This window comes from Melospiza melodia, chromosome 3 (genome assembly GCF_035770615.1).
Source record: "Melospiza melodia melodia isolate bMelMel2 chromosome 3, bMelMel2.pri, whole genome shotgun sequence".
NCBI classification, from domain to species: domain Eukaryota; kingdom Metazoa; phylum Chordata; class Aves; order Passeriformes; family Passerellidae; genus Melospiza; species Melospiza melodia.
Window position 1 is genome coordinate 138,820,084 of NC_086196.1, and position 71,232 is coordinate 138,891,315.

Sequence of the window (71,232 nt, forward strand, 5' to 3'; positions counted from 1 at the left end):
CCGATCCCAGTCCTGATCCGGATCCTGATCCCAGTCCTGCATGTTCAATGGGGCGGAGCACTGATCCCATCTGGGAAAGGAGAGCAGTGGGGATTTGGGAAGTGGGGATTGGAATTTGGGAAGGGCAGCGTGATCCCAGTGATCCCTGAGCTCTGGGAAGGGGGATCCAGGGAATTTGGGTGCTCCAGAGGTGGGATTGATCCTGATCCCACACCAGCACATGCAGCAGGGGTGGAGCATTGATCCCATCTGGAAAATGAGAGTGATGGGGATTTGAGAAGCAGGGTTGGGAATTTGGGAAGGGCAGCACAATCCCAGTGATCCCTGAGCTCTGGGAAAGGGGAATCCAGGGAATTTGGGTGCTCCAGGGGTGGGATTTGATCTCAATCCCAAACCTGACTGGGAATGCAGCTGGGGTGGAGCATTGATTCCATCTGGAAAAGGGGAGTGATGGGGATTTGGGAAGCAGGGATTGGAATTTGGGGAAGCCAGCATGATCCCAGTGATCCCTGAGTGCTGGGAAAGGAGAATCCAGGGAATTCTGGTGCTCCAGAGATGGGAATGCAGCTGGAGTGAAGGCCTGGTCCTGATTGGGAATGCAGCTGGAGTGAAGCCCTGATCCCAACGTGGAGAAGGAGAGCTGTGGGCATTTGGGAAGTGGGGATGGGAATTTGGGAAGGGCAGCGTGATCCCAGGGGATTCCTGAGTGCTGGGAATGGGAATCCAGGGAATTCTGGTGCTCCAGAGCTGGGATTGATCCCAATCCAAATCGTGCACATACAGCTGGGGCTGGAGCACTGATTCCATCTGGAAAAGGGGAGTGATGGGGATTTGGGAAGTGGGGATGGGAATTTGGGGAAGCCAGCATGATCCCAGTGATCCCTGAGCTCTGGGAAGGAGGAATCCAGAGAGTTCTTGTGCTCCAGAGGTGGGATTGATCGTGATCCTGATCCTGCACATGCAGCCGGGGCTGGAGCATTGATTCCATCCTGGGAAAGGAGAGCAGGGTAGGGATTTGGGAAGTGGGAATGGGAATATGGGGAGACCAGCATGATCCCAGTGATCCCTGAGCTCTGGGAAAGAGGAATCCAGGGAATTCGGGCACTTCCACCGTTCCCACCTGGAGCAAGGTACCGACATTCATTCCCAGGAGGAATCGGAGCGTCTGGAGTGTCAGGTGAAGTGGGAATTCGAGAAGCTGCACAAGTTCCTGTGGGACGAGGAGCAGGCCGTGCTGGCGCAGATCCGGGAGGAGACGGACCAGAAGCAGGACCTGATCCAGGGAAAGATGGAGGAGCTGAGCAAGGCCAGCCAGGTCCTGCTCAACGAGGCCGCGCGGCTCCAGGCCGACTGCCAGTGGGACGACCTCACCTTCCTGATGGTAATTCCCACATTCCCCATGGTAATTCCCATATTCCCATTGGTAATTCCCACATTCCCCATGGTAATTCCCACATTCCCCGTGGTAATTCCCACATTCCCATTGGTAATTCCCACATTCCCATTGGTAATTCCCACATTCCCCATGGTAATTCCCACATTCCCGGTGGTAATTCCCATATTCCCGGTGGTAATTCCCACATTCCCCATGGTAATTCCCACATTCCCCATGGTAATTCCCATATTCCCATTGGTAATTCCCACATTCCCCATGGTAATTCCCACATTCCCCATGGTAATTCCCATATTCCCATTGGTAATTCCCACATTCCCCATGGTAATTCCCACATTCCCCGTGGTAATTCCCACATTCCCATTGGTAATTCCCACATTCCCCATGGTAATTCCAGCATTCCCCATGGTAATTCCCACATTCCCCATGGTACTTCCCACATTCCTGGTGGCAATTCCCACATTCCCCATGGTAATTTCCACATTCCCCGTGGTAATTCCCACATTCCCGACGGTAATTCCTACATTCCCACAGTTAATTCCCACATTCCCCGTGGTAATTTCCACATTCCCCGTGGTAATTCCCACATTCCCATTGGTAATTCCCACATTCCCCATGGTAATTCCCACATTCCCCGTGGTAATTCCCACATTCCCGGGGGTAATTCTGGCATTCCCCATGGTAATTCCCACATTCCCTGTGGTAATTCCCACATTCCCCATGGTAATTCCCACATTCCCATTGGTAATTCCCACATTCCCGGGGGTAATTCCCACATTCCCCATGGTAATTCCCATATTCCCCACAGTAATTCCCACATTTCCCCATGCTAATTCCCACATTCCCATGGTACTTCCCACATTCCTGGTGGTAATTCCCACATTTCCAATGGTAATTTCCACATTCCCCATAGTAATTCCCACATTCCTGGTGGTAATTCCCACATTCCCGATGGTAATTCCCACATTTCCCACGGTAATTCCCACCGGGATCCTTCTCCCATCTCCCCTGTGTAATCCTTGGAATTCCAGCGGCATCCAGGATCTGATCCCTCTTTATCTTTTCTTTTCCAGACCCACAAGAACCGCAAGCGGAGGTAGGTCCTGATCCCATCATATATTCCCAAATCCATGGAATTCCCAAATCCATGGGAATTTGGGGATGGCTGAGCCCATCCTGCTGGCTGGATGGGGTCTCCTAAAGTTCCTGCTCCAAGAAAATTCCAGCGTCTCCTGGGTGTTCCAGGCAGTACGGCGGGGACACAAAGCAGAATTTTCAGGGTTTGTGGGAAGCGTTAAATTCCAGATTTTGTGGGAATTGAGGGATGAAAAGTTTGGGAAATACCGGGTTCCTCATCCCACTCCTTTCTCCACGGTCATTCCTTGCTCCAGGATCGCCTGCACGGCCGAGGAGCCGGAGGCTGTTTCCTCGGGATTGCTCCTGGATGTGGCCAAATACCTGGGATCGCTGCAGTACAACGTGTGGAAGAAGATGCTGGACACCATCACCACCGGTGAGGAGCCGGGAATGTCGGGAATGGTGTTTTCCAGGGGGTGGAAAAATGGGAAATCCATTCCTAATGGAGAAAGATTTTTCCTTAAAATGGTGGTGGTGGGGCCTGGAAAGATGGGAGATATGGAGATGGATTCATCCCTAAAAATGGTGGTGATGGGATCTGGAAAGATGGGAAATGTGGAGAGGGATTCATCCCTGAAAATGGTGATGGGATCTGGAAAGATGGGAAATGTGGAAATGGATTTATCCCTAAAAATGGTGGTGATGGGATCTGGAAAGATGGGAAATGTGGAGGTGGATTCTTCTCTAAAAATGGTGGTGGTGAGGTCAGGAAAGATGGGAAATGTGGAGAGGGATTCATCCCTGAAAATGGTGATGGGATCTGGAAAGATGGGAAATGTGGAGAGGGATTCATCCCTGAAAATGGTGATGGGATCTGGAAAGATGGGAAATGTCGAAATGGATTCATCCCTAAAAATGGTGGTGGTGGGGTCTGGGAAAAATGGGAAATGTGGAGAGGGATTCATCCCAGAAAATGGCGATGGGATCTGGAAAGATGGGAAATGTGGACATGGATTCATCCCTAAAAATGGTGGTGATGGGATCTGGAAAAATGGGAAATGTGGAGAGGGATTCATCCCAGAAAATGGTGATGGGATCTGGAAAAATGGGAAATGCAGTGGTGGGGTCTGGAAAGATGGGAAATGTGGAGAGGGATTCTTCCCTAAAAATGGTGGTGGTGGGAAATGTCGAAATGGAATCATCCTTAAAAATGGTGTCGGTGAGTTTGGAAAGATGGGAAATGTGGACATGGATTCATCCCTAAAAATGGTGCTGATGTGATCTGGAAAGATGGGAAATGTGGAAGTGGATTCATCCCAAAAAATTGTGGTGGTGGGGTCCGGAAAGATGGGAAATGTGGAAGTGGATTCATCCCTAAAAATTGTGGTGATGGGAAATGTGGAGGATTCTTCCCTAAAAATGGTGGTGATGGGAAATGTGGAGATTGATTCATCCCTAAAAATGGTGGTGGGGTCTGGAAAAATGGAAAATGTGGAAATGCATTCATCCCTAAAAATGGTGGGGTTTGGAAAGATGGGAAATGTGGAGATGGATTCTTCCCTAAAAATGGTGGGGTCTGGAAATGTGGAGATGGATTCATACCTAAAAATGGTGGTGATGGGAAATGTGGACATGGATTCTTCCCTAAAAATGGTGGTGATGGGAAATGTGGAGATGGATTCTTCCCTAAAAATGGTGGTGGTGGGGTCTGGAAAGATGGGAAATGTGGAGATGGGATTGGGGATCGGGGAAGTGAAGGGACGGGCTGGTTCCTCAAAAAGGGAAACTTGGGAATGTGCGTTTGCCAGGGACAAATCCATGGATAGGCATGGGTGTAGGATGAATCCGTGGATGGATGGATGGATGGATGGATGGATGGATGGATGGATGGATGGATGGATGGATGGATGGATGGATGGATGGATGGATCCAGGGATTAATGGTAGATCCATGGATGGATGGATGGACCCATGGAGGCATCCATGGATGGATGGAGGGATGGATCTATGAAAGGATCCATAGATAGATGGATCCATGGATGGAGGGATGGATGGATGGATGGAGGGATGGATCCATGGATGGATCCATGGATGAAGCCATGGATGGATGGATGGTTGGATCCTTGGAGGCATCCATGGATGGAGGGGCAGATGGACAGATGCATTGAAAGATCCATGGATGGATGGAGGGAGCAATCCATGGATGGAGGGACAGATTGATGGGTCCATTGAAGGATCCATGGATGGATGGAGGGAGGGAGGGAGGGAGAGATGGATCCATGGATGGAAGGGACAGACGGATGTATCCATGGAAGGATCCATGGATGGATGGAAGGTGGGAGGGATCCATGGATGAATCCATGGAAGGATCCATGGATGATGGGAAGGATCCATGGATCCGTGGATGGATGGATGGATGGGCAGATGGATGGATCCATGGATGGAGGGACAGACGGATGTATCCACGGAAGGATCCATGGCTGGATGGAGGGATGGAGGGATCCATGGATGAATGCATGGAAGGATCTATGGATGGAGGGAGGGATCCATGGATCCATGGATGGATGGATGGGCAGATGGATGGATCCATGGATGGAGGGACAGACGGATGTATCCATGGAAGGATCCATGGATGGATGGAAGGTGGGAGGGATCCATGGATGAATCCATGGAAGGATCCATGGATGATGGGAAGGATCCATGGATCCGTGGATGGATGGATGGATGGGCAGATGGATGGATCCATGGATGGAGGGACAGACGGATGTATCCATGGAAGGATCCATGGCTGGATGGAGGGATGGAGGGATCCATGGATGAATGCATGGAAGGATCTATGGATGGAGGGAGGGATCCATGGATCCATTGGATCCATCCATGGGATCCATGGGATCCATCCATGGATCCATGGATCCATGGATGGGCAGATGGATGGATCCATGGATGGAAGGGACAGACGGATGTATCCATGGAAGGATCCATGGATGGATGGAAGGTGGGAGGGATCCATGGATGAATCCATGGAAGGATCTATGGATGGAGGGAGGGATCCATGGATCCATGGATGGATGGGTGGGCAGATGGATGGATCCATGGATGGAAGGGACAGACGGATGTATCCATGGAAGGATCCATGGATGGATGGGCAGATGGATGGATCCATGGATGAATCCATGGAAGGATCTATGGATGGAGGGAGGGATCCATGGATCCATGGATGGATGGATGGGCAGATGGATGGATCCATGGATGGAAGGGACAGACGGATGTATCCATGGAAGGATCCATGGATGGATGGAAGGTGGGAGGGATCCATGGATGAATCCATGGAAGGATCTATGGGTGGAGGGAGGGATCCATGGATCCATGGATGGATGGAGGGAGGGATGGATGGATCCATGGATGGAGGGACAGATGGATGTATCCATGGAAGGATCCATGGCTGGATGGAGGGGTGGAGGGATCCATGGATGAATGCATGGAAGGATCCATGTAGGGATGGAAGGATCCATGTGTGAATGGGTCCACGGGTGGCTCCACGGAGCAAACTTCCCATAAAACCTTCCCCTTCCCCGCAGTCCCCTTCAGCCTGGACCCCAACTCGGCCGCGGGCTGGCTCTCCGTCTCCGAGGACCTCGCCAGCGTCACCCTGTGCAGCTACAAAGGCTCCGTGGAGAACCCGGAGCGCTTCACCTCCGCCCCCTGCGTCCTGGGCTCCCGCGGCTTCTCCAAAGGCTTCCACACCTGGGAGGTGGACCTGGGCGGCCTTGACAACTGGCGGGTGGGCGTCTCGCGGCCCCACGGAGGCTCCCCCTGGAGTTACCACCACGACACCCGCTCCGGCTTCTGGTACATCTACCACCTGCAGGGCAAGGACGAGTGCCGGGCGTCCAACACCATACGCTCGCAGACGGGGCTGGGCAACATCCGGCGCGTCCGCGTGGAGCTGGACTGCACCGAGGGCGAGCTCTCCTTCTACGACGCCGACCGCCAGAGCCACATCTACACCTTCCACGAGAAGTTCGGCTGCGCCGTCTTCCCCTATTTCTACGTGGGCAACACCCAGGGCGATTCCAACGCCAAGACGCTCCGGATCTGCCCGCTCCGGGTCCGCGTCCTTGAGGATGTCCCGACCTAGAACGTCTCCTTGCCTCCTGGTGGGGTTCTTCATCTGCTTTTACAGGAAAAACAGAAAAGGAAAAAATACGCAGGGAGAAAAAATGTTTGTATTATCTCAGGTTTTTATTGTTATTAAATATTAATAAACATTAGAAATATTATCAATATATCTCTCGCCCCCGTGTGGTTCTGTGCCCAAATCCCAAATTTTCCTGGAGCTCTCTGTGGTGGATCCAAGCTGGGAATGCTTTGGGAGGAAGGGATTTATCTGACAAATAAGGAATTAAAGGATTTAGGGGTTTTTTCCTGCAGTTTTCAGGGATTCAGGAATCCCTGCTGTGATTCTTATCCCGGCTCTTGGAATGGGAAAATCCCACGGGATTTGGCTGGATGAGGATTCTCCCTGTTTGGGACAGCACAAAAAGGCAACCACCAGCAGAACTCCCATCCTTCAACCCTGTATTGAATTTTATTAATAATTTACTAAATTTATTAGACTATTTTATTAAAAAATAAAAGAATTTAATAAATCTATTTTTATCAAATCCCGGAGAATGGGAAGGAAAGCAAAGCTGCCCTGCCAAGCCTCCATATGGAAAACCACCAATGGGAGCATTCCTGGGAGCATCCCACCTCCTCCACCCTTTTCCCCACAGTTTTATCCCTCCGAGGGTTTTTTCTCTGGAATTCCCAGCTCTGGGAATCCGATGAAGATGCGTCATTGGTGTTGGAAAAAGGAGGAAATTTGGAATTTTTACTCGGAGTTAATCCCTCCCAAAGGTTTTTTTCCCGAATCCAGGTGAGTCCTTGGGATTTCAGGTGATTCCAGGGGGGAAGGGAAGGGGCCTGGGTGGCCCTTCCTGCCCTTTTTCTGCCTTTTGCCTGCTTTTTTCCTGCTTTTTTCCTGCCCAGATTCAGACGGGAGCGGGTGGTTACCATGGTTTCCCAGCATTTGTTTGGGAAGCTCCTTGGAAACAAGAGAGGGAGGAGGGAGAACAAAAGGGAGAGGCTGGAGCTGGGGGCGACCCCGGGATCCTCCCACAGCAAATCCCTGGATACGGCAAAGGAGGGAAAAAAGGGATTGAAGCATCCCAAATCCCTGCATCCCATCCCATCCCATCCCATCCCATCCCATCCCATCCCATCCCATCCCATCCCATCCCATCCCATCCCATCCCATCCCATCCCATCCCATCCCATCCCATCCCATCCCATCCCATTATTCCATCCCATTCCATTCCATTCCATTCCATTCCATTCCATTCCATTCCATTCCATTCCATTCCCTTCCCAATCCAGCTCCATCCCAACCCCAATCCCATCCCACCATAATCCTGCACAGCCATCCCAATCCCAATCCCAATCCCAATCCCAATCCCAATCCCAATCCCAATCCCAATCCCAATCCCAATCCCAATCCCAATCCCAATCATGCTCCATTCCAATCCTTCATTCCATCCCATTGCACCTCAATCCTGCATTCCCACCCAATCCCAATCCTGCTCCATCCCAATAGCAATCCCAACCCCATCCCATCGCACCCCAATCTTCCATTCCCATTCCCAACCCATCCCATCCCAGTCCCAATCCCATTCCGAATCCCAATCTCAATCCTATCCCATCCCAATCCCATTCCAATCCCATCCCAATCCCATCCCAATCCCATCCCAATCCCATCCCAATCCCATCCCACCCCAATCCTGCATTCTGATCTGAATCCCACCCCAATCCCAATCCCACCCCAATCCAAATCCTCTCTCCATCCCTATCCCATCCCATCTCCATTTTCATCCACATCCGATTTCAACTCCAATCCCAATTCCAGTCCTAACCCATCCCACCCAAATCCTGCACTGCCATCCCAATCCTTATCCCTATGCCAATCCTAACCCCAGTCTCATCCCATCCCCATCCATCTCCATCCCATCCCTTCCAATCCCAATCCCACCCCATTCCCATCTCCATCCCTTCTCTCCATCCCATCCCACCCCAATCCCATCCCAATTCCAACCTCAATCCCAATCCCATTCCTAATCCCAATCCCAATCCTATCCCATCCTATCCCACCCCACCCCAATCCTGCATTCTGATCCCAATCCCACCCCTATCCCAATCCCGTTCCCAATCCTGACCATCCCAACCCCAATCCCAACCCCAACCCCAATCCCAATCCCAACCCCAATCCCAATCCAAATCCAGCTCTATCCCAACCCCAATCACATCCCACCCCAGTCCTGCATTTCAATCCCAGTCCTGCTCCATCCTAATCCCAATCCCATCTCATCTCATCTCATCTCATCTCATCTCATCTCATCTCATCTCATCTCATCTCATCTCATCTCATCTCATCTCATCTCATCTCATCTCATCTCATCTCATCATCTCATCTCATCTCATCTCATCTCATCTCATCTCATCTCATCTCATCTCATCTCATCTCATCTCATCTCATCTCATCTCATCTCATCTCATCTCCATCCTGTCCTATCCCATCCTGTTCCCATCTCCATCCCAACCCATCCCATCTTCATTTCCATCCCATCCTGATGGCATGCCACCCCAACCCTGCATTCCTATCCCATCCAAATCCCAATATCCCATCCCCATCCCATCTCCATCCATCTCTATCCCTTCTCTCCATCCCATCCCTTCCCCCAATCCTAATCCCAATCCCAATTCTACAATCCCAATCCCAACCCCAATCCCATCCCATTATGCCATCCACTTATTCCATCCCATCCCAATCCCATCCCATCCCAATTCCAACCGCAATCCCAATCCTGCTCCATCCCAATCCCAATTCCAACCCCAACCGCAATCCCAATCCCAACCCCAACCCCAATCCCAACCCCAATCCCATCCCATTATGCCATCCACTTATTCCATCCCATCCCATCCCAATTCCAACCGCAATCCCAATCCTGCTCCATCCCAATCCCAATCCCAATCCCAACCCCAACCCCAATCCCAACCCCAATCCCATCCCATTATGCCATCCACTTATTCCATCCCATCCCAATCCCATCCCATCCCATCCCAATTCCAACCGCAATCCCAATCCTGCTCCATCCCAATCCCAATTCCAACCCCAACCCCAACCCCAATCCCAATTCCAATACCAATTCCAATCCCATTATCCCATTATCCCATTATCCCATTATCCCATTATCCCATTCCTCTGCCCCATCCCAACCCCAACCCCAATCCCAATCCCAATCCCAATCCCAATCCCAACCCCAATCCCAATCCCAATCCCAATCCCAATCCCAATCCCAATCCCAATCCCAATTCTACAATCCCAATCCCAACCCCAATCCTATCCTATAATTCCATTATCCCAGTATCCCATATTCCCATTTTCCCATTATCCCAGTATCCCATATTCCCATTATCCCATTATCCCATTATCCCATATTCCCATATTCCCATATTCCCATTATCCCATGATCCCATTATCCCATTATCCCAGTATCCCATATTCCCATATTCCCATTATCCCATTATCCCATTATCCCATGATCCCATGATCCCATTATCCCATTATCCCATATTCCCATATTCCCATTATCCCATGATCCCATTATCCCAGTATCCCATTATCCCATTATCCCATTATCCCATTATCCCATTATCCCATGATCCCATTATCCCATTATCCCATTATCCCATTATCCCATTATCCCATGATCCCATTATCCCATATTCCCATTTTCCCATTATCCCGTTCCTCTGCCCCATCCCAGTCCCGCTCCCTGTCCCAATCCCGACATTTCCCATTACCCCAAATCCCGGCACTTCCCAAAATTCTGAGCATCCCAACCCCGATTTTGGCACATTTGGGATGTGTTTGGGAATGTGAGGCCTGGGATTTTTCCCTTTTTTTCTGGGAATTTTGGACGATAAATGTGGGGGAAACGCTGGAGGGGTCGAGGGGTTCCTCTGCACCTTTTCCATCCCGAAATTTAGGATGGAATTCCTGGAATTCCACCTTGGAAAAAGAGGATTCTTGCTTGGAAGGGCCTCACTGATTTTATCTTTATCTTTATCTTTATCTTTATCTTTATCTTTATCTTTGTCGTTGTCTTTATCTTTATTTTATCGTCTTTATTTTATTTTTATTTTTATTCGTATTTTTATTCTTATTCTTATTTTTATTTTATTTTTATTTTTATTTTTATTTTTATTTTTATTTTTATTTTTATTTTTATTTTTATTTTTATTTTTATTTTTATTTTTATTTTTATCTTATTTTTAATCGATTGTAAATTTATTTTTTTAAATTTTGTTTGTATTTTTTAGGTTTTAATTTCTTTTGGTTTTAGGTTTTGATTTATAATTTTTTTTATTTCTTAGTGGGTTTTAAAAAAAATTTAATTAATTTTTATTTTTCTTCTCTAGTCTTTTATTTCAACTTTATTATTTAAACCATTCCATTTCTAAAATGGTAAAAATAATTTTTATATTTATTGACTGTTATTTTCAGTCTTATTTTAAACTGTTTTTTTCCCTTTTAAATTTTTTTTAGACTTTCATTCTATCTTTTAATTTGATATTTTTATTCCTATTTTTATATTTACCTTCATTATTCTTTTTATGTTTACCTTACTTTTAAATTTTTAATTAATTTCTGTTTAAATAAAGTATTTATTTCTCTTTTTATATTTATTTTATACATTGTTTTCCATTTTATATTTTATAGAATTATTTTATATCTATTCAATCATAACTTTTTATTTAACACATTTTTTTAATCTATTTTGAATTTATTTTCTATTTTTTGGGGGTGTTGCATTTATTTTTATATTTCTTTTATATCACATTTATAGGGGTTTAGGTTTGTATTTATTTTATATTCATTGTCCATTTTTAAATATTTATTTTAAATTTATTTTTGCAATTATTTAAAACTTATTCCATATATATTATTGCATTTATTTTAAATTAAATTCGTATTTATTTTTGCGTTTATATTAAATGTATTTTTTATTTTAGCATATATTTTAAAAATTATGACACATTTATTTTTATTAATTTCCCCTGTATTTTCCCCACATTTCTCCCATCCCATTCTCCCATTTTTATCCCAATTCCCAACAAAAATCTCGTCACCTTTTTCCCATTTTTTCCCATTTTTCCAGCAATTCCCGCCCCATTCCCGGGATCCCCCCGGACCCACCCAGGATTTGGGGCGGGGCCTCCACCGCCGGCTGCTCAGCGATGATGTCATTTCTGACCAATCAGCGCCCGACACCGCGCCCTTGCCCCGCCCCTCCCCTCCCTGCCGGTACCCGGAGCATCCCAAGGTTTTGGGGGATTTGGGGGATTTTCGGGTGGATTTCGGGGATTTTGGGGGGACGCGGGAGCCTCCCGGGGAGGTTCTCCGGGAATCCTGGGAGCCGATGGAATTCCCAGGGACAGGAATCATGGAAAGGGAATGGTTTGGGTGGGAAAGGAGCTCAAATCCCACCCATTCCAACCCCGACACCTCCCGCCACCATCCCAGGGTGCTCCAGCCTTTCCTTGGACACTGCCAGGGATTCTCTGGGAATCCCAGCCCAGCCAGGAATCCCTTCCCAAGATCCCACCATCCCAAGCTCCCCTTTCCCACTGGAAGCCATTCCCTGCCTCCTGCCCCTCCAGCCCTTGCCCAAATCCCAGCTCTCCTGGAGCCCCTTTGGGATGGGGAAGCGGCTCCAAGGATTCCCTGGATCCTGCCCTGATCCAGCTGCACATTCCCAGCTCTCCCAGCCTGGCATTGGATCCATCCCCATCCCAACTCCCCCTTGAGAAGGAATTTCAGGATCCAGGGGCTTCACTGGGAACTGGGGACTCCAGGGAGGGTCTCCCTTCCCTTTTCCATCCCCGAATTCCATAAAAATCCCTCGGGATGGATCCTGAACATCCTTGATCCCAGAATGCCGGAATGTTTTGGGATGGGATCCCTGGACCTTCAATCCCATCCCAGGGACACTTCCCACCATCCCAGGGTGCTCCAAAGCCCCATCCAACCTTTCCTTGGACACTGCCAGGGAGCCAGGGACTGTCTGGGAATTCCAGCCCAGCCCTAAAAAAGCCACTCCTGAAATCGGGGACAGGAGACTCCTCCAAGGGGGACCCTCCCAGTGTCATTCCCAGCTCCAGGATTTGATCCCAAAATCCATCCCTGAAAAAGCCACACCTGAAATGGGGGATGTGTGACCTTCCCCGTGCTCCCAGAGCCATTCCAGGCTCCAGGATTTGATCCCAAAATCCATCCCTGAAAAAGCCACACCTGAAATGGGGGATGTGTGACCTTCCCCGTGCTCCCAGAGCCATTCCAGGCTCCAGGATTTGATCCCAAAATCCCTCCCTGAAAAAGCCACTTCTGAAATCATGGAGCCACCTCCAGGTGTGACCTTCTCAGCCATTCCCAGCTCCAGGACTGGACCCCAAAATCCATCCCTGAAAAAACCACACCTGAAATGGGGGATGTGTGACCTTCCCCGTGCTCCCAGAGCCATTCCAGGCTCCAGGATTTGATCCCAAAATCCCTCCCTGAAAAAGCCACTCCTGAAACAGGGGACAGGGGTCACTTCCAGTTGTGACCATCCCAGAGCCATTCCCAGCTCCAGGGTTAGACCCTAAATTCCATCCACTCCTGAAATGGGGGACATGTGACCCTCCCAGTGCTCCCAGAGCCATTCCCAGCTCCAGGATTTGATCCCAAACTCCATCCATGAAAAAGCCACTCCTGAAATCCGGGAGCGACCTCCAGGTGTGACCCTCCCAGTGTCCCCAGAGCCGTTCCCAGCTCCAGGATTTGATCCCTAAATTCCATCCCTAAAAAAGCCACACCTGAAATCATGGAGCCACCTCCAGGTGTGACCTTCTCAGCCATTCCCAGCTCCAGGATTGGACCCCAAAATCCATCCCTGAAAAAACCACACCTGAAATGGGGGACATGTGACCCTCCCCGTGCTCCCAGAGCCATTCCAGGCTCCAGGATTTGATCCCAAAATCCATCCCTGAAAAAGCCACACCTGAAATCAGGGACATGGAGCTACCTCCAGGTGTGACCGTCCCAGTTCTCCCAGTGTCATTCCCAGCTCCAGGATCTGATCCATGGCCACCAAGGCCACCAGGAAGGGGGTGCTGCCCAGAGCTGGGATCCTGGGAAGGGGCTGAATCCCAGGAATCTCAAAGGAGCCGCCGGTGCCAGGCACGGCCGGGCCGTGCCCGGAGCCACTCAAGGGCTCTTTGTCCCCAACTTGGCCACTGGGATTTGACCCTTTCCTGGCCTTTGTCCCTCTGGAATGCGCTCCAGCAAAATTCCCATGGGAATCCCAAATTCTGCCTGCTTGGAACCTGGGGGGGGAAAGGATTGGAAATTTGGGAATTTCAGTGGGATGTCCCTGCCATGGAATTGTTGGATCATGGAAGGGTTTGGGTGGGGATGGTCCTTAAATCCCACCCCAAGGATGCTTTCTGCAATCCCATATTTCTCCAATCCCCATCCGACCTGGATTGAACATTCCAGAGCTGGAATGTCCAAAAAAAATCAACAAAGAGGTGGATTTGAGGAAGGAGAGCCAGAACACCCCAATTCACCCCAAAATTCCAAAGGGGCCATCCCGTCCTTCCCGATATCCTGCCCCTAAAACCCCACCCTAAATCCCTTTTCCAGAGCGATCCGTGTCCCCAAAACGTGACGGAGAAATCCAGATCCTAAAAGTACCAGGATGATTCCCTGAGATGAGCGGTGGAAAATGGGCCAGGATGAGGCGGATTTGGGGAAGGAGAGCCAGAATAACCAATTCACCCCAAAATTCCAAAGGGGCCATCCCGTCCTTCCCGATATCCTGCCCCACCAAACCCCACCCTAAATCCCTTTTCCAGAACGATCCGTGTCCCTGAAACATGACGGAGAAATCCAGATCCTAAAAATACCGGTATGATTCCCAGAGGTGCCCAAAATGTGACCGATGGAAAATAGGCCGGGATGAGGTGAATTTGGGGAAGGAGAGCTGGAATACCCCAATCCACCCCAAAATTCCAACAGGGCCATCCTGTCCTTGCCGATATCCTGCCCCTAAAACCCCACCCTAAATCCCTTTTCCAGAGCGATCCATGTCCCCAAAACGTGACGGAGAAATCCAGATCCTAAAAGTACCAGGATGATTCCCTGAGATGAGGGGTGGAAAATGGGCCAGGGTGAGGAGGATTTGGGGAAGGAGAGCCAGAATAACCAATTCACCCCAAAATTCCAAAGGGGCCATCCTGTCCTTCCAGATATCCTGCCCCACCAAAACCCCACCCTAAATCCCTTTTCCAGAGCGATCCGTGTCCCCGAAACGTGACGGAGAAATCCAGATCCTAAAAGTACCAGGATGATTCCCAGAGGTGCCCAAAATGTGACCGATGGAAAATAGGCCGGGATGAGGCGGATTTGGGGAAGGAGAGCTGGAATACCCCAATTCACCCCAAAAATTCCAACAGGGCCATCCCGTCCTTGCCGATATCCTGCTCCTAAAACCCCACCCTAAATCCCTTTTCCAGAGCGATCCATGTCCCCGAAACGTGACGGAGAAATCCAGATCCTAAAAGTACCAGGATGATTCCCTGAGATGAGCGGTGGAAAATGGGCCAGGGTGAGGAGGATTTGGGGAAGGAGAGCCAGAACACCCCAATTCACCCCAAAATTCCAAAGGGGCCATCCTGTCCTTCCCGATATCCTGCCCCACCAAAACCCCACCCTAAATCCCTTTTCCAGAGCGATCCATGTTCCCAGAAACGGAGAAATCCAGGTCCTAAAAATCCCGGGATGATTCCCAGAGGTGACCGGTGGGAAATAGGCCGGGATGAGGCGGATTTGAGGAAGGAGAGCTGGAATACCCCAATCCACCCCAAAAATTCCAACGGGGCCATCTCGGCCTTCCTAATATGGTGCCTACCCTAAATCCTTTTTCCAGAGTGTCCCCAAAACGTGACAGAGACATCCAGAACCTAAAAATACCGGGATGATTCCCAGAGGCCCCGGCAGAAAATAGGCCGGGATGAGGCGGATTTGGACAAGGAGAGCCGGAATAACCAATTCCTCCCCACATCCCAACGGGGCCATCCCATTCTTCCCGATATCCTGTCCCCCAAAACCCACCCTAAATCCCTTTTCCAGACCCACCCGTGTCCCCAAAACGTGACGGAGAAATCCAGAACCTAAAAATCCCGGGATGATTCCCAGAGGTGCCCAAAACGTGACCGATGGAAAATAGGCCGGGATGAGACGGATTCGGGCAAGGAGAGTCGGAATTTGGGATGGACTCGGCACTCCGGAGGTGCCCTCGTTCCTCACGGATTCCCCGGAGATTCCACTCGCCCCAAAATAGTTTTGGGATCTGGGGCTCGGCCTCTCCGTGTCCCCAAATTGGGGACGGAGGAGGACGAGTGCCGGTGGGAATGTAGGGCTGGGAATGGTGGGACAGGGTGGGATTGGGACTGGGACATGGGCTGGGGACAGGCCAGGATGGAGGGGACACCCCATTGCCCCCAAATCTTGGAGAGGTCACCCCATTGTTCCTCAGGATAGAGGGGACACCCCATTGTCCCCTGGGATGGACAGGGCACCCCATTGTCCCCAAATCTTGGAGATGTCACCCCAAATCCTGGAGGATTCACCCCATTATCTTGGACATGACACCTGATTGTCCCTCAGGATGGAGCGGACACCCCATCGTCCCCAAATCTCAGAGATGTCACCCCCTTATCCCCAAATCTTGGAGATGTCACCCCAAATCCTGGAGGATTCACCCCATTATCTTGGACATGACACCTGATTGTCCCTCAGGATGGAGCGGACACCCCATCGTCCCCAAATCTCAGAGATGTCACCCCCTTATCCCCAAATCTTGGAGATGTCACCCCATTGTCCCTCAGCATGGAGGGGGCACCCCGTTGTCCCCACACCTTGGAGATGTCACCCTATTGTCCCCCCGTATTTATGTCACCCCACTGTCCCCCATATTGATGTCACCCTATTGTCCCGCACCCTGGAAATGTCATCCCGTTGTCCCCCCATATCGATGTCACCCCATTGTCCCCATATTGGTGTCAACCCATATCAATGTCACCCCATTGTCCCCCCATACTGGTGTCACCCCACTGACCCCCCATCGATGACACCCCATTGCCCCCACCCTGGAAATGTCACCCCACTGTCCCCCCCCATACTGATGTCACCTCATTGTCCTCCCATTGTCCCCCCATATCGATGTCACCCTATTGCCCCCCCCCCCCATATCGATGTCACCCCACTGTCCCCCACCCTGGAAATGTCACCCCATTGTCCCGTCCCCCCCCCATATCGATGTCACCCCATTGTCCCCCATATGGATGTCACCTCATTGTCACCCCCAAATTCAGGGGACACCCCAATGTCCCCGCGATGTGACAAGCAGGGACCGGGGACACCTCGCCCCCCTTGCGACGCCCCGAACCCCTCCGTGTCCCTTTGTCACTTTGTCCCCCCCCATCTCCGCCCCGCTCCGCATCCCCCCTTCCAATCCACCCCCAAAATCCGCATTTTTCACCCCAAAACCCCCTTTTTTTAAAAAAAACCAAAAATCCCAGTTTTTGCACCCATCCCTTTTTTCCCCGTTTTTTCCCTTTTCCCTGCTCCAACCCCAAAATAGCTGCGGGCTGTGACGTCACCGGGCGGGGCCCTCAGTCGCACGGGGCTCTCGACCAATCAGAGGGCCGGGCGATGATGTCATGGGGGGCGCTGGGGACCCCCCGCCCGGGATCTTCCAAAGCCGCGTTAAAGGAGCCGGGAGAGCGCCGGGAGCAGCGCGACCACCGCCGTGGGGTGAGTCCGGCAGCCCCCCGTGGAATTTTTGGGAATTTTTGGGGAATTTTGGCCGGTTCCGTTCACGCCAGGAGGGTTTGGATGGATTTGGGGGTGTAGGGGGGGGTTCAAGTATTTCAGATTTTGAGGGGGGCGTAAAGGATGTGGGGAGAGAATCGGCGCGACCACCGCCGTGGGGTGAGTCCGCTGGAATTTTTTGGGGGCATTTTTGGGATTTTTTTTTTGAATTTTACCCGGTTCCGTTCAGGGCAGGAGGGTTTGGATGGATTTGGGGTGGGGGGCGTTGATGTATGGAAATTATTTTTGGGGAAAAAAAGGGTTTAGGGAGAGGAGCCCCGCGACCACCGCCGTGGGGTGAGTCCGGCAGCCGCCGCTGGATTTTTTTGGGAATTTTTTGGGGCATTTTTGGGGAATTTTTTGAGAATTTCAGCTGGTTCCATTCATGGCAGAAGGGTTTGGGTGAATTTGGGGTGGAGGGCGTTGATGTATGGCAATTTTTTTGGGGGAAAAAAAGGATGTGGGGAGAGGAGCCCCGCGACCACCGCCGTGGGGTGAGTCCGGCAGCTGGAATTTTATGGGAATTTTTTGGGGCATTTTTGGGGCATTTTTTTGGGAATTTTTGCCGGTTCTGTTCAGGGCAGGAGGGTTAGGATGGATTTGGGGTGGAGGGCGTTGATGTATGGCAATTTTTGGGGCGGGGGGCGTAGAGGATGTGGGGAGAGGAGCCCCGCGACCACCGCCGTGGGGTGAGTCCGGCAGCTGGAATTTTATGGGAATTTTTTGGGGCATTTTGGGGGTTTTTGCCCTTTCCGTTCACGCCAGGAGGGTTTGGATGGATTTGGGGGTGTGTGTGTGGGGGGGTTTCAAGTATTTCAGATTTTGGGGGGGAGTAAAAGGATGTGGGGAGAGGAGCAGCGCGACCACCCCCGTGGGGTGAGTCCGGCAGACCCCGATGGAATTTTTGGGAAATTTTTGTGAATTTTCTGGGGAATTTTTCAGGCATGTTTTGTTGAATTTTGAGGATTTTTGGGCATTTTTTGAGAATTTTAGGGGGCATTTTTTGGGATTATTTTGTGAATTTTTGGGGGATTTTTTGGGGGGGAATTTTAGCCGGTTCCATTCAGGGCAGGAGGGTTCGAATGGATTTGGGGGTGTGGGGGCAGTTAAAGTGTGGCAGATTTTTTTTGGGGCGGGGAGCGTTTTCCAGCAGTCTGGAATTCCTCATCCCGTTCCTTTTTGAGATTTCCTCCACCACCCCCCGCCTCATCCTCATCCTCATCCTCATCCTCATCCTCATCCTCATCCTCATCCTCATCCTCATCCTCATCCTCATCCTCGGCTGCCGCCCCCCAGTTTGGGTTTGGGGGGGATCAGTGTCCGCACCCCAGAATTCCCGAGGGATTCTGCACCCCTAGAATTCCCAGAATTCCCAGAATTTTCCGGGGACCCGCAGAATCCCCCCATCCCCAAAATCCTTTAGGGGACCTCCCTGCTTTCCCGGGATCCTCGGGGACCCCCATTCCAGCATCCCCCAAAATCCCGGGGTTCTGCACCCTCAAAATCCTTGCGGAACTAAAACCCCCAAAAATCCTGGGATTCTGCACCTTCAAAATCCTCGGGGGACTGGAATTCCCCAAAATCCCAGGACTTCCCCCCCCCCCCCCCGCCCAGTATTCTCGAGGGACCAAACCCCCCCAAAATCCCGGGATTCTGCAACCTCAAAATCCTTGGGGGGCCAAAATCGCCCCAAAATCCCAGGATTTTGTGCCCTAAAAATTCTCGGGGGACCAAAAACCCCCAAAATCCCGGGATTCTGCACCATGAAAATCCTCGGGGGACCCGATCCCCCCCAAAATCCCGAGATTCTGCACCCTCAAAATTCTCGGGGGGACCAGAACCCCCCTAAAATCCTGGAATTCTGCACCCTCAAAATCCTCGGGGGACCAGAACCCCCCTAAAATCCTGGAATTCTGCACCCTCAAAATCTTTGGGGGACCCGAATCCCCCCCACACAAAATCCTGGGATTCTGCACCCCCCATCATATTCAAGGGACCAACCCCCCCCCCCCAAAACCCCGGGATTCTGCACCCTCAAAATCCTCGGGGAGACCAGAACCCCCCTAAAATCCTGGGATTCTGCACCCTCAAAATCCTCGGGGGACCAAAACACCCCAAAATCCCAGGATTCTGCACCCTCCAAATCTTTGGGGGACCCGGACCCCCCAAAATCCCGGAATTTTGCACCCCCAGCACCCTCAGGTGACCAAACCCCCCCCAAAATCCTGGAATTTCACACCCCCAGCATCCTCGGAATCCCAAATTCCCGGGGCGGACCCCACTCCCTCCGGATTCCTGGAATCCCCCCATCCTGCCCCGAATTTTTGGGAGCCCCTCACCCTGTTATCCTGGGAGGATCCTCTTCAGCATTGCCAGGATTTAGCACCCCCCACCCCTCGGGGGCTGCGCTGGCCCCACCCAGACCCCTCCCAAAATGTGGAATTCCTGCTGGTGGAAGCAGCCGCTGGAATTTTTATTCCCGGGAAAGGGGAAAAGGGATGGAGGGCGGAGGGAAAAGGAGCTGCCATCCCATTTTCCCCCCTCTGGAGCTTCCCAGTTTTCCACAGGCAGGGAATGGGGAGCCACCCCCCACAAATCCCTTTCCCATTCCTTCATCCATGGGTGGATGATTTTTTCCAGGGAAAAAGATGGGAGAGGGGAGATGGGAGAGGGGAGATGGGAGAGGGGAGAGGGGAGATGGGAGAGGGGAGATGGGAGATGGGAGATGGGAGATGGGAGGGTCCTTCCCGTGGAATTCAGGGTGGGAAAAGGGAAAAGGCAGCCCGCGGAGGGTGGATCCCACGGGATCCCTCGCACTGCCACGTGCGGATGGTTGGGAATGGGATGGCGTGGTTGGGAATGGAATCCCATGGTTGGGAATGGGATGGCGTGGTTGGGAATGGATGGCGTGGTTGGAATGGGATTGCATGGTTGGGAATGGGATTGCATGGTTGGAAATGGGGTTTTGTGGCTGGGAATGGGATTGTGCAGCCAGGAATAGGATGGTGTGGTTCGGAATGGGATCAGGGGGCCAGGAATGGGATTGTATAGTTGGGAATGGGATCCTGTGGCTGGGAATGGGATTTTGTGGCTGGGAATGGAATTGTGTGGCTGGGAATGGGATGGTGTGGTTTGGAATGGGATCCTGTGGCTGAGAATGGGATCTCATTCTCATGGTTGGAATGGGATTGCGTGGTCAGGAATGCGATTTTGTGGCCAGGAATGGGTTTGCGTGGCCAGGAATAGGATGGTGTGGTTTGGAATGGGATCACATGGTTGGGAGTGGGTTTGAGTGGCTGGGAATGGAATTGTGTGGCTGGGAATGGGATCACATGGTTGGGAATGGGATGGCGTGGTTGGGAATGGGATTGAGTGGTTGGGAATGGGATCACATGGTTGGGAATGGGATTGAGTGGTTGGGAATGGGATGCGATGGCCGGGAATGGGATTGTGTGTCTGGGAATGGGATTGAGTGGTCGTGAATAGGATGATGTGGCCAGGAATGGGATCACCTGGCCAGGAATGGGATTTTGTGGTCAGGAATGGGATCACCTGGCCAGGAATGGGATTTTGTGGTCAGGAATGGGATCACCTGGCCGGGAATGGGATTGTGTGGTCAGGAATGGGATCACCTGGCCGGGAATGGTATTTTGTGGTTGAGAATGGGATCACATGTTTGGGAATAGGATCAAGTAGTCAGGAATGGGATGGCGTGGCTGGGAATGGGATGGCGTGGTTTGGAATGGGATCATGTTGTTGGGAATGGGTTTGCCTGTCTGAGAATGGGATTTTGTGGCTGGGAATGGGATCCCATGGTTGGGAATGGGATTGCGTGGTTTGGAATGGGTTTGAGTGGGTGGGAATGGGATTGTGTGGCTGGGAATGGAATCATGTGGCCAGGAATAGGACGGCGTGGTTTGGAATGGGATTGTGTGGTCAGGAACAGGATGGCGTGGTCAGGAATGGGATCATGTGCTCAGGAATGGGATCACCTGGCTGGGAATGGGATTGTGTGGTCAGGAACAAGATGGCGTGGTCAGGAATGGGATTGTGTGGTCAGGAACAGGATGGCGTGGTCAGGAATGGGATCGTGTGCTCAGGAATGGGATCACCTGGCTGGGATGGGATTGTGTGGTTAGGGATGGGACTGTATAGCCAGGAATAGGATGGTGCAGTTGGGAATGGGATCACCTGGTCAGGATGGGATCGCCTGTCTGGGAATAGGATCGTGTGGTCAGGGATGGGATCGAGTGGTTGGGAATGGGATGGCGTGGTTTGGAATGGGATTGCGTGGCCGAGAATGGGATTGTGGCCAGGAAATAGCATGATGTGGTTGGAATGGATCGTGTGGTTGGGAATGGGATTTCATGGTTTGGAATGAGATCACATGGTCGCGAGTGGATTTCATGGTTGGGAATGGGATCAAGTGGTTTGGAATGGGGTCACCTGCCTGGGAATGGATAGCATGGTTGGGAATGGGATTTTGTGGCTGGGAATGGGATCCCATGGTTGGGAATTGGATTGTGTGGTTTGGAATGGGATCGTGTGGTTGGGAATGGGATTGTGTGGTTGGGAATGGGATTGTGTGGCTGGGAATTGGATTGTGTGGCTGGGAATGGGACGGTGCAGTTGGGAATGGGATCATCTGCTCAGGAATGGGATTGCCTGTCTGGGAATGGGATCATTTGCTTGGGAATGGGATTTTGTGGCTGGGAATGAGATCGTGCGGCCAGGAGTAGGATGGAGTGGTTTGGAATGGGATCACGTGATTGGGAATGGGATTGTGTGCCCAGGAATAGGATGGTGTGGTCGGAAATGGGATTGTGCTGCCAGCAGTGGGATCACCTGGTCAGGAATGCGGTTGTGCAGCCAGGAATAGGATGATGTGATCGGGAATGGGATCATCCCATCCACACCGGGATTTTGGGGTGACACCAGCAGATCCCCTACCACACCCCACTCCCACTGGGAACAGGTCAGGGAAGGAATTCCCTCCTCCAAACCCCTGGAAAATCATCTCCATCCTGGCAGGAACGGGGCTGAGCTCCTCCCCTGCCATCCAGCCGTATCCATAGGGATGGATCCCGTGTCCCGGCCCTGGTGGGCGATCCCCACATTCCATCCCGTGGGAATGCCACGTGAGGGCTGGATCCCAGGGAAAAGCTGGATTTGGGGTGGGAATGCCGGAGCCAGGGAATGGCTTCCAGCCGAGTTATCCATGGATAACCAGAATCGAGGAATGCATCCCTGCCCAAGCCCCACCATCCCTTCTTGGAAAACTGGATCCCAGCCAGATATTCCCAGATTTTCTCCCTGTTCCCACCCCCCAGCAGGCTCTGGAAGCTGCGGCCGGGTTATTTTTGGGATTTCTGGTGCAGATCCCAGGGAAAAGCTGGATTTGGGGTGGGAATGCCAGAGCCAGGGAATGGCTTCCAGCCGAGTTATCCATGGATAACTGGAATCCAGGAATCCATCCCCACCCCATTCCCACCAGCCCTGCCTGGAAACTGGATCCAGACAGATATTCCCAGATTTTCTCCCTGTTCCCACCCCCCCCCAGCAGGCTCTGGAAGCTGCGGCCGGGGTTATTTTGGGATTTCTGGTGCAGATCCCAGGGAAAAGCTGGATTTGGGGTGGGAATGCTGGAGCCAGGAATTGGCTTCCATCTGGGTTATCATGGATAACCGGAATCCAGGATTCCAGGAATCCATCCCCACCCCATCCCCACCATCCCTGCCTGGAAAAGTGGATCCCAACCAGATATTCCCAGATTTTCTCCCTGTTCCCACCCCCCAGCAGCCTCTGGAAGCTGCGGCCGGGTTATTTTTTGGGATTTCTGGTGCAGATCCCAGGGAAAAGCTGGATTTTGGGGTGGGAATGCCAGAGCCAGGGAATGGCTTCCAGCCGAGTTATCCATGGATAACCGAATCCAGGAATCCAGGAATCCATCCCCACCCCATCCCCACCATCCCTGCCTGGAAAAGCAGATCCCAACGGATATTCCCAGATTTTCTCCCTGTTCCCACCCCCTCAGCAGCCTCTGGAAGCTGCAGCCTGGGTTATTTTTGGGATTTCCAGCAGGATTTCAGGAGGAGGGCTGGGATTTTATCAGCATGGGTGGGGCGTGAGCAGCCCTGGAATGCTCATTCCAAGATTTAAGGATCCCTGTTTTGCAGGAGGGATTTGGGGATAAAAAAATGGAATAATCCCCAAATCCCACCTCGTTCCGTGCTTTGGAAGGGCGTTTCCACATTTCCACACCCAAAACCCCCAGGAATGGGGAACAGCCTGGATTACCCTGGTTTTCAGCATTCCCAATTCCCATTCCAAGCCCTGGGGATGGGTGGGGGTCCTGGAGATCCTGGGAATGATCCCAGTGGGATGCGGGCGAGGATCCTGGAGCATCGGGAACCGGGAGCTGAGGACTGGGAATATCGTGACACGAGCAGGGGGAATTTGGGAGGGGTCAGGTGTGTCCAGGTGGGTCCATGTGTGGCTCCCGGCACGTGTCCTCACACATGTGGGGTTGGGAATGTGGAGCTGGGAAGGGAGGAGTTGTGCCAGGAATATCCCACGGGATGTGTCCGTCATTGTGGTGTGTGCGCGTCCCATCCATCACTCCGGTGTGTTCCTGTCTCATTATCCCACCCAGTCCCATCCCATCCCATCCCATCCTATCCCCACCCCATCCCAAATCATCCCATCCCATCCCATCCCATCCCATCCCATCCTATCCCATCCCACGATCCCATCCCATCCATCCTGTCATCCCATCACTCCGGTGTGTTCCTGTCCCATTTTCCCATCCCATTCCATCCCATCCCATCCCAAATCATCCATCCCATCCCATTCTCATCCCATTATCCCAGTGCATTCCCATCCCAAATAATCTCATCCCACCCCATTATCACAGTGCATTCCCATCCCATTATCCCATCCCATCCTAATATCCCATCCCCTCTCGTTATCCCATCCCATCCCATCATCCCATCCCCACTCATTCCATCCTAACTCATCCCATCCCATTATCCCATCCCATCCTCATATCCCATCCCCTCTCGTTATCCCATCCCATCATCCCATCCCAACTCATTCCATCCCATTATCCCATCCCACACAATCCCATCACTCCAGTGTGTTCCTGTCCCATTATCCCATCCCATCCCATCCCGTTATCCCATCCCATCCTAAATCATCCCATCCCATTATCCCATGGATCCCATCCTAAATCATCCCATCCCATTATCCCATGCTATCCCGTCAAATCCCAAATCATCCCATCCAAACCATCCCTTTCCATCCCATCCTCATCCCATTATCCCATCCCGTTTCCCATCCCACCCCACCCCATCCTCATCCCATCCAATCCCATAATCCCATCCCGTCATCCCATCCCATCCCCTCCCACCCCTTTATCCCAGTATCCCAATATCCCATCATCCCATCCCACCATCCCATTTCCCAGGTCTCCACCACTGACCCAATCCTTTCCTTCCATCCACAGGCCCAGGATCGCTCTTCCTGCAGAATTCCAAGATTTCCTCGCCATGACTCTGGCTGGTACGACACCCCAAACATCCCCATGGCACCCCAAACCCATCCTGGGCGTCTGGGGCTCGTCCCAACCCTGGAATGCTCCCCAAACCCATCCTGGGGTGTCTGGGGCTAGTCCCGACCCTGAAATTCTCCCCAAACCCATCCCAGGCTCATCCCGACCCTGAATGCTCCCCAAACCCATTCTGGGGTGTCTGGGGCTCGTCCCGACCCTGGAATGCTCCCCAAACCCATCCCAGGCTCATCCCAACCCTGGAATGCTCCCCAAACCCATCCTGGGGTGTCTGGGGCTCATCTCGACCCTGGAATGCTCCCCAAACCCGTCCCGGGGGTGTCCCAGGCTCATCCCGACCCGGGAATGCTCCCCAAATCCATCCCAGGCTCATCCCGACCCTGGAATGCTCCTCCATCCATCCCGGGCTCATCCCGACCCCTGGAATGCTCCCAAACCCATCCCGGGCTCATCCTGACCCCAGAATGCTCCCCAAACCCATCCCGGGTTCATCCTGATCCTGGAATTCTCCCCAAATCCATCTCAGGGTGTCCCAGGCTCATCCCGACCCGGGAATGCTCCCCAAACCCATCCCAGGGTGTCCCGGGCTCATCCCGACCCGGGAATGCTCCCCCAAATCCATCCTGGTGGTGACAAACCGGGATTGACAGCCGGACAATCCCGGGTCATTCCCGAGGTTTCCCTTTGCATGTCTGGATCCTCGGCTGATCCTGCTTGGAATGTTTGGGGCTGGCCACCATCCCAATCCCAATCCCTTCCATGGGATGCGGAAATTCCCAACTCCTCTGATCCCGATCCCAATCCTTTCCCTGGAATGTGGAATTTCTCAATCCCTCTAATCCACATCCCATCCCTTTACTAGAATGTGGAATTTCCTCCATCCCTCTGATCCCAATCCTTTTCCTGGCACATGGAATTCCCCCTTCCCCCTAATCCCAGTCCTATTCCTTCCCTGGGATGTGGAAATTTCCCCCATTCCTCTGATCCGAATCCACCCCTCTCCTGGAATGTGGAATTCCCCCCCATTCCTCTGATCCCAATCCCAGCCCTTCCTTGGCACATGGAATTCCCCCTTCCCCTCTGATCGCAATCCTATCCCTTCCCTGGGATGTGGAAATTCCCCCTTCCCCCTAATCCCAATCCCAAGCCATCCTTGACACACGGAAGCCCCCAACCCCTTTGATCCCAATCCCTGCCCTTCCCTGACCCTTGGAATTCCCTCCATCCTCTTTCCCCCCATCCAAACCTTCCCGTGGCACGTGGAGCTCCCCACATCCCTCTGACCCCAATCCCAAACCTTTCCTGATGTGTGGCAGCCCCCTCATCCCTATGATCCTGATCCCACCCATTCCCTGGCACATGGAGCCCCCCCATCCCAACCATTCTCTGGTCTTTCCATCCCTCTGATCCCACTTGGAATTCCCTCCATCCCATTTTCCCCCCATCCAAACCATTCTCTGGTCTTTCCATCCCTCTGATCCCACTTGGAATTCCCTCCATCCCATTTTCCCCCCATCCCAACCCTTCCCTGGCCCTTCCATCCCTCTGATCCCACTTGGAATTCCCTCCATCCCTTTTTCCCCATCCCAACCCCTTCCCTGGCCCATGGAGCCCCCTCACCCCTCTGATCCCAATCCCATCCCTTCCCTGGCCCTTGGAATTCCCTCCATCCCATTTCCCCCCATCCCAAACCTTTTCCTGGCCCATGGAGCCCCCTCATCCCCCTGATCCCAATCCCAATCCCATCCCTTCCCTGGCCCTTGGAATTCCCTCCATCCCATTTTTCCCCAATCCCAACCCTTCCCTGACCCACAGAACCCCTCTGATCCCGCTTGGAATTCCCTCCATCCCATTTTTCCCCCATCCCAACCCCTGGATCCCCTCTGATCCCAATTCCGCCGTCTCTCCCCAGCCTACAAGGAGAAGATGAAGGAGCTGCCCCTCGTCTCCCTCTTCTGCTCCTGCTTCCTCTCGGATCCCCTCAACAAACCGACCTACGCCTACGAAGGTGGGACCCCCTTTTCCCAATCCCGGGAATTCCGGGATTTCTGGGGGGATTCCACCCCTCCTCAGCATGAGCAGGGTCAGCCTGGAGCACAGCAGCTCAGGAATTTTCTGGGAATTCAGCACAAGGTTGGGTTGGGATCTGGAGGGGCTTGGGCAGACCCAGCCCCCTCAGATCTCCCAAATATTCCCAACCGAATCCCATGGATGGGTTGCGATCCAGCAGGGCATCATTCCTTCATCTCGGAACGTAAAATCCATATTTTTCAATTCTGGGTGATTCATCCCAATCCCTGTCCAGAGGCCATGGAAGAGCCTTGGGGGGCTCCTCCAGGTTATCCAGGGAATGGGATCATGATCCCATTCCTGAGAGAAATGGAGAGACTGGGACATTCCCAACCTTCAGCTCTCCCAAATATTCCCAACCCGATCCCAGTGAGGCTCCAGGATTATCCCTTCATCCCATATCCATATTTTTCAGCTCCAGGTGATTCATCCCAATCCATGTCCAGAACCTTGAGGGTTCCTCCAGGTTATCCAGGGGGATCAACACTGGAAAAGGGATCATGGTCCCATTCCTACTTCCCAAAGCAAGGACACATGGAACAATGGGGATCTTCCCAACCCTCAGATCCTCCAATGGATCCAGAGGAGCTCTGGGAGCTCTTCATTCCCTCATCCCATATCCGTATTTTTTCAGCTCCAGGGGATTCATCCCAATCCATGTCCAGAACCTGGGGTGACTCCTCCAGGTTATCCATGGGGATCCAGACTGGAACAGGGATAATGGTCCCAATCCTGCTTCCCAAAGCAGGGAGAGATGGAGAGACGAGAACATTCCCAACCTTCAGCTCTCCCAAATATTCCCACCTCAGCCCCACCCATGGGAATCCCAGATTTTCTACCCCACCTCCCACATCCCCGAACCCCAGGGATGCATTTGGGCTAAACCTGGATGAAACTCGTGGATACCAGGAATGACAGAATCCCTCTGCGTGTTTCCACGGATGTCAAAATCCGGGAATGGGAATTCCCGTCGCTCATTCCACGCCCCCTTTTCCCCCCCAACCCAGACACGGTGGACCTGACCTGGTGCGTCATCTCGGACATGGAGGTGATTGAGCTCAACAAGCGCACCTCGGGCCAATCCTTCGAGGTCATCCTGAAGCCTCCGTCCTTTGACGGAATTCCCGAATTCAACGCCTCCCTGCCCCGGCGCCGCGACCCTTCCCTGGAGGAGATCCAGAAGAAGCTGGAAGCGGCAGAGGAGAGGAGAAAGGTGGGTGAATTCTCTCCTTGGTTTTCAGATTCCCCATTTTTGGGCTGAGAATTCCCCCCATTTTTGGGTTGAGAAATCCCCCTGTTTTTGGGTTGAGAATTCCCCCATTTTTGGGTTGAGAATTGCCCCCCATTTTTGGGTTGAGAATTCCCCCCCATTTTTGGGTTGAGAATTCCCCCCCATTTTTGGGTTGAGAATTCCCCCCCATATTTGGGTTGAGAATTCCCTCCCATTTTTGGGTTGAGAATTTCCCCCCATATTTGGGTTGAGATTTCCCACCCATTTTGGGTTGAGAATCCCCCCCATTTTTGGGTTGAGAATTCTCCCATTTTTGCGCTGAGAATTCCCTCCCATTTTTGGGTTGAGAATTCCCCCTGTTTTTGGGTTGAGAATTCCCCCCCATTTTTGAGTTGAGAATTCCTCCCCATTTTGGGATTGAGAATTCCCCCCCATTTTTGGGTTGAGAATTCCCCCCCATTTTTGTGTTGGGAATTCCCCCATTTCTGGGTTGAGAATTCCCCCCCATTTTTGGGTTGAGAATTCCCACCCATTTTTGTGTTGAGAATTCCCACCCATTTTTGTGTTGGGAATTCCCCCGTTTTTGTGTTGAGAATTCCCCCATTTTTGGGTTGAGACTTCCCCCCCATTTTTGGGTTGAGAATTCCCCCCCATTTTTGGGTTGAGAATTCCTCCCATTTTTGGGTTGAGAATTCCTCCTGTTTTTGGGCTGAGAATTCCCCCCCATTTTTGAGCTGAGAATTCCCACCCATTTTTGGGTTGAGAATTCCCCCCCATTTTTGGGTTGAGAATTACTCCCATTTTTGGGTTGAGAATTCCTCCACATTTTTGGGTTGGGAAGAGATGGTTTTATCCCGGGAATGTCCCACCCACAGTACCAGGAGGCGGAGCTGCTGAAGCACCTGGCGGAAAAGCGGGAACACGAGCGGGAGGTGATCCAGAAGGCCATCGAGGAGAACAACAACTTCATCAAGATGGCCAAGGAGAAGCTGGCGCAGAAGATGGAGTCCAACAAGGAGAACCGCGAGGCGCACCTGGCGGCCATGCTGGAGCGCCTCCAGGAGAAGGTGGGCACCGGGAAAAGGGCTTGGGATGAGTTGGGATATTCGGGATAATGGCGGCTCTTGGGGGTCCTGCTTCCCTTCCCACCCACTGGGATTGGGTGGTCCTGCCCAGGTGGATCCGTAGGATTGGGAGAGGTTGGAGAGTTGGGATCTGGGTCTTGTCCTGGACAAGCAAAGCCCTTCCTTTTCCCGTGTCCCATCAAGGCGGGAATCCTCAGAATCCCAGGAATCGTAGAATCCCGGGATGGTTGGGTTGGACGGGACCTTTAGAACCTTCCACTGTCCCAGATTTCTCCAAGCCCAGTCCAACCTTTCCTTGGACTATCCCAGGTTGCTCCAACCTTTCCTTGGACTATCCCAGGTTTCTCCAAGCCCCCTCCAACCTTTCCTTGGACTATCCCAGGTTGCTCCTGCCTCTCCTTGGACTATCCCAGATTTCTCCAAGCCCCATCCAACCTTTCTTGGACTATCCCAGGTTGCTCCAAACCCCATCCAACCTTTCCTTGGACTATCCCAGGTTGTTCCAACCTTTCCTTGAACTATCCCAGGTTGCTCCAACCTTTCCTTGGACTATCCCAGGTTGCTCCAAGCCCCATCCAACCTTTCCTTGGACTATCCCAGGTTGCTCCAAGCCCCATCCAACCTTTCCTTGGACACTTCCAGAGATCCAGAGGCAGCCCCAATTTCCAGAATTTCCATAATTTCTCTGGGAATTCCATCCCAGCCCCATCCTCACCACTCCCCGTCACACTTCTCCCACCTCCGGGCTGGCGGATCTTCCCCCGCGTCCCTTCCCGCGGATCCGGCAGCTCCCCAGCTCCGCGCTGGGAGCCATTCCCACCCTTCCAGCCCTGTTCTCTCTCCCGAATCAGGTCTGTTCCCAACCTCCGCACGGAAAATCCCACCCTCACCACCTCCAGCTCCCTCCAAAACATCCGGAGCCCGCCCAGGGCCCTTCTCCGAGCGCCTCCGTTGGGGCAGAGGCGGAGAGCGCCAGATAATGCCGGAAAAATCCCAGCTAATCCCAGCTCCAAGGGGCTTCCCGGGACGGTTGACGTCTCCCTCGTAGCCAGAGGGCGAGGACAAAGTGTCCCCAAGTGCCACCAGCAGCCCTTAAAGTGACCCCAGGGGAGGAGAGGACGCTTGGGAGGAACCTCGTGCCTTCAACCCCTCCGGAGCCGCTGTCCGTGGGGATCCCGGAATCCTGGAACGCGGCTAACGCGTGTTCCCCTCCTCCTCCTCCTCCTCCTCTTCCTCTTCCTCCTCCTTCCTCCTTCCCCTCCTCCTTCCCGATCCCACAGGACAAACACGCGGAAGAAGTGAGGAAAAACAAGGAGCTCAAGGAAGAGGCCTCCAGGTAAAGAGGCTCAGCTGGGACTGACAGCTCCGGGGAGGTGCCGGAGGCTTCCAGGCAGCTCCAAGGTCGGAATGGTGTGGGAATGGTGGACGTTCCTCTGCTTTCTTTGTTCGTGGATGTGACGAGTTGAGGGGGTGAAGCCATCGGAGTCGTCGTCGTCGTCGTTCCGGGGGAGGGTGGGGAGGGGAAAAGGGACGAGGGCGGGAATTTTCGGGATGCCCACCCCCGGCGTGGGTCCCGCCCCGTCAGCCAGGTCCGGAGGGGACACGAGGAGGTGATGCCCCGTGGAGAAATCCCGGGAATTGCGGAGCGGGTGGGGAGGGAATTGTGGGAAATGTGCGTCGTGTGTGACTTTCATTTGGTGCTGGGCAGGCGGGGGCGGGCGGGAATCCCTCCGGAGTCTTCTCCATCCAATCCCACCCCATCCCACCCGTGGGCTGCGGCATCTCTTGGTGTCCCTCCCTCCCTTGTTTTGGGATCTCTTCCTGGATTTTTGCCCGTTTTGGGAAGGGGGAGAAGTTTTTTTGCCCACCACCATTGGAGGTGGTCAGGGAGTGAAATTCCCTTGCTCCAAAGGTTTTTTTCCCAGCTGTTGGAGATGCCCATGGTCCTTCCCAAGGGTGACATTGGAAAGCCCCATGAATTCCCAAAGAAGATTTTTTTTTGTAAGAACATCCCAATAAAACCCAATCCCAGTGGGAATTCTTGGGTGAAATCCCCCCTTTTCCTGGAAGGGACCTTTAGGATCATCCGGTTGGAAAACCATCGGCTCCCGGAGATGGAGCAGCAGGAGGAGCCAGGGCGGGGCTGTGGAGACCACGGTGGAAGGGAGGGAATGAGGGAAAATTTGGGAAAAAGCTTGAGGTGGGATGGAGCCCTGTGGAGAGCAGGGAAAAATATCCATGGGAACCCCTTGGTGACACCAGGGAGGGTGGAAAACCCCCTCAGTGTTCCAGGAGACTTTTTTTGGGAGCTGCCATGGATCCTGGGAGATCTTTGCCTCCAGGAAAGGTGGGGAGAAGGAAAATTGGATTTTCCAGGAGGTGGGGTGGGAATTCCCTGCTTTCCCATTTGCTGGAAGTGTTTCCCAGCGCTGCAGCACCCCCAAAATTCCAACCCGGGTGTGAACGAAGGGTTTGGGTCTCCGCCGTGTCTGGATGAGACATTCCGAGCTCCGACCCAAAATCCTGGGAAAAGGGGGGAAAACGGGATCGGGGACGGATTGTGGCACGAGCTGTCCTTTTTTTTGTACACAACGGATGTAAATAAAAACTGCCTTGGCCTTTCCTTTGGTTTCCATGATCCCTGCGGTGCTTCCCGTGTGGTTTTTTTTGGGGGGATTGGGGCACCCCGGAGTCGGGAAAAGGAGGGAATTAGGGTGGGAGGCTGAGCTGTTTTCCCTCCCCACTCCCCAAAATTTGGGAGTTCCAAACTCATCCCATGAAATTTTCCCATCCCAGACCTGGAGCAGGGAGTCGGATCCCAATTCCATCCGTGTGCTGGGAGAGGAGGAAACCGGGAAAGAGCTGGATGAGGTGGGATCATCCATCCATGGAATATCCATGGAATAGGCAAAAAAATTTCCGTTCCTCAGGGCCGGGAGGAAATCCTGGGAATTCCTGATCCTGCTCCAAGGAGGAAGAAATGGGAAGGTTCCCTCCCATCTTTGTTCCACTGGAAAGTGGGACCAAAATTTCGGAGCAGCATTCCAGAGGGTCCAAAGTGTCCAATCCTCTCTGATCCGGGATAAGGAGATCCCGGATCCTCCCTGATCCTGGGAATCTTTGAGGATGGGTGATTCCCACGGGTGTGGGATCAGACACAAACCCAGGGAAAGGGGTTTGGGCGCCCCTGTGGATGCAGCTGGGATTCCCATGGTGTCCAGGTGGGACAGGAGAAGAGGGCATGGATCCACCCACGTTTCCTGAAAAACCTGGGGTGGTGGGAGGTGTCCCTGCCCATGGAATAGGAGGAGCTTTGAGGTCCCCTCCCAACCAAACCATTCCAGGATTCTGGGATCATCCCATTCCATGGCCTGGGGAATCCTGAGGAATGAGGATTTGGGGAATTATTTTTCTGTCATTGATGCCTTCTCCTATTCCAGGGTGCTCCAACCTTTCCTTGGACACTTCCATAGATCCAAAGATTCTCTGGGAATTCCAGCCCAGCCAGGAATCCCTTCCCAAGATCCCACAATCCCAAGCTCCCCTTTCCCACTGGAAGCCATTCCCTGCCTCCTGCCCCTCCAGCCCTTGCCCAAATCCCAGCTCTCCTTTCCCTCTGGAAAAGGCTCCAAGGATTCCCTGGAACCTTCTGGAATCCAAGACTTGGATAAAAGGGAGGAATTTGCACCTGGGATAAAAGCAGTAATGGAATCATTAATTAATTAATTAAGCTGCTGCTTATTAATTGATTAATTAATCCCTTAGCAGGGTATTGCCTATCCAGAAGGATCACGGAATTTTGGCCGGTGATCCAATGGGAATGTTCAGATCCAAAACACATCCAGGGGAATCTTGGGAATGCCTCACACCCTTGGAAACTTTTCCAAGGAAAACCAAGAGCCAAAAAACTTCAGTTTATTCTCTGGGAATTATTTATTTGTGGGATGATTGGAAGGCAACTTGTCCATGGATTTATCCATAAAAGATGACATTCCAGGGAAAACAGAGTCTGGAATATCGGGAAGAATCCACCAGGAGAGCACCAAGAGGGAAGGGAGTGGTTGGATGGGATAAATCCGACTTTCCCTCCTCAGAAAACATGGAATAGGAAAAAAAGTCAGTTAATTGAAAATTAATTGAATAAAACAAAGCAAAACAAAACAAAACTTAATGAAATGAAATGAAATGAAATGAAATGAAATAAAATAAAATAAAATAAAATAAAATAAAATAAAATAAAATAAAATAAAATAAAATAAAATAAAATAAAATAAAATAAAATAAAATAAAATAAAATAAAATAAAATAAAACAAATATTCATCACCAAATGCAGGGAGGGTGGAGCCAAGTCCCAGCTTCCAAATCCCAATCCTGGGAAAAGGCAAAGCCAGGAAAAAAGGAGGATTTCTGGCTGAAACTATACATGGAAAATTAGCATTAATTATCCAAATTAGATATTCAAATTAGCCAAATCAATTCCAACTATCCAGAGTAAGGCAGTGAAATAAATGTGTTTTAAATCCCGTCTGATCATTCCCAATCCCTTTTTAGGATGGATGGAAAATCCATCCGGAATTCTTTGCCGGAGAAAGGGAGGGAAGGTGAAAATGGAAGAAGAAAAGGAAAAATTTCCCTTTTTTTTTTTTGCTTTGGAATCCTTTCGTTTGGAATATTTTTATTCCCAAGGGTGTGGAACACAATCCTTCCTCGTTTTCCTGTGATTCCATCTCTGGGAATGCACCTTGGATCTCCTGGGTTCCCTCTGAGCTGATTCTGTGCATCCCTGAGGTTGTGGATCTTTGGGATTTTTGGAAACAGGATGCAAATCCTCAGGAATAAAATCTGCTCCATCAAATCCCACACGGAAAATCCCCCAGGAGTGCTTCCATTGCTTCCCTTGGGAAATTCCATCGGGTTGGCAGTCATGGAACTCCATGTGGATCAGCCTGGAGCTGATTCCCAGCACCCGAACAACTGGATTTAGTCTTGGGAATGCCCTTCCTGGGAATCACCTCCACATTCCCGGGAGATCTCCCATGTTGGAGGACCTGGATCAATTCCCGGTTGGATCCCCATTGGATCCATTCCCTTCCCAGGAATCATCTCCACCCAATTCCCAGGAGATTTGGGTCCTGGTTGGATCCACATTCCCAGGAGATCTCCCAGGTTGGAGCACTCAGCTCCATTCCCAACTGGATCCTGATTGGATCCATTCCCTTCCAAGGAATCACCTCCACATTCCCAGGAGATTTGGGTCCTGGTTGGATCCATTCCCTTCCACATTCCCAGGAGATCTCCCACGTTGGAGCACTTGGATCAGTTCCCCGTTGGATCCTGGTTGGATCCATTCCCCTCCCAGGAATAATCTCCACATTCCCAGGAGATCTGGATCCTGGTTGGATCCATTCCTTTCCCAGGAATCATCTCCATATTCCCAGGAGATCTCCCACGTTGGAGGACTCAGATCAATTCCCAGTTGCATCCTGGTTGGATCCATTCCCCTCCCAGGAACCATCTCCACATTCCCAGGAGATTTGGATCCCAGTAGGATCCACTTCCTTCCACATTCCCAGGAGATCTCCCACATTGGAGCACTCAGATCCATTCCCTGTTGGACCCATTCCCTTTGTAGGAATCATCTCCACCAAATTCACAGGAGAGTTGGATCCTGGTTGGATCCATTCCCTTTCCAGGAATCACCTCCACATTCCCAGATTTGGATCCTGCTTGGACCCATTCCCTTCCCAGGAATCATCTCCACCAAATTCCCAGGAGATCTGGATCCCGGTTGGATCTATTCCATTCCACATTCCCAGAGATCTCACACTTTGGAGCAGCCGGATCAATTCCCTTTTGGATCCATTCCATTCCCAAGAATCACCTCCACATTCCCAGGAGATTTGGATCCTGGTTGCATCCATTCCCTTCCCAGGAATCTCCTCCACCACATTCCCAGGAGATCTCCCACATCGGAGGACTTGGATCAATTCCCCCTTGGATCCCCATTGGATCCGTTACCTTCCCAGGAATCATCTCCATATTCCCAGATCTCCCATGTTGGAAGACTCGGATAATTCCCTGTTGGATTCCAGTTGGATCCATTCACTTCGACATTCCCAGGAGATCTCCCATGTTGGAGGACTTGGATCAATTCCCTCTTGGATCCATTCCCTTCCCATGAATCATCTCCACATTCCCAGGAGATCTGTGTCCCTGTTGGATCCATTCCCTTCCCAGGAATACCCTCCACATTCACAGGAGATCTCCCATGTTGGAGGACTTGGATCAATCCCTGTTGGATCCCGTTTGGATCCATTCCCTTCCCAGAAATCACCTCCAGAATCCAAGGAGATTTTGATCCCGGTTGGATCCATCCCCTTCCTAGGAATCACCTCCACATTCCCAGGAGATCTCTCACATTGGAGGACTCAGGTTGATCCCCTGTAGGATCCCAATTGGACCCATTCCCTTCCCAGAAGTCACTTCCACACTCCCAGGAGATCTCCCACGTTGGAGGACTTGGATCCTGGTTAGATCCATTCCCTTTCCCAGGAATCACCTCCACATTCCCAGGAGATTTTGATCCCAGTTGGATCCATTCCCTCCCCAAGAATCAGCTCCACATACATTCCCAGGACACCTCCCACATTGAAGGACTTGGATCAATTCCCCATTGGATCCATTCCCATCCGAGGAATCACCTCCACATCCCCAGGAGATCTCTCACATTGGAGCGCTCAGATCCATTCCCTGTTGGATCCTGGTTGGATCCATTCCCTTTCCCAGGAATCACCTGCGCATTCCCAGGAGATCTCCCATGTTGGAGCACTTGGCTCAATTCCTGGTTAGATCCCAGTTGGATCCATTCCCTTCCCAGAAATCATTTCCACATTGCCAGGAGATTTGAGTCCTGGTTGGATCCATTCCCTTCCACATTCCCAAGAGATCTCCCATGTTGGAAGACTCAGATAATTCCCTGTTGGATCCCTTCTGGATCCATTTTTTTCCCAGGAACCACCTCCACATTCCCAGGAGATCTCCAACAGTGGATGACTCAGATCAATTCCCCATTGGATCCCAACTGGATCTGGAATCACCTCCACATTCCCAGGAGATCTCCCACATTGAAGGACTTGGATCAATTGACAGTTGGATCCCAGGTGGATCCCAGTTGGATTCATTGCCTTCCCAGAAATCACCTCCACATTCCCAGGAGATCTCCAACACTGGATGACAGATCAATTCCCCATTGGATCCCAATTGGATCCAGAATCACCTCCTCATTCCCAGGAGATCTCCCACATTGGAGGACTCGGGTCAATTCCCTGCAGAATCCCAATTGGACCCATTCCCTTCCTAGAAATGGCTTCCACACTCCCAGGAGATCTCCCATGTTGGAGCACTCGGATCAATTCCCCATTGGATCCCAGTTGGATCTGGAATCACTTCCACATTCCCAGGACATCTCCCCCTTTGGACGACTTGGATCGATTTCCTCTTGGATCCCAGTTGGATCCATTCCCTCTTGGATCCCAGTTGGATCCATTCCCTTTCACATTGCCAGAAGATCTCCCACGTTGGAAGACTTGGATTGATTCCCCATTGGTCCTGATTGGATCTGGAATCACCTCCACATTCCCTGGAGATCTCCAACATTGGAGCACTCAGATCAATTCCCCATTGGATCCCAATTGGGTCTGGAATTACTTCCTCATTCGCAGGAGATCTCCCACGTTGGAGGACTCGGATCGATTCCTGTTTATCCTGGTTGGATCCATTCCCTTCCCAAGAATCACCTCCAAATTCCCAGGAGATCTCCCACTTTGGAGCACTTGGATCAATTCCCTGTTGGATCCCGCTTGGATCCATTCCCTTCCCAAGAATCACCTCCAAATTCCCAGGAGATCTCCCATATTGGAGCACTTGGATCAATTCCCTGTTGGATCACGCTTGGATCCATTCCCTTCCACATTGCCACAAATCTCCCTCATTGGAGGACTTAGATTGATTCCCCATTGGTCCCGATTGGATCTGGAACCATCTCCATATTCCCAGGAGATCTCCAACCCTGGATGACAGATCAATTCCCCATTGGATCCCAATTGGATCCAGAATCACCTCCACAGTTCCAGGAGATCTCCCATGTTGAAGGACTCAGGTCGATTCTCTGTAGGATCCCAATTGGACCCATTCCCTTCCCAGAAATCACTTCCACACTCCCAGGAGATCTCCCATGTTGGAGGACTCTGATCCTGGTTGGATCCATTCCCTTTCCCAGGAATCACCTCCACATTCCCAGGAGATCTTCAATGTTGGAGCACTTGGATCAATTCCCCATTGGATCCCGCTTGGATCAGTTCCCACAAATCCCAACAGCACCACTTCGGTCCATCCCGAATCCATTTCCTGGCGCGATTCCCGGCCCTCCCTTCCCGCCGTTCCGCGGGATGCGAAGCGGGGACGGCCCCGGGACGCGTCACGGGGACAGGTGGGGCCGGAACGCCCGCGGCCGGATCATCATCACCACCTTCCGCAGGGAATAATAATCCGTGTCCTTCCAGGAGTACCACACGATCCCATCCGGGCCCAGCATCTTCCGGTTCTTGATGGAATAGCGGCCGCCCTGGGAAGAGGAGAAAGGAGATCAGGAATGGTGAAAAAAACATCCAAAATACAAAAAAACCACCCCAAAATGTTCCGGAATTATCTCCCAGAAATTGAGGGATGGGATCCAGCTGTGCCAGGGGATGTTTGGTTGGATTTGGGGCAGATTTCCCATTCCTGGATGGATTTGGGAGGACACCGATCAGTGTCAGGATCAGCAATGCTGGAAATGGTTGGATTCATCCTCAGAGAACTTTCCCAACCTCAACAATTCCAGAATGATCTCCCAGAAAATCAGGGATGGGATCCAGGTGTGCCAGGGGAGGTTTATGGGATTTTGGTTGGATTTTGATTGGATTTTGGGCAGATTTCCCATTCCTGGATGGATTTGGGAGGACATGGATCAGTGTCAGGATCAGAAATGCTAGAAATTCTTGGATTCACCCTCGAAAAACTTTTACAGCCTCAACAACCCCACAATTCTGGAATGATCTCCTTGGGAATGAGGGATGAGATCCAGCTGTGCCAGGGGAGGTTTGGTTGGATTTTGGTTGGATTTTGGTTGGATTTTGGGCAGATTTCCCATTCCTGGATGGATTTGGGAGGACACCGATCAGTGGCTGGATCAGAAATGTTGGGAATGGTTGGATTCAGCCTCGGAAAACTTTCCCAATCTCAACAATTCCAGAATGATCTCCTTGGGAATGAGTAATGAGATCCAACTGTGCCAGGGGAGGTTTGGTTGGGGTTTGGTTGGATTTTGGTTGGATTTTGGGCAGATTTCCCATTCCTGGGTGGATTTGGGCGGACACTGATCAGTGGCAGGATCAGAAATGCCGGGAATGGTTGGATTCACCCTCGGAAAATTTTTCCAACCTCAACAATTCCACAACTCCAGGAGCAACACCCTCCCTCCTCACATCCCACTTTTCCATGACTTCCATCCCTTTTTTGGGAGGGGAAAAACAATTCCCAAAATTCCCAAAAATTCCCTCCCGCCCTTCACCTTGTAGTAGACGCCGTTGAGGTTGGAGAAGAAGCACTGGTGGTACCACCAGCCCCCGTGGGAGATCTCGGCACAGATATTCCCGGAATCCGGAGTGCTGAAGCTCCTCTTGTCGTGGTACCAGGCGAAGGAATCCTCCACGGTGCCGCTGAACCCATCCACGTGCAGCCGGTAAAAGTTCTCCTCGTCCTCGATGCTGCCAGGGGGCAAAAAAAAAGAGGAATTTTTGCTTGGGATTGCTGGAATTCTGTTGGAATTTTCATTTTCCGGCTTGGGGTATTGTATTTCCTTCTGTGGTCGGGAATTTGGGGATTTCGGGGTGAAAATTCTGAATTTTCTGAATTTTTTTGAATTTTCTGAATTTTCTCAATATTCTGAATTCTCCTCGTTCTCGATGCTGCCAGGGAGGAAAAAAAAAGAGGAATTTTTGCTTGGGATTGTCGGAATTCTGTTGGAATTTTCATTTTCCAGCCTGGGGTATTTAATTTCCTTCTGTGGTCGGGAATTTGGGAATTTCGGGATGAAAATTCTGAATTTTTTGAATATTCTGAATTTTCTGAATATTCTGAAAACAAAGGATTTTTTCCTGGAAATTGCTGGAATTCCATCGGGATTTTAATTTTCCATCCTGGGGTATTTTATTTCCTTCTGTGGTGGGGAATTTGAGAATTTTGAGTACCTTTGAGGAATTTTGAGCAATTTTTGGGTAAATTCCTCAAAATCTTTTGATTTTTGGGTACGGAGCTCAATAATTTGGGCTCGAAAAACGAGGGAGAATCCAGGGATTATCCATGGGATCCTACACCTCCTTTCTCCATGGATTTGGAATTTGGGCATGGCCAGGTGAGACCACACATTCCCCGATTCACATCCAACTTTATCCCAATTTTTATCCCAAATCTGGGATGAAACCCAGGTGGGAAGGGAAGGAGAGACCCCGACCCCGCTCAGCCCGGAAACCTCCCTGGACAGAATTCCTCCTGCCTGAGGATTGAAATCCCGGGAATTATCCCGGGTTTTACCTGAAGACCTGGTAGAAGGCGTGTTTGTGTTTGTTATTCCAGTCTTCCAGGTCGATCCGTAGGGAATAATCCCCTTGGCTGGTCATCCTGTGGATGTTGTCGTTGCCCAGCCAGAATTCCCCGTTGAGGTCCCCGAATCCTTCCTTGTACTCGTTCCAGGTCCGGTTGAAATCCACGGATCCGTCCTGGCGCCTCTGGATCACGGTCCAGCCACCGCCTGCTGGGAAAACGGGAAAATCCAGGGAAAATCTGGAGAGTTCCAGGCAGATTCATCAGGCAAAAGTGGAGTTTGAATCCCTGGAGTTGTCCAGGAGAGCTGGAATTGATTTGGGATGAAGGATGGAGGGGCAGGAGGCAGGGAATGGCTTCCAGTGGGAAAGGGGAGCTTGGGATGGTGGGATCTTGGGAAGGGATTCCTGGCTGGGCTGGGATTCCCAGAGAATCCCTGGCAGTGTCCCAGGGTGGATTTGGAGCACCCTGGGATGGTGGGAAGTGTCCCTGGGATGGGATTGAAGGTCCAGGGATCCCATCCCAAACCATTCTGGGATTCTGGGATCAAGGACACTCAGGATCCATCCCGAGGGATTTTTATGGAATTTGGGGATGGGAAAGGGAAGGGAGACCCTTCCTGGAGTCCTGAATTCCCAGTGAAATCCCTGGATTCCAAAATTTCTTCTTAGAGCGGTGTTGGATGGATCCAACCCAGGAGAGCTGGAGAGGGATCTGGGAAAAGGGCCTGGAATGGCAGCACAGGGAATGGCTCCCACCATGGCCAGAGGGTCGGGATTTGTGGATTTTGAGAAGAAATTCCTGTCTGGGAAGGTTGGAAGGTGCTGCGCTGGAATTCCTAGAGAATCCCTGCATCCCTGGGAGTGTCCAAGGAAAGTTTGGAGCAACCTGGGATTGTGTGATTAAAGACCCATGGATCCCATCCCAAACCATTCTGGGATTCTGGGATCAAGGACACTCAGGATCCATCCAGACGGGATTTTCATGGAATTCAGAAATGGAAAAGGGAAGGGAGACCCTTCCTGGAGTCCTGAATTCCCAGTGAAGCCCCTGGATCCTGAAATTCCCTCTCAAGGAGGAGTCGGGATGGGGATGGATCCAACCCAGGAGAGCTGGAGAGGGATTTGGGAAAGGGCCTGGAATGGCAGCACAGGGAATGGCTCCCACCATGGCCAGAGTGTCGGGATTTGGGGATTTTGGGATTGTGGGATTTTGGGAGGGAGTTCCTGGCTGGGCTGGAATTCCCAGAGAATCCCTGGGAATGTCCAAGGAAAAGCTGGATAACCCTGGCATAGTTGGCGATGTCAGGATTGGGACAGGATGGGATTTGAGGTCTTTTCCCACCCAAACCATTCCAGGATTTAGGATTCCCTACTCCTGCCTTGAACTCAATCCCGGAATATCCACATGAGACCCACCAGGATCATCCCTCCAACTGCAGCTCCAGGAATTCTCTGGGAATTCCAGACACCCCAAAATTCCCACCAAATTTGGGAGCATTTCCCAAACCCTCCGGGATCTCCCAAACCATCCCAGCTCCCAACCAGCCCTGGAATCACCAGGATCCAACAACAACAACAACAACAACAAATCCCTCGGGAATTACAACAACAACAACAACAACAACAACAACAACAACAACAACAACAAATCCCTCAGGAATTCCAACAACAACAACAACAAGTCCCTCGGGAATTCCAACCACAACAACAACAACAATTCCCTCGGGAATTCCAACAACAACAACAACAACAATAACAACAACAACAACAAATCCCTCGGGAATTCCAACAACAACAACAACAACAACAACAAATCCCTCGGGAATTCCAACAACAAAAACAACAACAATTCCCTCGGGAATTCCAATAACAAAAACAACACAACAAATCCCTGGGGAATTCCAACAACAACAACAACAACAACAACAACAACAACAACAACAACAACAACAATTCCCTCGGGAATTCCAACAACAAAAACAACAACAGCAACAAATCCCTCGGGAATTACAACAACAACAACAACAACAACAATTCCCTCGGGAATTCCAACAACAACAACAACAACAACAACAACAACAACAACAACAAATCCCTCGGGAATTCCAACAACAACAACAACAACAACAACAACAATTCCCTCAGGAATTCCGAACCTTCCGTGTCCATCTCGCAGAGGACCTCGATGGGAATTCCGCGCACCGAGGGCAGGATGCTGTAAATCCCGGATCTCCGCAGCCCGTTGGAGTAGACGGAAGCGCAGTCGATGGGACAATTCCGGCCGTGTTTGATTTCTGGGAATGGGAGCAGGAAAAGAGAGATGCAGTTATGGATTTTCCCATACATCTGAAAAAGTTTGGAATAAAAAATTCCTGGATTTGGGGGTTCGGGAGTGAGGTTTTGGCAATGAGGGTTCAGGTTTCAATGGTCACTGGGAATTTTTCTGGAGTTTTCCAGAGTTTAAAGGGGATTATTTCAGGGGGAAATCTGAAATTATTCCAGGGAGAATCATAAATTATTCCAAGCAAAATCTGAAATTATTCCGGGGAAAATCCTGGAATTATTCCAGGGGGAATCCCAAATTATTCCAGGGAGAATCCCAAATTATTCCAGGGAAAATCTGAAATTATTCCCGTGAGAATATCAGATTATTCCAGGAAAAATTTGAAATTATTCTAAGGAGAATCACAAATGATTCCAGGGAAAATGTGAAATTATTCCGGGGAGAATCAAGAATTAATCCAGGAAAAAGTTGAAATTATTTCAGGGAAAATCCAAAATTATCCTAGGGAGAATCCCAAATGATTCCAGAGAGAATAACCAAAAACCTAGGAAAAAAAATTCATTAAAACCAGAGAAATCACAAAAAGCTGTTGGGTTTGTAAGTGGAAAAAAGGAACTTTTTATAGTAAGAACTCCACATTTTCAGGACTTTTTTGTGGGTTTTTGGATGGAAAACATTCCAAGGATTTGAACAAACTCCAGGTGTGATCCTGAGCGCATCCCACACCTGAAACTGGAAAAGTTACAGAACCCCCACAGAACTGGGATGGAGCAGAATTCCTGACCCCATTCTGATCCCATTCTGATCCCATTCCCAGCCCCATTCCCAGCCCCATTCCCGATCCCATTCCTGACCCCATTCTGATGCCGTTCCCGACCCCATTCCCAGCTCCATTCCCAGCCCCATTCCTGACCCCATTCCCGATCCCATTCCTGACCCCATTCTGATCCCATTCCTGACCCCATTCCCAGCCCCATTCCCAATCCCATTCCCAGCCCCATTCCCAACCCCATTCCCAGCCCCATTCCCAACCCCATTCCCAGCCCCATTCCCAGCCCCATTCCCAACCCCATTCCCAGCCCCATTCCCAGCCCCATTCCCAACCCCATTCCCAGCCCCATTCCCAACCCCATTCCCAGCCCCATTCCCAGCCTCATTCCTGACCCCATTCCCAGCCCCATTCCCGGCCCCATTCCCGATCCCATTCCCAGCCCCATTCCCAGCCCCATTCCCAGCCTCATTCCTGACCCCATTCCCAGCCCCATTCCCGGCCCCATTCCCGATCCCATTCCCAACCCCATTCCCAGCCCCATTCCCAGCCCCATTCCCAGCCCCATTCCCAGCCCCATTCCCAGCCCCATTCCGACCCCATTCCCAGCCCCATTCCCAGCCCCATTCCCAGCCCCATTCCCAACCCCATTCCCGACCCCATTCCCAACCCCATTCCCAACCCCATTCCCTGCCCCATTCCCAGCCCCGTTCCCAGCCCCATTCCCAGCCCCATTCCCAGCCCCATTCCCGACCCCATTCCCGACCCCCAGCCTCATTCCCAGATTCCCGACCCCCAGCCTCATTCCCAGCTCCATTCCCAGCCCCATTCCCTGCCCCATTCCCGACCCCATTCCCAGCCTCATTCCTGACCCCATTCCCAGCCCCATTCCCAGCCCCATTCCCAGCCCCATTCCGACCCCCATTCCCGACCCCATTCCCAGCCCCATTCCCAACCCCATTCCCTGCCCCATTCCCCACCCCATTCCCAGCCCCATTCTCAGCCCCATTCTGATCCCATTCCCGACCCCATTCCCAGCCCCATTCCCGACCCCATTCCCAGCCCCATTCCCTATCCCATTCCCAGCCCCATTCCCAGCCCCATTCCCGCCCCCATTCCCTGCCCCATCCCTGCTCCCACCTGGGTGCCGCATCTCCTCCTGGGCGCGGATGTCGGCGGCGTGGAGGCAGCTGGGGTTCCTCCAGGCCCAGTCGGCCAGCGCCGAGATGTTGTTGATCTGGGCCTGGATGTCGTAGAGCAGCGTGGCCTGGATGTGCTGCAGCGTGCTGGATTCCCGGGAATGCTGCTCCAGGTCCTGCAGCCTCTGGAGCAGGCTCTGGTTCCGCCCCGCCGCCTCCTCCTGCTGCCAGGGAGGGAGAAAAAACGGGAAAAATGGGATTGGGAACGATGGTGAGGTGGTGGGGTTGGTGGGTCAAAGACCCCAAGGGTTGGGGGTGGAATTCTCATGGTGGGGTTGGAATTCTCATGTTTGAGTTTGGAATTTTCATGGTTAGGGTTGGAATTCTCATGGTTGGGGTTGGAATTCTCATGTTTGAGTTTGGAATTTTCATGGTTAGGGTTGGAATTCTCATGGTTGGGGTTGGAATTCTCATGTTTGAATTTGGAATTTTCATGGAGGCTCCCAACCAGATTGATGTTCCCAGGATTCCGTGAAGGGCAGGGAGGAGCAAGTTGGGGATGTGGGAATGCTCCCGATCCATGGCCTGGGTCTGGTGTGGGAAACCATTTTGGAATGGGATGGATCCACAGCTTTTCCTGGGAAGGATCAAAGGTGGAGGAGATTCTGTGGATAAAACTCAAAGATTTGGGATTGATTTTGACGAAATTATCTCTGGAAGGCACCTGATCCAAGTTCCAACCCTACCAAATTCCAGGAGCTGGAACCATCCACGGAAAAAATTCCATGGACTCTTTTACTTGGGATCTCCAGGGCTTTGGGAACGGGATAGACCCAGAGCCCTTGTTAAGAAGGACCAAAGGAGGAGATTCCACTGATAAAACTCAAGGATTTGGGATGGATTTGGAAGCAATTAACCCTTGAATCCAAGTTCCAACCCTGCCAAATTCCAAGAGCTGGAATTCTCCAAGGGGAAAATAAAAAGCCATGGAGGACACATTGACCTGGATCTCCAGAGCTTTGGGAATGGGATGGATCTGCAACACTTAGTAAGGTGGAGGAGATTCCATGGATAAGACTCAAGAATTTGGGATTGATTTTGAGGAAATTACCCCTGGAATGCTCCTGATTCACCCATGGGGGCCACATTCATGTTGGATCTCCAGGGCTTTGGGAATGAGATTGACCCACAGCCCTTGCTAAGAAGGACCAAAGGAGGAGATTCCATGGAAAAAACTCATGGATTTGGGATTGGTTTTGCGGAAATTATCCCTGAAATCCAAGTTCTAACCCTGCCAAATTCCAGGAACCAAAAGCACCCATGGAATAAACCCCATGGACTCCACATCGACCTGGATCTCCAGAGCTTTGGTCATGGGATGGATCCACACCCCTTAAAAAGTTGGAGGAGATTCCATGGATAAAACTCAAGGATTTATGGTTGATTTTGCAGAAATTATCCATGGAATCCAAGTTCCAACCCTGCCAAACTCCAGGAGCCGCAACCACCCACGGAACAAACCCCAAACCATGGTCACCACCCTCACCTGGATCTCCAGGGCTTTGGGAATGGGATGGAGCCACAGCCAAAGGTGGAGGAGATTCCATGGATGAAACTCAGGGATTTGGGATTGATTTGGAGGCAATTAGCCCTGGAATCCAAGTTCCTACCCTGCCAAATTCCAGGAGCTGGAACCACCCATGGAACAGACCCCAAGCCATGGTCACCACCCTCACCTGGATCTCCAGGGCTTTGGAAATGGGATGAATCCACAGCCCTTGCTAAGAAGGACCAAAGGAGAGGATTCCATGGATAAAACTCAAGGATTCGGGATTGATTTTGAAGCAATTAACCCTGGAATCCAAGTTCCAACCCTGTCAAATTCCAGGAACTGAAAGCACCCGTGGAATAAATCCCATGGGGTGGCCACATTGACCAAGATCTCCAGGACTTTGGGAATGGGATGGATCCACAGCCCTTCCAAAGGTGGAGGAGATTCCATGGGTGAAACTCAAGGATTTTGGACCTATTTTGAGGCAATTAACCCTGGAATCCAAGTTCCAACCCCGCCAAACTTCAGGAGCCAGAACAAACCCCACAGGTGGTCACATTTACTTGGGATCTCCAGGACTTTGGGAATGGGATGGATCCACAGGTCTTCAACAATTTAAGGAGATTCCATGGATAAAACGCAAGGATTTGGGATTGATTTGGAGGAAATTAACCCTGGAATCCCAGTTCCAACCCTGCCAAATTCCAGGAACCGAAAGCACCCATGGAATAAACCCCATGGACTCCACATCGACCTGGATCTCCAGAGCTTTGGTCATGGGATGGATCCACACCCCTTAAAAAGTTGGAGGAGATTCCATGGATAAAACTCAAGGATTTATGGTTGATTTTGCAGAAATTATCCATGGAATCCAAGTTCCAACCCTGCCAAACTCCAGGAGCCGGAACCACCCACGGAACAAACCCCAAACCATGGCCACCACCCTCACCTGGATCTCTAGGGCTTTGGGAATGGGATGGAGCCACAGCCAAAGGTGGAGGAGATTCCATGGGTGAAACGCAAGGATTTGGGATTGATTTGGAGGCAATTAGCCCTGGAATCCAAGTTCCAACCCTGCCAAACTCCAGGAGCCGCAACCACCCACGGAACAAACCCCAAACCATGGCCACCACCCTCACCTGGATCTCCAGGGCTTTGGGAATGAGATGGAGCCACAGCCAAAGGTGGAGGAGATTCCATGCATGAAACTCAGTGATTTGGGATTGATTTGGAGGCAATTATCCATGGAATCCAAGTTCCAACCCTGCCAAACTCCAGGAGCCGGAACCACCCGCGGAACAAACCCCGCGGTCTCCACCCTCACCTGGATCTCCAGGGCCTTGAGCCGGTGCCGGTGGTTGCGCAGCTCCTCCTGGAGCTCGGCGATGAGCTCGCGCAGCTCCAGGATCTGCTGCTTGCGCTCCTCGTTCTCATGGAGCCAGTAGGAGACCTCGTCGGTGCAGCGGAACAGGTCCGGGCAGCGCTGCTCGTCGCCCTGCGGCAGCGTGGCCACGATGCGGCAGCGCCCGTCCGGCAGCACCTGGTTGCTGTACTCGCCGCACCGGATCAGCCCCGGGGACTCCCGGGCATCCTCGTGCTCCCGTAGCCGGCGGGAAGGGATTTCTCCAGGGATCGGTGGAGGAGAGCGGCCAGGAGGAGGAGGAGGGAGAGCAAGGCGCATTTTACCGGTGGGAATTCCATTGGGCGCATCCGAGACGAGTCTGTGGTTCCTGGAATTTTGGATTTATTTCACACAATCCCAAAAAATTGATTTCACACAATCCTGGGAAATGTGAATTTATTTCCCACAATTCAAAAAAATTCCCACATTTAATTCCCAGATTTAATTCCCACAATCCCAAGGAATGTGGACTTATTTCTGTCAATCCTGGGAAATTCAGATTTATTTCCCGAAATCCTAAGAAATGCAGATTTATCTCCCACAATCACGGGAAATGCAGATTTATTTCCCACAATCCCAAAAAATGCGGATTTATATGCCAAAATCCCAGGAAATGCGGATTCATTTCCCACAATCTTCGGAAATTTAGATTTATTTCCCACAATTCAAAAAAAATATTCAGATTTAATTCCCACAATCCCAAAAAATATGGATTTATTTCCCACAATGCTGGGAAATTTGGATTTATTTTCTATTTTCTACAATTCCGGAAAATTCAGATTTAATTCCCACAATCCCAAAAATTGTGGATTTATTTCCCACAATCCTGGGAAATGTGAGTTTATTTTCCCACAATTAAAAAAAAAATCAGATTTAATTCCCACAATCCCGAGAAATGTGGATTTATTTCTGTCAATCCTGGGAAATTCAGATCTATTTCCCGAAATCCTAAGAAATGCAGATTTATCTCCCACAATCACGGGAAATGCAGATTTATTTCCCACAGTCCCAAAAAATGCGGATTTATATGCCAAAATCCCAGGAAGTGTGGATTTATTTCCCACAATCCCAAAAATGCGGATTTATATGCCAAAATCCCAGGAAATGCGGATTTATTTCCCACAATCTTTGGAAATCTGAGTTTATTTCCCACAATTCAAAAAAAATTCAGATTTAATTCCCACAATCCCGAGAAATGTGGATTTATTTCGGTCAATCCTGGGAAATTCAGATTTATTTCCCGAAATCCTAAGAAATGCGGATTTATCTCCCACAATCACGGGAAATGCAGATTTATTTTTCACAATCTCAAAAAATATGGATTTATTTCCCACAATGCTGGGAAATTTGGATTTATTTTCTACAATTCCAGAAAATTCAGATTTAATTCCCACAATCCCAAAAAAATATGGATTTATTTCCCACAATCCTGGGAAATTTTGATTTATTTTCTTCAATTCCGGAAAATTCAGATTTCATTCCCACAATCCCAAAAAATATGGATTTATTTCCCACAATCCTGGGAAATTTGGATTTATTTTCTACAATTCCGGAAAATTCAGATTTAATTCCCACAATCCCAAAAAATATGGATTTATTTCCCACAATGCTGGGAAATTTGGATTTATTTTCTACAATTCCGGAAAATTCAGATTTAATTCCCACAATCCCAAAAAATATGGATTTATTTCCCACAATCTTCAGAAATCTGAGTTTATTTCCCACAATTCAAAAAAATTTCAGATTTAATTCCCACAATCCTGAGAAATGTGGACTTATTTCGGTCAATCCTGGGAAATTCAGATTTATTTCCCGAAATCCTAAGAAATGCGGATTTACCTCCCACAATCACGGGAAATGCAGATTTATTTCCCACAATCCCCAAAAATGCAGATTTATATGCCAAAATCCCAGGAAATGCGGATTCATTTCCCACGATCTTCGGAAATTTAGATTTATTTCCCACAATCCTGAGAAATGTGGATTTATTTCTGTCAATCCTGGGAAATGCAGATTTATATGCCAAAATCCCAGGAAATTTGGATTTATTTTGCACAGTCGTGGAAAATTCAGGTTTATTTCCCACAATTTTGGGAAATTCAGATTTATTTCCCAGAATCCTGGGAAATTCGGATTTATTTCCCACTATCCTGGGAAATTTGCATTTATTCTGAGAATTGTGGAAAATATGGATTTTTTTTTCCACAATCCTGAGGAATGTGGATTTATTTCCCACAATCCCAAAAAATGTGTATTTATATGCTAAAATACCGGGAAATTCGGATTTATTTCCCACAATCCTGAGGAAATGTGGATTTATTTCCCACAATCCTGAGGAAATGTGGATTTATTTCCCACAATCCCAGGAAATTCAGATTTATTTCCCAGAATTTTGGGAAATACAGATTTATTTCCACAATCTCAGGATATGCGGATTTATTCCCCACAATTTTGGGAAATTCAGATTTGTTTCCCACAATCCCGGGAAATGCGGATTTATCTCCCAAAATCCCAGGAAATTCAGATTTATTTCCCAGAATTTCAGGAAATGCAGATTTATTTCCCACAATCCTGGCAAATTCAGATTTATGGGATTGGGGATCACAGACCTCCGGTCGGGATCTGATCCCGTGAAATTCCGAGCTGGGATTGTTTGGGATCCTCTGCTGGAATTCCTTCCCTCCGGAGCAGTTCGGAGGGTGTGGAAATCGGGATAAGGTGAGTGAATTCTTGGGAATTCCCAAATTTTGGAATTCCAGACGCCTGGAATCAGGTGTGGGAAGGAGACGGCTTTCCCAAAACGGGTATCCCGGAATTCCGGCGTTTCCTGGGAATGGGAATCAGAGCAAGAAGATGGAAAAATTTTTGGGAGCAACATCCAGAGGTGCTGCCAAAACTCCCAGATCCTTCCAGGCATTCCCAAGGAAACAGGACATGGATTGGATCCCACTAAAATTCCCTGTCCCATTCCAGACATTCCCAAGGTTCCAGGATTAATGGATTAGAACCCCCTCAAAATTCCCAATCCTGTTCCAGCTATTCCCAGGAAAAAAGGACACGGATTGGACGCCCCCATCCCAACATTCCCAATTCCATTCCAGCCATTCCCAAGGATTCAGGATTCATGGATTTAACCCCTCCCAACATTCCCAACCCCATTCCAACATTCCCAAGGATTCAGGATTCATGGATTTAACCCCTCCCAACATTCCCAATCCCATTCCAACATTCCCAAGGATTCAGGATTCATGGATTTAACCCTTCCCAGCATTCCCAATCCCGTTCCAGCCATTCCCAAGGATTCAAGATTCATGGATCAGACCCCAGTCCAAATTCCCCATCTCTTTCCAGCCATTCCCAAGGATTCAGGATTCATGGATTTAACCCCTCCCAACATTCCCAATCCCATTCCAACATTCCCAAGGATTCAGGATTCATGGATTTAACCCTTCCCAGCATTCCCAATCCCGTTCCAGCCATTCCCAAGGATTCAAGATTCATGGATCAGACCCCAGTCCAAATTCCCCATCTCTTTCCAGCCATTCCCAAGGATTCAGGATTCATGGATTTAACCCCTCCCAACATTCCCAACCCCATTCCAACATTCCCAAGGATGTAAGGATTTAACCCCTCCCCAACATTCCCAATCCCATTCCAGCCATTCCCGAAGATTCAGGACACGGATTTAATCCATCCCAACATTCGGAATCCCATTCCAACATTCCCAAGGACGCAAGGATTTAACCCATCCCAACATTCCCAATCCCACTCCAGCCATTCCCAAGGATTCAGAATTCAGGCATCCAACCCTTCCCAACATTCCCAATCCCATTCCAGCCATTCCCAAGGATTCAGGATGGGGATTTAATCCCTCCCAACATTCCCAATCCCATTCCAGCCATTCCCAAGATTCAGGAGACGGATTTAACCCCTCCCAACATTCCCAATCACACTCCAGCCATTCCCAAGGATTCGGGATGGGGATTTAATCCCTCCCAACATTCCCAATCCCATTCCAGCCATTCCCAAGGATCCAGGAATCATGGATCAGATCTCTCCCAACATTCCAAATCCCACTCCAGCCATTCCCAAGGATTCAGGAATCATGGATCAGATCTCTCCCAACATTCCAAATCCCACTCCAGCCATTCCCAAGGATTCTGGATTCAGGCATCAGACCCCTCCAACATTTCCACCCCATTCCAGCCATTCCCAAGATTCAGGAGACGGATTTAACCCTCCCAACATTCCAAATCCCATTCCAACCATTCCCAAGGATCCAGAATTCATGGATCAGACCCCTCCAACATTCCAAATCCATTCCAACCATTCCCTAGGATTCAGAATTCATGGATCAGACCCCTCCAACATTCCCAATCCCATTCCAGCCATTCCCAAGATTCAGGAGACGGATTTAACCCCTCCCAACATTCTCTATCCCATTCCAACCATTCCCTAGGATTCAGAATTCACGGATCAGAGCCCTCCCAACATTCCCAATCCCATTCCAGCCCTTCCCAAGAATTCACCCCCATGGATTAATCCCCTCCCAACATTCCCAAGGATCCAGGACACAGAATTGAACCCCTCCCACCATTCCCTCCGTCTTTTCCTGACCTTTCTCCGGATTAAAACCGCTGATACGAAACGGGACTCCCCCACAACTCCCACAAATCCCAAAACTCCCCCCAAATCCCACAAATCCCAGAACTTCCATAAATTCCCGACCCACCTCGTCTCTCCGGGCCCGTCCAGCGCCGGGGTCCGGCGCGGTGCCGGCGGCGAGCGGAGGCCACGGGATCCTTGATTCCGCTGATCCTCTCAGGGCTCTAAAAATAGGGATGGGGCGAGGCGGCGGCGGGCAGGAGGATCCCGGGAGCCCCGGCCTGACCCTCCCAGCCCCCCCCGGGATTATCCGGAGCCGCCGGAATATCGGGAAAATCGCGGAGCTCGGATCGGGGCGGGCTCGGGGCCGGTGCGGAGCTGCCCCCGCTGCCGGCGATGAATTATTCAGCAGCGGGGCCGCCCCTTCCCCCTCCTTCCTCCCTCCTTCCTCCCCCTTCCTTCCTTCCCTCCGCTCTTCTCTTTTTTCTTTTCTTTTTCCTTTCCTTCCTTTCCTTTCCTTTCCTTTCCTTCCTTTCCTTTCCTTTTCCTTTCCTTTCCTTTCCTTTCCTTTCCTTTCCTTTCCTTTCCTTTCCTTTCCTTTCCTTTCTTTCCTTTCCTTTCCTTTCCTTTCCTTTCCTTTCTTTCCTTTCCTTTCCTTTCCTTTCCTTTCCTTTCCTTTCCTTTCCTTCCTTTCCTTTCCTTTCCTTTCCTTCTTCCCTTCCTTCCCTTCCCTTCCCTTCCTTCCCTTCCCTTCCCTTCCCTTCCCTTCCCTTCCCTTCCCTTCCTTCCCTTCCCTTCCCTTCCTTCCCTTCCCTTCCCTTCCCTTCCCTTCCCTTCCCTTCCCTTCCCTTCCCTTCCCTTCCCTTCCCTTCCCTTCCCTTCCCTTCCCTTCCCTTCCCTTCCCTTCCCTTCCCTTCCCTTCCCTTCCCTTCCTTCCCTTCCCTTCCCTTCCCTTCCCTTCCCTTCCCCACTTTTTTCTCCCTTTCCCCCCTTTTCCCCCTTTTCCCTATTTCCTCTTTTTCTCCATTTTTCCTTTTTCTCTTTTCTCCTTTTCCATTTTTCCTGATTCCCCCTTTCCCCCCTTTCTGCCTTTCCCCCTTTTCCTCCTTTTTCTCCTTTTGCTCCTTTTCCCCCTTTTCCCCCCTTTTCTCTGTTCCATTTCCCCCCTTTTCTTCTCCTTTTTCCCTCAGTTTTCCCTTTTCCACTTTTTCCCCCTTTTCCCTCAGTTTTCCCTTTCCCTTTTCTCCTTTTTCCCCTTTCTTTTTTTCTCCCTTTTCTTCTTTTCCCCTTTCCCCACCCTTTTTCCATTTTCCTCTCTTTCTGCTTTTTCCCTCCTTTCTCCTTTTCCCCCTTTTTTCCCCTTTCACCTTTTTCCCTTTCCCCCCTTTTCCCCTTTCCCCCCCCTTTTCTCTTTTTCTCCTTTTTCCCCCATTTTCCCCCTTTCCCCCTTCCCCGTTTTCCCCCCCTCCCCATTTTCCCTCTTTTCCCCTTTTTTCCCTTTTCCATTTCCCCCCTTTTTCTCCGTTTTTTCCTTTTCCCCCATTTCCCCCTTTATTCCCATTTTCTGCCTTTCCCCATTTCCATTTTCCCTTTTTTATCCTTTTTACCGTTCTCCTTTTCTCCGTTTTCCCTTTTCCTCTTTTCGCCCTTCTCCCCCTTTTCCCCCTTTCCCCCTTTTCTCCTTTTCCCTTTTCCCCTCTTTTCTCCATTTTCCTCCTTTTCTCCCTTTTTCCTCCTTTTCCTTTTTTCCTCTTTGCCCACTCCTTCTCCTTTTCCCCCTTTCCCCTTTTCCCCTTTTCTTCTTTTCCCCTTTTCTCCCCTTTCCTTGTTTTCCTCTTTCCCTTTTTCCGTTTCCCCCCTTTTCCCTTTCCCCCTTTTCCTGCTTTTTTCTTCTTTTTTCCCCTTTTCCCTTTTCTGTTTTTCTCCTTTTCCCCCTTTTCCCTTTTTCTCCTTTTTCCCCTTTCCCCCCTCCCCCCCCCCGTTTTTTTCCTTTCCCCCTTTTCCTGCTTTTTTCTTCTTTTCCCCCTTTTCCCTTTTCTGTTTTTCTCCTTTTTCCCCTTTCCCTTTTTCTCCTTTTTCCCCTTTTCCCCCTTCCCCCCGTTTTTCTCCTTTTCCCCTTCTCCCCTTTCCCCTTTCCCACTTTCCCCCTTTCCTTTTTTCCCCTTTTCCCCTTTTCCTTTTTTCCCCTTTCCCCCTTTTCCCTTCCCAGCTGAATTTGGAATTGGAATTTGGGAGTGGGGAAACTGAGGCAGAGCTCCACGGGATCTCGCCGTTCCCAAAAACACCCCAGGAATGTCCCAGAGGAGCCAAAGAAGGAAAGACAAAGAGACAAAGGAGGAAAGAATGGAAAGGTGGAAAAGAAGGAGGAAAAAAAAAGAAATCGACAAAAACAAAAATTAAAATAAGAAGAAAAACTTGGGAAAAAAACAAAACAGGAAGAGGAGGAAAATGAAGGAAAACCCAGGATGGAGCTGGGAATTCTTTGGGATCTTTAATGGGAAGGGTGGAATTTTGGAGTCCCCCCCGGACCAGGATCTGATCCCGAAGTTCCTTTTGGGCCTCAGGGATGTTCCCACCTGGATCCGGGCGATCCCAAATCCTCCTGTGGGTCCGGACCCGCTCCCAGCTCAAACCCGAGACTCCAAGGGAGGAATTTTCCGGTTTTTCCAGGGATTTCTCCCCCTGCCGGGATCGCTCGGCAGCTCCTCCCGCTCCAGTCCTTTAGGGGGCAGCAAGAGCTCGGGAATTGCGTCCCTGGGAGCTCCCGAGGGAGGAATTCCTGCCCAAAATCCCAAAATCCCTCCCAGCCCTGCCCGCTGGCACGGGGGGTTCCATTCCCGGTGTCCCGGCATTCCAGGATTCCCTGTTCAGGTGGGGTTGGAGATCCCGGAAAAGGGCGAGGCTGGAATGTCGGGATGGAGCGGGGATTGTGGGGGGGAATCATGGAAAGGAAATGTTTTAAATGGAAAAGTTTGGGATTTTGGGAAGGAATGGCATTTTCTCTGGGAATTCCAGCCAGAGGATTCCATTCTCTTCCCAAGGAAAGGAAGTGAAGCCCTAAAAGCAGATAGCCTTCCAGAAGTAATGGGTTAAAACATGGAATGTGAGGCATGTAAAGCAGGGCCTAGCACTAGAACACAAGGAGAAAGCACAGCACTAGGAAAACAGAGCAATGAATTAAATGAGAGGTAGAGCATCATGACAGAGGAAGAGATAAGTATAGGAGAAACTAATGGGCTAAGCAGGTTTAGAGCCAGCAATGTCGAAACGACCCTAAGGGTTTTGCCAAGCCACGGATCTAAGCCAAGTACACCGGAATTGACCAGATTAGGAAAGGAGTTCAAAAGTTTAAAGAGGAAGACTCATCGGAAAGACCCCGTCTATGATGAAGGCAACAGGAACGACCACCTGAAAATCCCCAAAAGAGATGTCTCCACCTACGCTCCGCCCACGCCTCCGCCTACACCACGCCCCATATGAATATGCATGTTATGTATCTGATCTGATGTAATCCTATACCCAAAAATGTATATAAGGCTTGCTTTTGCTATGTGAACTTAGAAATCCATTTTGTGATTTCTCCGACGCGTCGCTAATAAAAATACCTCCTGCTTAATTGACTTAAGCTGAGTCTGATTAGGCAGTCACTCTGCCTGTTTGGGGCAAAATTCGGCAACATTTCTGGCGAGCCAGCCAGGAGATATGGCACCAGACAGGAGATCCAAGCCTTAAGGGTCCTCTCCCGAGCCGGGTCCGGGGCCGGGGTCTTCTGGGCGCCTCTGACGGCTTTTCGTCGGGAGAAGCTCCTTCCCTGGACCGGTGCTCTCGGATGGACGCTGGCTGCATCTCCTGCTCAATTAAGAGGTATTTTAATTGCCTATTGGCTTTAAGAGGTATTTGAATTGTTTGTTGGTTTTGGGATAAAGCGCTTTGTTTGGGAAACGAGGGTCAGACGTGACCGCTCGCAGGGTAAGCCGGAGGGACGCCTCGGTAAAAATCCCTGATTTTACGGGTTAAAGTCCCGTAAATACGGGTTAAAGTCCCGTAAAAAGAGTACAAAAGGAAATGACTAGGTTATGGTAGAGAAGAGTTGAACTTGGTATCTTTGGTTTGTTTTACTGTATGGGAGATTGCCTACTGTTCTTTGAGAACGGAGAAAGATGTGTTAATTGGTGGTTTTATGTGTTTGTTTTATGTGTCCGTTGTAAAATCTTACAGGGGACGCTTTTATTACTTTCTATGTAAACAGATTGGAAATGTATGTGCATGAACTGGGAACCCGGTATTTCACGGTCTATCGGCGACCTCTTGTGACCAAACCCGGTAAAACAGTCTGTTCTGACATAAGACCATAAGGTAGGAACCTTTCACTGTACGGGTGTGTGTGTGGAGTGAGTGAGACGCAGCATCGCTGCGAAACGAGAGCGGAGTCCCGATCCGCATTTCCTTCGGAGACGGACGAAGCGAATGGAAATTGTGTGAATGAAGTGTTAAGGTATATTGGCATATAGTATTTGTGGAAAAGAGCACGAATACAGAGAATAGCCATGGGAAGCCAACAGAGTAAAGATATAAATATGAAAACCCCCTTAGGATGTATCCTAAAACACTGGAAGGACCTGGGAGGGATTCCAGGGGGAAACATAAGTAAAAAGACACTTCTTAAGTATTGTACACAATGGTGGCCCCTGTACCGTCTTGATGACGGAGAAAAATGGCCACCGGAGGGGACAACTAACTATAATACCATTTTACAACTTATGCTCTTCCTCCGGCGGCTCAATAAATGGGATGAGGTAATGTACGCAGACATGTTTTTCACCCTAAGGAATAAACCTGAGTGGCAAAAGGAATGTGGAATTAATGTAGCCCCTCAGGACCCCCTAGTATTGGCTTTGGAAAGAGATAAGAAGGGTCCGAAGTCAAAGGACCGTTGCTGTGATGCATGCAGTATTGGACAGCAGTGTCTCAAGTTAACAAGGAGAGATAGTGGAAAGGAGAGCGAAATAAGCTTGTGGGAATACCATCCATTCGCTCCAGGGCGGGAAGGACCCCTTCCCAGACCAAAAGAGGGACAAGGGGATCCTAGCCCATTAAAGGAATTGGAGCAGTGGTGGAAATCTAAGTTTGGATGCAGCCCTCAGAAGCTAGACAACGGCTGGGAGGAGGGTAGCCCATCAAAATCGGGGATTAGCGAGGGGAAAGGCAGCCCTCAGGAACCAGGTAGCCCACAGGGGTCGGGGAGCTATGCTGACAGCCCACCCAGACTGGAACTCGAAAGGGAAGAAGGCAGTCCGTCGGGAGTAGAGAGCCGGGGGAGACGCGCAGCCCGCCCGAGCTTAGTCCATATGGGGATAGTAACACATCCAGAAATGGAGGTGACTGTAGAATGGAAACTAGCACACCAAGGACTGGTGTTTGCAGAATGGAAACCAGCACACCAAAGGCTGGGGACAAGAGCGACTCATTGGGGGGCGACGTCTCTAAATTAAAATATAGTAAGGGGAGTAGTAATGTGACATGCGAAAAGGAGACAGAGAACAACTCGCAGAGACTGAGTATAATAATACAGATAGAGGATAAAAGAGATGGGAAAGCAGCAGAGGACGAGAGGGGTAGTAGCCCGGGGCAGGCTAGGAGTCGGCAGATATTAGGGGGACGACAGACCCAGGACGGGAGTCGGACGGACTGTGTAATAGAGATAGGAGGTGAAAATGAGGAACTGGACATAGAGGCACAGGAAGAGGACCCCGGGGCAAGGACCAGTCACTCGTATTATACCAGATCTGTGGCACGGGGAGAAGCAAAGCGAAGAGAGGAGGGGAACCATACGATAGCTCCTCTCCGACAAATTATGCCAATGGTAGGGGAAAAGACTAGAGTAAAGGTTGCCGTTCTCGACAAGTGATTTGAACAATTGGAGGGATGAAGCAAGAAATTTTAGGAGAAATCCGGAGGGAGTAGCAAAGAGATTTGAACTAATGGCGAAGAATTTAGATATTGATTGGGAGGATATAGAAGTAATGCTGTCGGAGCTGACAGATACAGAAAGGGAGCTTGTGTTGGAAACAGGGAGACAACATGCTCAAGTGTTACCGGGGAGAATAGAAGATAATTTTCCCAGCAGTAAACCAGAATGGGACCCAGGTAACGTGGATCATTATCAACGGTTAGTGCAGTATAGGAAACTGATAGCGATGGGCTTGCGTAATGCAATCCCTAAGGCTATCAACTGGTCAGTGCTATATAACATCAGGCAGGGAAAGGATGAGACCCCATCAGAGTTCTTGGACAGACTCAGGGCGGCAATGAGACAATACACACCCCTGGACCCGGCAACAGAAGAAGGGAAACAGCACTTGCTAGAGTTAATGATAAGACAGAGTAACCCAGACATCAGGAAGAAGTTACAAAAGCTTGAGCATCCAGCAAACAAAAACCTAGAGACACTGCTGAACGAGGCATGGAAGGTATACGATAATAGAGAAGCAGAAGAGAAGAAAAAGGAAGACAGGAGGATAGCTCGAGTGGTGGCTGTAGCAGTGGCAGCTCAGAAGACAAGTTACCCAGAACCTAGAACACGAGGAAGGGGTAGAGGCAACCCAATGGGAAGGGGAGGAAGACTCCAGCCCCACCCCACTAGGGTAGGGCCAAATCAATGTGCGCACTGCCTACAGATGGGGCACTGGAGGCGAGAATGTCCCCAACTGAGGGAAAGATTTATAGCCACTACCACCACCACACATCAGGATAGTGAATGACGGGGACTGGTGGGCCGTACCCTAGCAGACCCACTGGTTAAAATAGAGCTAGGGGAAGGTAAAAAGGAATTGAGCTTTTTAATTGATACGGGAGCAACTTTTTCGGTTTTAAATCAGGAATTGGTACCTAAAAGTGATGAATTTGTACAAGTTGTGGGAGCAACAGGCCAACCAGAAAAGGCTTACTTTTTGAAACCCATTAAATACAAAATTGGGAAACAAATGGGAATTCATCAGTTCCTGTATTTACCAAATTCACCAAAGCCCTTATTGGGAAGAGACCTATTGGAAAACCTGGGAGCCATAATAAAGTTCAACAAAGACAAATTAGAATTTCAAGTAAACGATGAACAACTAATTACAGCCCTAAGCCTAACAATCAGTTGTGTGGAACCCAAACCTGAGAACCACAACTTCGAGCGAATCCTGAGCAAGACTTATCCATTAGTATGGGCTACGGATATACCTGGAAAATCAAAACGAGCGACACCGATTGTTGTCGAACTTAAGGTCGGGGCAAGACCGGTGGTAAGAAAACAATACCCTCTGAGGATAGAAGACAGAAAGGGAATTGAGCCCATAATCAAAAGGTTTTTAGAACTGGAGTTATTGGTAGAATGTGAATCGGATTTTAATACACCGATCTTGCCAGTAAAGAAACCTAATGGAACGTATAGGCTCGTTCAGGATCTGAGGGCAGTAAACGAAATAACCAAGACATTACACCCGGTGGTTGCTAATCCATATACGCTTTTAACTAGGCTAAAGGATAGCCTGGCCTGGTTCACCGTATTAGATTTGAAAGACGCATTCTTCTGCCTTCCCTTAGCCCCCGGGAGTCAAAGGATTTTTGCCTTTGAGTGGGAATCAGTAGATAGGGGGAGAAAGACCCAACTTACCTGGACACGGTTGCCCCAAGGCTGGTCTAATTCGCCCACGATCTTTGGGAATCAGTTAGCCAAAGAATTAGAACAATGGGAAGGGCCGCCGGGAGATGGCGCCCTCCTGCAGTACGTAGACGACCTCCTAATAGCGACAGTGACGGAAGAAGAATGCATTGAATGGACTATTTCCTTGTTGAATTTCCTGGGTTTAAGTGGATATCGAGTCTCTCAACAGAAAGCACAACTAGTGCAAAAGGAAGTGGTGTACCTGGGATACGAAATCTCCAGAGGACAGCGATCCCTGGGAGCAGCCAGGAAAGAAGCCATCTGCCAGATGCCCAAACCAGAGACAGTGAGAGACCTGCGCGCCTTTCTGAAGATGACAGGTTGGTGTCAGCTATGGATCTACCAGTATGGGATACTCGCTAAACCACTGTATGATTTGCTGAAGGAAACCAAGAATATCCTAGTTTGGACTCCCGAGGCGGAAGGAGCCTTCAAGAGGCTGAAGCGAGAGCTGATGAGAGCGCCAGCCTTAGGTCTCCCAGATGTGTCAAAACCATTCTGGCTATTTTCCCATGAGCGGCAAGGGATGGCCCTAGGAGTCCTAGCACAGCAGTTGGGACCACACAAGAGAGATGTGGCCTACTTCTCCAAGCGATTGGATGAAGTAAGTAAAGGATGGCCAGGCTGTCTGAGGGCAGTGGCCGCAGTGATAATTAACATAGAAGAGGCCAGGAAGCTCACGCTGGGCCAAAAGGTGACTGTGTTAGTATCCCACACTGTGTCAGCCGTGCTAGAACAGAAAGGCAACCATTAGTTGTCGCCTTCCAGATTCTTAAAGTCCCAGGCCATCCTGGCTGAATCAGATGATGTAACCATTCAGATAACTAATATTGTGAACCCAGCTTCATTCTTAGAAGGAAGAGCCCCAGCAGAACCCATCGAACATGACTGCCTGGAAACAATTGAAGCCGTCTACTCCAGTCGCCCAGATCTCAAAGAAGAGCCGTTCGAAGACGCGGACAACTAGTTTTCGGATGGCAGCAGCTTCGTGAAGCAAGGAGTAAGAATGGCTGGCTATGCAGTCACCACTACAGAAAGGGTAATTGAGTCAAACCCCCTGCCGGCAGGGACTTCAGCTCAAAAGGCAGAGCTGATAGCTCTGACCCGAGCCCTGGAATTAGCAGAGAACATGCAAATTAATATATGGACAGACTCTAAATATGCCTTTTCTGTCGTACATGCTCATGGAGCCATCTGGAAAGAAAGAGGACTGTTGACTACACAAGGAAAAACAGTCAAACATGCAGAAGAGGTTCTGCGACTGCTGGAGGTGGTCCAACTCCCAACACAGGTGGCCATAATGCATTGCAAGAGGCATTTGAAAGGCAATACTATTCCAGAAATAGGGAACAGGAAGGCAGATACAGAAGCTAAATTGGCAGCCGCAAGAAATAGGGAAGCGGAAATAGCGGCCCTAATACCAGGGGAGCTGGATATCAATATCCAGCCAGATTACCAGGAATCAGATCATAAGTAGATTCAAAAGAATAAAGGCAAAATACTAAAAAATGGTTGGGGTCAATTAGAAACAGGACAGTTAGTGATACCAAGAAACGTGATGTGGCAGTTTGTGAAGGCAGAACATGAGAAGGCCCATTGGGGCCTAGATTCGCTTTACCAATATTTGCAGACCAGAATAGCAGGACCAAAATTATTTACTACTATAAAACACGTTACGTCCCAGTGTGAACGGTGTCTGAAGAACTACCCGAATACAGGAACCAAAGCACACCAAGGAGCCATAAACCGAGGTAAATTCCCAGGTGAGGTATGGCAAATTGATTTTTCTGAACTCCCAAGAAAAGGGGGGTTTCGGTACTTGTTGGTATTAACTGACACATTTTCTGGGTGGCCTGAAGCATTCCCCTGTAGGACAAATAAAGAAAGAGAGGTAACTAGAGTACTGTTGAATGAAATTATTCCACGGTTTGGGGTACCGAAGAGCATTTCTTCGGATAGAGGTACACATTTCTGCGCAAAAGTAGTGAGAGCAATAAGCAAAGCATTACAAATCAAATGGCAATTGCACACGCCCTACCGTCCACAAGCCAGTGGGCAAGTGGAAAAGATGAATCATCTTATCAAACAGCAAATTGCTAAAATATGCCAAGAGACTAATTTGCAGTGGTATCAAGCTTTGCCTATTGCTCTGCTGAGACTGAGAGTCAAGCCAAGATCGAAGGAAAAGTTAAGTCCTTTTGAAATTCTGTATGGTAGGCCTTATGCTATGCAAGCTGTAAATGGGGATGTCATAGACCAGATCGGTAATCAATACATTTACGATTATGTAATTGCGGTGGGGAAACAGTTTGATAAGAATGCTACTGTGATGATCGAGCACCAACCTAAGCAACCTGATTGTAAATTGCATCCGTTTAACCCCGGTGATTGGGTGTATGTTAAGAATCTTTTAAGAAAACCCCTACAAGAAAAGTGGGAGGGACCTTTCCAAGTGCTGCTGACTACCTTCACCGCGGTTCAGATCAAAGAACGACCTACGTGGATCCACTATTCACGAGTCAAGAGAGCTCCGGAAAACAAACAAGAGGAGCTTAAACCTGCTCTAGATGTACAGACTTCTGAGTCAGCTGTCTCCGCAGGATCACATGAGAATCCAACATAAACTAACATTGACTTTGCCAAAACCTTTATCTCTCATAGCAGAATTTAATGCCAAAGCTAGAGCTGCATTGCGTAGCACGCCAATACAGTGGACAGGGTGGGTTGAAACATACAGTCAACAAGGACCTGACCCACAGGACCCTATTCACGATCAGCCGTGTTTTGGGTGTGGGGAAAGAAATTGTGTGGGACTAATTAGATTTCTTTGTGGAGGCTGTGATAGAAAATTTTGGAACGTACAAAGTTGTTTACTGGACCTCCAATGCTATGAGTGTAGCTGCGAAGAAGCGAGGGAAAACGACCACTATTTGGCCTTAGAGAAATTCGCCAACAGACCCATTTTAGAAGCTAAAGAATTGTTTGAAGCTCCCGAACAAATTGTATTAGGGTGGTGCCATTGGAAAGTACACCGCTAGTTACAATATTGTTTGAAACTTAGTCGTTCTAAGGTTTTATCGACCCGTTGCCATTCTTCTGTCCCACGACATCCACTAACAAGTGACCAAATTGGACCCTTTAAAAAACAAAGAGATTTAGACACTGAACTAGAAAGAGTTATTTTACGGGTAAAACAAATTCACATCAAGCAACGAGAGCGCCAAAAGAAACAAAATTGACAGCCAGACATCATGACCCCGACTTCACCTCAAACCTTTACAACTCTGATCATTGGACTCTCGATAAGTATAACTCTTCCCCAAGATTCTGCCCCAATCGACCCATGGTCTCAGGCACACCAGTGTATCCATCCAGAATTAGGAATGAAGAAACTCTATTTCGAGGTTTATGCCTTACGTAACAACCAGCCATTTCCAAGTGAAACATGAGAACGACTCTCCATGGTAGCGAACAAGGGAGACCAGATTCAAGTTGGGTGTCGAGAGCTTGACCCGGTAGAAAGACCGGTAGAAGGAAAAACGAGGCGACTAGTATTAACCATTCAACCCTCGAAGCCAGACTCTAAAAATGACATAATCACCTTTAGTCCAGTAAAGATGGGCAAGCCCACTATTTAGACTCAGCATAAGGGCCCAATTTCATGTCAGTGGGCCGATTTCAAGGGAGATCCACCCGGGTCCCAGCCCCGAACCTCGGTAATTTATAGAGAGGATTCGCTTGGAGAACTACGTCCCCAAAACATAACCTATAACCCTCACCCCCTTCTCCATTCTCCAGGAGAAATTGTAGCATCTAGTGGCCCAAAGGAAGGGAAAGCACAGTGTGAGATGGCATTCAGATTAGATCAGGCAATGACGTTCACGTGTGAAAGAGAATCGAAGACACTGAAACGGGGTTCTTTCTTCCCTAAGCGTAATGGTGCCTATGAAGTGAGCGTGATCCCATCGGATCCAGATGTAAACTCGACCCAAGAAACCACCCTACCAGTAGAATGTAAAGCGGTACATAACCTAACCTTTATACAGCCTCAAGTGATAAGAAAATCTAACGAACTAAAGTTATTGTTAGACCCCACTTATTCCCTGAAAAAGGTGCAAATGAACATTCACACCGATATTACTTATTTGCAAAAGGATTGCCGACCATTTATACAGCAAAGCCTTAAGAGATAGAATGCATGGCTAGCGACAAGGTCTCATCACAGAAGAACAAAAAGAGATCTAAGTGGGTGGATTGGCACCGAATTTGGCATAGTAAACACAATAGATCAAGAAGTATTAGTAAACAAATTAAGTACCGTCACGTCGAGCTTAGGAAAGCTTAAGATGCCCCTCAGTTCATCCATGCTTACATTAGCTGAAACACAATCGCTAGTGGTGAAACTACTAACCATGGTAGCAAACCATACTGCAGAAGATTTTGTAAAGCTCGCTGACTACACAGGGGAACTTAGCAGAGATATTGCACTCGCTATCCAATGCTCTCAGACGCAACAATGAGTACAATCAGTAGCGGCAAGAATAATGAGAGAAAGAACGTCAAGTATATTACCTCAAGAAATAAGAGAAACAATATTAAAGGACAATCATACTACACAATTTGAGAGGGACCATCAAGCTTAGTGGCAATTAGTGAACTTCACTTATGAACCTCAACAAGAACACATTGAAGCTTATGTCCTCACCATTAGTGCAGCAGAGGAAAGAGCTATCTTTCCCATCCTCACTCTAGGGACAATACACCAAGATGTCATTGTCAGGTCAATAGACCATAACGTCTGGGCCAGTTATGATTACACCAAAAATAAGTGGCAATCGGTTAGCACAGAAGCATGTATCCCTAGAGGACAATTAGGCTATGTTTGCGAAAATGCTGTAGTAGAAGCCGAAGATTTATGCTTAGATGCTGAAAATAGTGTATGTACCTTAGAAATGCTTCCGCATGATAGAACACAATCACAAGTTTACTATATAGGAAATGAGTGTGCTTGCGTAAGGACAGCTTGTGACAACGTCACTATAGATAATTGCCAAGAAGAGACTAACAATACTAACTTTTGTGTATGCAACTTTACCAAGATCGTAAGTTGTGATTTTCATTACACTGTCCCAATAACTACCCAACAGCTAATTAACGCAAATTTCAACCTATATCAAGAGATACCGAAATTACAAATAGGGATGGACGTCAAGATTCTCAAAGCAATGCTTGCACACCCTAAAGTAAAGAAATTGGTGTAAAAGGTGAATCAAACAACTAAACGAATAGTATGGCAGATAGAACACAATTCAGAAAGAATAAAGAATGTCCTGACCGAAGTAGAACAAGTAGGCCAGCATCACTGGTGGGACATCTTTACAGGATATTCCCCAACAGCTACACAGGTCTTCCATTACCTGGTGCACCCAATGCTAGTAGTAATTGTAGCTTTGTTATTACTAACTCTTACAAACATTTGTTTGTGGTAGAGACTAAAGAGCATAATGAAAAGGACCCAAATGATTTGGGCAATGGTACGAGCCTATCAGCGTCCTATGAGACCAGAACTTGACGAAAGAATTCGTAAGTTACAAGAAAAGGGGGGAAATGAAGCCCTAAAGCAGATAGCCTTCCAGAAGTAATGGGTTAAAACATGGAATGTGAGGCATGTAAAGCAGGGCCTAGCACTAGAACACACGGAGAAAGCACAGTACTAGGAAAACAGAGCAATGAATTAAATGAGAGGTAGAGCATCATGACAGGGGAAGAGATAGGTATAGGAGAAACTAATGGGCTAAGCAGGTTTAGAGCCAGCAATGTCGAAACGACCCTAAGGGTTTTGCCAAGCCACGGGATCTAAGCCAAGTACACCGGGAATTGACCAGATTAGGAAAGGAGTTCAAAAGTTTAAAGAGGAAGACTCATCGGAAAGACCCCGTCTATGATGAAGGCAACAGGAACGACCACCTGAAAATCCCCAAAAGAGATGTCTCCACCTACGCTCCGCCCACGCTCCGCCTACACCACGCCCCATATGAATATGCATGATTATGTATCTGATCTGATGTAATCCTATACCCAAAAATGTATATAAGGCTTGCTTTTGCTATGTGAACTCAGAAATCCATTTTGTGATTTCTCCGATGCGTCGCTAATAAAAATACCTCCTGCTTAATTGACTTAAGCTGAGTCTGATTAGGCAGTCACTCTGCCTGTTTGGGGCAAAATTCGGCAACAGAAGGAATGGAATTCCCTGTCTGGAATTCCCAGAGAATCCCTGGGATTGTCCATGGAAAATTTGGAGCACCCCGGGATTGTGGAAGTGTCGGGGCTGGAATGGGATGGGATTGAAGGTCCCTTCCCACCCAATTCCTTCCAGAATTCCACAAAATTTCCAAATCCCAGCTCTGCTCCCAGCTTTTGGCCCCCCAGGATGGAATTGTCCTCTCGAGGATCCACATTCCCGGTGTCCCGGCATTCCAGGATTCCCTGTTCAGGTGGGATTGGAGCGCCCTGGGTTTGTGGAAGTGTCGGGGTTGGAATGGGATGGGATTGAAGGTCCCTTCCCACTAAATCCCATTCCAGAATTCCACAAAATTCCCAAATCCCAGATTTTGGCCCTCCGGGATGGAATTATCCTCTCGAGGTTCCACATTCCCGGTGTCCCGGCATTCCAGGATTCCCTGTTCAGGTGGGATTGGAGATCCCGGGAAAAGGGCGAGGCTGGAATGTCGGGATGGAGCAGGGATTGTGGGCAGAAATCGTGGAAAGGAAATGTTCTAAATGGAAAAGTTTGGGATTTTGGGAAGGAATTCCTGGCTGGGCTGGAATTCCCAGAGAATCCCTGGGAGTATCCATGGAAAAATTGGAGGACCCTGGGATTGTGGAAGCGTCGGGGTTGGAACGGGAGGGGATTGAAGGTCCCTTCCCACCCAACCCCTTCCAGAATTCCACGAAATTTGCAAATCCCAGGTTTTGGCCCTCCAGGATGGAATTGTCTCCTCAAGGATCCACATTCCCAGGAAAAGGGAAGAGGAACAAATTCCCTGTGGACTCGGAGCTCTCAGAGCTCTTCTCCCACCAAAACAGTTCCACGATTCCATGAGGTTTTCCCGGATAATTCTGATGGAATCTCTTCAGATCCCTGGATTTTAACTAAACCCTCAGGAGCCGTTGCCAGATTCCTTTGGCACAGCTCAGAATTCCCCCTCTGGGATCTTTTTTTTGGGACACAGGATCACGTTTCCCGTTTCATGGATCTCTCCATCCGCCTTTGAAGTCCCCGGCAGGTGATGGATGCCGGTGACGTCAGCAGGAAAAAGCTGGAAAAATCCCAAGGAAAAGCTCTCTTTGATTGCAGGGATGATGAGGCCGCTCCATATTTTTGCTTTTCAAGAGGAACAATTCCGTTTGTTTGTTTGTTTGTTTGTTTGTTTGTTTGTTGTCATAAATCAGCCAGGAATGAGCTGTGGGAACTGCAAATCCCGGCAGGAATTCTGCAAAGGCCTCGGATGCTCCTGGGATGAGCAGGAGGGACGGATCCCAAAATGAAGGCGTGGGTTGGGTGGGACGGGACCTCAAATCCCAAACCAAGGGCAGGGACAACTCTCACTATCCCAGAATCTCATCCAGCTTTTCCTTGGATGCTCCCAGGGATCCAGGGATTCTCTGGGAATTCCAGCCCAGCCAGGAATCCCTTCCCAAGATCCCACCATCCCAAGCTCCCCTTTCCCACTGGAAGCCATTCCCTGCCTCCTGCCCCTCCAGCCCTTGCCCAAATCCCAGCTCTCCTGGAGCCCCTTTGGGATGGGGAAGCGGCTCCAAGGATTCCCTGGATCCTATTTTTTTTTTTTCCCCTTGGAACCACATCCCAACGTCTTTCTCTGCTGGGACAGAATTCCAGCCTGGAGCAGCTTCAGAGGATCCTGGAATGGTTTGGGTGGGAAGGGCCCTTCAATCTCATCCCATTCCATGGACACCTCCATGATCCCAGGGTGCTCCAAACTTTCCTTGGGTAAGGGAGGGGAAAACAGGTGGGGAAAAAGAGGGGGAAAGAGAAGGGAAAAGGGTTGGAAAAGGAGGGGAAAAGAGGTGGGAAAAGTGGAAAAAGAGGTGGAAAAGGAGGGGAAAAAGAGGTGGAAAAAAGAGGAGAAAAAGGATAGAAAGGGAGGGAAAAGAGGTGGAAAAAGAAGGGAAAAGAGGTGGATAAAGAAGGGAAAAGAGGTGGAAAAGGAGGGGAAATTAAATGGAAAAGGAGGGAAAAGAGGTGGGAAAAAGAAGGAGAAAGAGGTGGGCAAAAGAGAGAAAAGAGTTGGAAAAAGAGGGAAAAGAGGGGGAAAAGGAGGGGGAAAGAGGGGGGAAAGAGGGGGGAAAGAGGTGGAAAGAGAAGGGAAAAGAGGTGGAAAAAAGTACGGAAAAGAAGTGGAAAAACGGGTGGAAAGAGAAGGGAAAAGAGGTAGAAAAGGAGGGGGAAAGAGGTGGAAAAAAGATGAGGAGAAGATGTGGAAAAAGGGGAAAAGAGGTGGAAAAAGAGAGGGAAAGAGTTGGGAAAATAGGAGGAAAGAGGTGGGGAAAAGGAGGTGGAAAAAGAAGGGAAAAGAGGTGGAAAAAGAGGGGAAAGAGGGGGACAAAAGAGGGGGGAAAAGGTGGTAAAAAGGAAAAAGAGGTGGGAAAAAGAGGGAGAAAGAGGTGGAAAAGGAGGGAAAAGAGGTAAAAAAAGCAAGGAAAAGAGGTAGAAAATGAGGGAAAAGAGGTGGAAAAATAGGAGGAAAGAGGTGGGGAACAGTGGTGGAAAGAGAAGGGAGAAGAAGTGGGGAAAAGAGGGGAAGAAGAGGTTGCCAGGGATTCTCCGGGAATTCCATCCCAGCCCCTCCCCACCCTCCCAGCCAGGAATTCCTTCCCAAAATCCCACCCCCGGCTCCTCTCCAGCCATCCCTCGGCTCTGTGTCCCAGAGGATTTGGGCCGGGATCAAGGACGGAGAATCCCCTGGAAAACCATTCCAGGCTGTGCCCAGCTGCTCCCTGGCAGTGCCAACGGGTGGCATTAAGGAATTGCCGCGTCCTGCTTTCCCCTGATCCCTCTAATCCCCGCAATTACACCTTGGGAATGGCCGATGGCGACTTCCAGAGCCTTCCTGGCCGTTCCCAGCTCCAGGCCAGGCTCACTCCCGGCGGGATTCGGGCACATCCTCATTCCCAGTTTATCCCAGTTCCTTGCTGGGGCTGGGATTGGGGTCTCCCGTATCCAGCTGTGAGGAACATCTGTGCCCCGCCCTCCCCGCTGCTTCTGGCGGGGAATAATTAATTAAAGCCGCTCATTAATTTGTCCTTGAGGCTGATCCCTGCCCGGGATGGGATCCAGAGAGGGGCACAGTTCCATGGCACAGTTCCATGGGCAAGGCCCCTGGGACCGCAGGGGATTTTGGGGTCACATTCCTGCCCTTTTACAGCTCTTTTATCATCATTTTGGAACCTTTGGGAACTCCCACGAGCATCTCGGTTTGTCTCTTTTATCAGCATTTTATTTCCTTTTATAAAAAAGGAATTTTTAAAAAGTTAAACAAAATTTTAATATTTAAAAGAGTTTAATTTTTTTAGAGGAATTTTTATTTTAAAAGGAAATTTTATTTCTTTTTTTCTATCTCTTATCACCTCCCTGTCAAAACCCATCAACCCTCCTCTCCCACCTCTCTTACTACTTTTTTTACACCATTTTTACTTTTATTTTTACACCTTTTTAACCCCCTTTTACACCTCTTTGACTCCTTTTTCACACTTTTTTTTACACCTTCTTTTACATAATTTTTAGTCCTCTTTTTAAACCTTTTTGCTCCCCTTTTACAACTCTTTTGCCCTCGGTTTACACCACTTTTACTCCTCTTTTTAAACCTTTTTACTCCCCTTTTACAACCTCTTTAACTCTCAGTTGACACCTCTTTTATCACAGTTTCATTTACCTCTGTTGACATAGTTTTATTTCCTTTTTTATCTCTCATCACCCTCCTTTTCCACCTCTTTTCTCCTCCCTTTCCACCTCTTCTCCTCTCCCTTTCCCAAGGAAAGTTTGTAGCCCCCTGGGATCATGGAGGTGTCCATGGAATGGGATGGGATTGAAGGTCCCTTCCCACCCAAACCATCCCAGGACCCTCTGGAGCTGCTGAGATGGATCCAGGCTGGGGTTCCCAGCAGGTAAATCCCATGGGATGCAGCTCTGAAGGACCAAAGCTCAAAAAAATAGGATCCAGGGAATCCTTGGAGCCGCTTCCCCATCCCAAAGGGGCTCCAGGAGAGCTGGAATTTGGGCAAGGGCTGGAGGGGCAGGAGGCAGGGAATGGCTTCCAGTGGGAAAGGGGAGCTTGGCATGGTGGGATCTTGGGAAGGGATTCTTCCCCTGTGGGTGACCTGGATTGGGAATGTTGGGGTCGGATAACGTGGATTGGGAAGGTTCAGAATGGAAGACGCAGATTGGGAACATTGAGGCTGGTGACATGGTTGGGAATTTTGGGTTGAGTGACATGGATTGGGAATGTTCAGGTTGGTGACATGGATTGGGAATTTTGGGTTGGTGACATGGACTGGGAAATTTGGGTTGGGCAACGTGGATTGGGAGTGTTGGGGTTGGATAACATGGATTGGGAAGGTTCAGTCTAGAAGAAGTCGATTTGGAATGTTGGGGTTGGTGATGTGGATTGGGAATATTCAAGATGGTGACATGGACTGGGAATGTTGGGTTGGTGACCGGGATCAGGAATGTTGAGGTTTTGACATGGATTGGAAATGTTGGAGTTGAATAACATGGATTGGGAGGGTTCCGTCTAGAAGAAGCAGATTGGGAATGTTGGGGTTCGTGACATGGATTGGGAATGTTCAGGTTGGTGACATGGATTGGGAATTTTGGGTTGAGTGACATGGATTGAGTATGTTCAGGTTGGTGATATGGATTGGGAATATTTGGGCTGGTGACACGGATTGGGAATGTTCAGGTTGGAAGACAGATTGGGAATATTGACGATGGTGATATGAATTGGGAATATTGGGCTGGTGACAGGGATCAGGAATGTTCAGGTTGGTGGCATGGATTGGGAATGTTGGGTTGGGTGACATGGATTGGGAATATTGGGGATGGGTGACACAGATTGGGAATGTTTGGGTTGATGACTTGGATTGGGAATGTTGGGTTGGTGACAGGGATCAGGAATATTGAGGTTTTGACATGGATTGGGAATGTTGGAGTTGAATAACATGGATTGGGAGGGTTCCGTCTAGAAGAAGTAGATTGGGAATGTTGGGGTTCGTGACATGGATTGGGAATGTTCAGGTTGGTGACATGGATTGGGAATGTTGGGTTGGGTGACATGGATTGGGAATGTTCAGGCTGGTGACATGGAATGGGAGGGTTCAGTCTCGAAGAAGTAGATTGGGAATGTTGGGTTGGGTGACATGGATTGGGAATGTTGGGTTGGGTGACATGGATTGGGAATGTTCAGGTTGGTGACATGGATTGGGAATGTTGGGTTGGGTGACATGGATTGGGAATGTTCAGGTTGGTGACATGGATTGGGAATGTTGGGTTGGGTGACATGGATTGGGAATGATCCGGTTGGGGGACATGGATTGGGAATATTCAGATTGGACGACATGGATTGGGAATTTTGGGTTGGGCAACATGGATTGGGAATATTGGGGGTGGGT

General features: G+C 49.8%; 4 protein-coding genes across 7 annotated transcripts in view; 2 read left to right on the forward strand and 2 right to left on the reverse strand.

Annotated features, from left to right (window-relative positions):
* LOC134416510 (uncharacterized) overlaps window positions 1–1,247 on the reverse strand; it is a 1,348-nt gene extending 101 nt beyond the window's left edge. The window contains exons 1-2 of the mRNA XM_063153219.1: window positions 1,121–1,247; window positions 1–989 (exon numbers count right to left, since the gene is read on the reverse strand). The exon at window positions 1–989 is cut by the window's left edge and continues 101 nt beyond it. Coding sequence (XP_063009289.1) covers window positions 1–989; window positions 1,121–1,140 — 1,009 coding nt within the window. The 5' untranslated portion in view covers window positions 1,141–1,247. The remainder of the gene's footprint in view (window positions 990–1,120) is intronic.
* Window positions 1–6,755, forward strand: part of TRIM35 (tripartite motif containing 35) — a 12,573-nt gene extending 5,818 nt beyond the window's left edge. The window contains exons 4-7 of the mRNA XM_063153207.1: window positions 1,151–1,381; window positions 2,467–2,489; window positions 2,785–2,906; window positions 6,048–6,755. Coding sequence (XP_063009277.1) covers window positions 1,151–1,381; window positions 2,467–2,489; window positions 2,785–2,906; window positions 6,048–6,607 — 936 coding nt within the window. The 3' untranslated portion in view covers window positions 6,608–6,755. The remainder of the gene's footprint in view (window positions 1–1,150; window positions 1,382–2,466; window positions 2,490–2,784; window positions 2,907–6,047) is intronic.
* Window positions 6,756–17,328: 10,573 nt separating this feature from the next.
* STMN4 (stathmin 4) lies at window positions 17,329–32,073 on the forward strand. 4 transcript variants are annotated; one of them, XM_063153222.1, is made up of 6 exons: window positions 17,329–17,425; window positions 24,987–25,042; window positions 26,962–27,057; window positions 28,127–28,332; window positions 29,226–29,417; window positions 30,287–32,073. In XM_063153222.1, exons 2-6 carry the CDS (start codon window positions 25,030–25,032, stop codon window positions 30,413–30,415), a joined length of 636 nt encoding a protein of 211 aa, XP_063009292.1. In that variant the 5' UTR covers window positions 17,329–17,425; window positions 24,987–25,029; the 3' UTR covers window positions 30,416–32,073. The 4 variants fall into 4 exon arrangements, with proteins under 4 accessions (XP_063009292.1, XP_063009293.1, XP_063009290.1 ...); XM_063153223.1 differs by lacking the exon at window positions 17,329–17,425 and adding an exon at window positions 17,581–17,602; XM_063153220.1 differs by lacking the exon at window positions 17,329–17,425 and adding an exon at window positions 18,130–18,171.
* A 5,839-nt stretch (window positions 32,074–37,912) lies between these two features.
* LOC134416505 (fibrinogen-like protein 1) lies at window positions 37,913–47,548 on the reverse strand. Its single transcript, XM_063153213.1, is given in 7 exon segments — window positions 37,913–38,059; window positions 39,047–39,242; window positions 40,069–40,285; window positions 42,236–42,373; window positions 44,273–44,492; window positions 47,148–47,422; window positions 47,425–47,548. Coding segments are annotated over 7 exon segments (1,302 nt in total). The 5' UTR covers window positions 47,534–47,548.
* Between the last annotated feature and the right edge of the window lie 23,684 nt (window positions 47,549–71,232).

Excerpts from the sequence above, each read along its gene's own strand:
- STMN4 (XM_063153222.1), top strand. Across the intron at positions 27,058-28,126 it reads ACCGACCTACGCCTACGAAG|ACACGGTGGACCTGACCTGG; the intron begins GTGGGACCCCCT and ends CCCCCAACCCAG. Across the intron at positions 28,333-29,225 it reads CGGCAGAGGAGAGGAGAAAG|TACCAGGAGGCGGAGCTGCT; the intron begins GTGGGTGAATTC and ends TCCCACCCACAG.